The 72,089-nt window shown below is 34.3% G+C and overlaps 6 protein-coding genes across 9 annotated transcripts; 3 read left to right on the forward strand and 3 right to left on the reverse strand.

Annotated features, from left to right (window-relative positions):
• Positions 1–20,918: 20,918 nt before the first annotated feature.
• LOC107619896 (uncharacterized) lies at positions 20,919–23,552 on the forward strand. Its single transcript, XM_021113915.2, has 5 exons — positions 20,919–20,990; positions 21,150–21,862; positions 21,941–22,031; positions 22,123–23,299; positions 23,404–23,552. Exons 1-5 carry the CDS (start codon positions 20,925–20,927, stop codon positions 23,550–23,552), a joined length of 2,196 nt encoding a protein of 731 aa, XP_020969574.2. The 5' UTR covers positions 20,919–20,924.
• Positions 23,553–23,853: 301 nt separating this feature from the next.
• LOC107619897 (uncharacterized) lies at positions 23,854–26,213 on the reverse strand. Its single transcript, XM_016322135.1, has 2 exons — positions 25,853–26,213; positions 23,854–25,676 (listed from the first exon to the last, which is right to left on the reverse strand). Exons 1-2 carry the CDS (start codon positions 26,211–26,213, stop codon positions 23,854–23,856), a joined length of 2,184 nt encoding a protein of 727 aa, XP_016177621.1.
• Positions 26,214–33,565: 7,352 nt separating this feature from the next.
• On the forward strand, positions 33,566–34,235 carry LOC107621790 (monothiol glutaredoxin-S2). Its single transcript, XM_016323787.3, has one exon. It carries the CDS (start codon positions 33,765–33,767, stop codon positions 34,071–34,073), a length of 309 nt encoding a protein of 102 aa, XP_016179273.1. The 5' UTR covers positions 33,566–33,764; the 3' UTR covers positions 34,074–34,235.
• A 14,144-nt stretch (positions 34,236–48,379) lies between these two features.
• LOC107623027 (uncharacterized) lies at positions 48,380–53,884 on the forward strand. Of its 4 annotated transcripts, none has more exons than XM_088503024.1 (18): positions 48,408–48,831; positions 49,087–49,160; positions 49,285–49,366; positions 49,601–49,750; positions 49,833–49,910; positions 50,010–50,114; positions 50,271–50,337; positions 50,421–50,482; positions 50,817–50,956; positions 51,043–51,169; positions 51,281–51,395; positions 51,616–51,704; positions 52,021–52,104; positions 52,176–52,529; positions 52,626–53,135; positions 53,231–53,290; positions 53,564–53,651; positions 53,692–53,884. In XM_088503024.1, the coding sequence occupies exons 2-17, from the start codon at positions 49,123–49,125 to the stop codon at positions 53,642–53,644; spliced, it is 2,142 nt and encodes a 713-aa protein (XP_088359150.1). In that variant the 5' UTR covers positions 48,408–48,831; positions 49,087–49,122; the 3' UTR covers positions 53,645–53,651; positions 53,692–53,884. The 4 variants fall into 4 exon arrangements, with proteins under 4 accessions (XP_088359146.1, XP_088359150.1, XP_088359155.1 ...); XM_088503029.1 differs by having other exon boundaries at positions 48,409–48,831; positions 49,288–49,366; XM_088503020.1 differs by having other exon boundaries at positions 48,380–48,831; positions 53,564–53,884.
• A 252-nt stretch (positions 53,885–54,136) lies between these two features.
• APC7 (tetratricopeptide repeat (TPR)-containing protein) lies at positions 54,137–60,368 on the reverse strand. The gene is made up of 18 exons (XM_016325513.3): positions 60,188–60,368; positions 60,001–60,069; positions 59,835–59,885; positions 59,294–59,428; positions 59,119–59,181; positions 58,726–58,841; positions 58,372–58,456; positions 57,516–57,575; positions 57,272–57,317; positions 56,899–56,972; positions 56,470–56,520; positions 56,140–56,340; positions 56,014–56,058; positions 55,806–55,899; positions 55,544–55,689; positions 55,236–55,465; positions 54,824–54,884; positions 54,137–54,496 (listed from the first exon to the last, which is right to left on the reverse strand). The coding sequence occupies exons 1-18, from the start codon at positions 60,254–60,256 to the stop codon at positions 54,410–54,412; spliced, it is 1,683 nt and encodes a 560-aa protein (XP_016180999.1). The 5' UTR covers positions 60,257–60,368; the 3' UTR covers positions 54,137–54,409.
• Positions 60,369–65,548: 5,180 nt separating this feature from the next.
• Positions 65,549–66,694, reverse strand: LOC107619898 (uncharacterized). The gene has a single exon (XM_016322136.3). It carries the CDS (start codon positions 66,621–66,623, stop codon positions 65,562–65,564), a length of 1,062 nt encoding a protein of 353 aa, XP_016177622.1. The 5' UTR covers positions 66,624–66,694; the 3' UTR covers positions 65,549–65,561.
• Between the last annotated feature and the right edge of the window lie 5,395 nt (positions 66,695–72,089).

A 72,089-nucleotide genomic window follows, 5' to 3' on the forward strand; every position in this document is an offset into this window, starting at 1 on the left:
GTAAAAAACCGTAGCCATAGACCCAAAATGTTGTAGTAATTGACACAGTTGCGCTCTTTTACAAATTAGATCATTCAAAACCAAACTTAAACTATGGACAAGACTAAATTTCAAATTTATTAAAACACTCCGAACTCCCCTTCATATTCCTAATTAATGACGAGGATTTGACGAGATGAAAATGATGATGAGTCATGTGGAATGTGTAATTAGGCGAACAACTTCTTTAGCTGGCTTCATTGATTTGGAGGATATCACAGCCATGGCAACGGGGGCTGAATAAAGAAGATAAGAGAGGATCCTTCCAAGCGTCAAGACAATCAAAATATGTGAAATAACGAACGTGTGTTATTTAATTTTGGCGGCAACTTCATAAAATGTGGATGCCCGTTGATGCATGATGCGTATAATAGGTAGAAGATTAGAGATTTTTATTAGAGAAATTAAAAAATTCTAAACAGTCCTTCACAATTATTCTAAAAAATAATTATTTAGATTTTTGAATTTTATTTATGTGAGATTAATTAATTCTTTTATTAATATTTTTTTTGGATTAATAAAATATGTCTACGTAATACGTTAAACTTATTAATTTGTCCGTCAAGTATCAATTAAGATTAACAGATTTTTTTTATTAGAAATTTTGTTGTCTTTTAGAAGTAATTGTCACGTGCCGTTTAAGATTTTTATTTATTTTTTGTTATCTTTTTTTTTATATAGATTAGTTAAATTTACGGTGCAAGAATTAAAAAATATTAGTAATTTTTAATTTTTTTTATAAAAATTGAATAAATAATGTATTTTTTAATTATTTTATTGTTGTTTAGAAAAATTATTAAGATATTATATTATTAAGATTATGTTAACTTTAGGTGTATTCAATTTAAATTAACCATCATAATTTATATAAACTCATTATTATTAGAAGAAGTGTATATTTTACTTTATATATAATAGATAATAAAAAAATTGACACAATATTTTATCTAAAATAGATACAACAAATAAAAATATTTATGTCAACTACTCACAAATATATAACATTAAAGATTCAAATTTCAATATTTTGAAATAACTAATAATAAATAGGTAAGACTAATAATAATTATTAGTAATATCATTTTTATTAATATGTATATTCTCTATTCAATTTTTATAAGTAAAAAAATTAAATTGTTAATATTTTTCAGTTTTTACACAATAAATTTAGTTAAAAAATAACGAAACTCTAACAATTTTTTTTTTAATCTTAGTTAATATTTAATGGATAAATCAACTCATTAACATGCTATGTAGGTGCATTTTATTAATTTAAAAAAAAATATTGACAAAAGAATTATTTAATTTTACGGAATTAAAGATCAAAAACAAAAAATTATATATATATATATATATATATATATATATATTCTGTAATTAATGAGATATTGGTGTTTATTTTAGAATGAAGATAGAGATTTGGTTGATCTATTTCAATGTCTACTTTCTGTTCACTTGAAGCCGAGCATCACACTAGAATATATTTTATGCTACAGATACATTGATTCTCATACTAGAAATAAAAGTAACTTATCACATCATCAAACAAGTAACGAATTATAATTAATTTCAACTCTTTTAAGTAAACATGCATGCATATATCTTCTAACTACTCATGATATAGGTATATTAATCAATAGCGTTTTGCAAGCGAAAGAGTGAATACCCATCCGACCCCGACAATTACTTCGAAAGGACAACGAGGTCCTTAAGAAAAAAAAATATCTAATTTGGTCCTTGATATTTTTTTTTGGGACTGATTAGCCCTTGTGCCAAAAAAAACAATATTAATGTTTTTGACACAGGAACCTCGTTGTCCTTTCGAAGTAATTGTCAGAAGTCGGGTTGGGTTTTTTTATTGTTAAGGGCCTCGTTGTCTTTCGAGGTAATTATCAGGGGTTATTTTGGATTTTTCTCGCAAGGGAAAATATAAAAGTGGAATAATAGCGTGGCATGTTTGATGGTTATTACTGCTATTGGATGAAATGGATTTGGATCCTTTAAAGTTTGAATTTCACTTTAGAAAGTCAAGTGTGATCTCTCACAATTTATTTTATAGATGAGACTAAGAATAAATATGAAAGAAAAATTATTCAAGGGTAGAAGATCACATTTTACTCTCTAAAGTGAAATTCAAACTTTAGAGAATTTAAATCCGGATCAAACCACGTTCGTATTTAAAAAGAGAAATATTACGAGATTAATATTTTTAATAAAAAATAAAAAATTAATTAATATTAAAGTAAATATAAAATAAAAAAATTGGTAAAGAGAAGAGAGGACACAAATTATTTTTATATTGAAATGAAAAATTATGTTTTTTAGGTTCATAAACGATAAAGATATTAATCTCAAATATAATTCTATTTGATTTAAAATGTAAAAATCGAATCTTTTAATATCTTCCGATTTTTAAAAATAAAAAAATTAGATTATCGAATTTTTGAACTTTGAAATAAAAAAAATCACAATAAAAAATCGAATCTTTCAATTGAAAAAAAAAAAAACTTCATACAAATAAAGTAATCAGATGTTCTGATTACACATTCTCATAAAAAAAAAAAATACCAACATAATCAATACAATTGAATTGCTCACAACTCTCATTCATAATAAAAAATTTGAGTCGAGAAAAGATTGTAACTAAATTTTTAACAAAAATGTGTATTATACCTCATTTTTTTAAAATAATTGTTTCTATTATAGAATGAATAATTTTTATTTTTACCCAACTTGAATTTTTCCTTTATTATATATAGTATTATCTATAAAATAAATATAAAAATATTAATCGTTTAATATTTCTGCTTGAGGAGAATCCCTCTAGATGATGGCGCCATTTAGGTTGAAATATTGATATATTCTTTTATCCTATTTTAAACATTACACTATCCATTTCAATTGGTCGAAGGTTAACAATCAAATCCAATCTTATCAATAAGTCGACACTCAGAAATCAGAATATAATATGCATTATTAGGGTCATTTTACTCTGTACTCTCTATTCTGATGATCTTGTTTGTATCTAGAAATCCACGTTCTAAACGAGTTGAATTAATGAATTAGTAGTGCTAGCAATTAGTATATTTTGTGATTTATAATTATTAATTAATTATTATTAATATTTTGAATGATATAAAATTATATTTAATGATATAAAATTATATATTTTTTATAATTAAATATTAATTAAATTTTAATAAAATATTGACTCTTGAGACTTTTTCGTAATGAATTATGCATGCATTTCATTCACAAATAAAGTACACTTTATATCGGGTAAAATTGGAAGACTTTTGTAGCTGTGTAAGGCTATTTTCACCAGTGACTAGAAAATGCAAATTAAAATAATATTGTCACCAGGTGTTATGTAGATCATTTAATTAAAAATATTCGGTTTACTTAAATCAAGATTAAAAAAAATTTAAATTTTTTAAATTTTGAATTTTTACTTTAGAAGATAAAATATAATCTAATCTCTCACATTTGAATAATTTTTTTTTATATTTTTTTTGGTTCTATTTATGAAATAAATAGTAAAAAATTACATTTTATTTTTTAAAGTGAAATTCAAAATTTAAAGAATTTAAATAAAAAAACAATTGGTAATCACTTGTAATTAAAAAAATATTATTTTTTGGTTGAACTAGCTACACATAATATGTCAAATTTTGAGTTTGATTTAGATTCGGTTATCTAAATAAAACGGCGTTATTGCGCTATGTTGTATTCATATACTATTGCTAAGTGTTCTTGTCTGCGAAATAGGTCGGCTCCTAGTGGCAGATGACTATTGAACTATCATTTTGGAGGCTGAATGTCCGATCCTTGAATCCGAGCTTTTTCCTTCCGATGTGGCGTGAGAGTATAAGCGGTGGAGAGGGGGAGTGTACCTGCAAAGGCACTCCAATGCTTAAGTCAGTATATTGTATTGTTCGAACTCCGCAAAGAAAATACCTTACCTTGCTTTTATATGATGGGTTTCTCGTCAGTTATGTTTCGAGCATTAACGTCGGTTTTGAAATGATTGATAACGTAACTGACTGCTACCCGTTTGGACGTCGGTTATGACGGGAACGTTAATTGGCCGAGTTATAACGTGTGATACCAAGTTATAACTCGTATTGATAACTGCCATATCACAGCCCCCAAGCTTAGCCTGAGGAGAGTTTTTAATGAAGCAGGTTGAGCTTCTTGATGTGTTATAACTTGGTTAGACGGGTTACTGACGGAGCCCCCAGTTCAACATACTTTATTAAAAAATTATTGTTTAGACGTGGGGAGTCGTGTCCACTTTTTACTGAGGAGAGAGAAACATTGATGATAGTATTAAAGACTTGTGTTTCCAAAGTAGGCTGTGTCGTTTGATGTGACTAAGGCAGTAGTTTCTGCATTTGAAACGTTTGTTTGTGGTGGGATTAATTGGATTTATTGGTTTCCAACATGAAGTTATAGCCTGGTAACATTTGACGTTTGGGTTTTGCCTCTTTGGGAACAGAATGAGTAAGAGAGTTATGTATGCTCTGTCTTCTTGCTTCTGATTTATTATTTCATTCTTCCCCCCTTCTTGTTTGCTTGCTGTTTTTCTTAATGGGGTTTAAGAAGGAGAAAAAGAGTGAGATTGACTGGTCTTATGACTGGGTTAGTGAGGATGTGAAGTTCCGAGTGTCCCTATTCTGTGATGAGGATGCTGTTAAGGAGGTGAATGCAGCGAAGGTTGTAAGGGCTGGTTTTGGGTTGCAAGTTGAGTTACTACCATATAACAGTGATGATAGGGTTTATCACCAGGGGCAGGGATTCGAGTATTTCTACATGCACAGCTGTGTTCTAGAAGAACTGAGAGTGAAGTTGCCATTTATGGAGTTTGAGTGTTAGGTGTTGAAACAGTTAAACTATGCTGCATCTCAGTTTCATCCTAATGGCTGGGCGTTCTTACGTTCCTTCGAGATTTTGATGGAGTTTCTTGAGAAGATGCCATCAGTAGATTTGTTCTTTTCCCTATTTCAGGCAAAGGGTGTATGGAAAGGGGGTTGGATTAATTTCAACAGTACCCCTGGATTTGGTATATTCAAGTTATATAAACCCTCCTTTAAGGATTTTAAGGAAATGTATCTTAAGGTTAGGAATCTGGAAAAAGACTTTTCCTTTTATGTTGATGAGGATTTGGCGGAGAGGTTTCCGTTGTGGTAGTGTTCGGAACCTCAAATATACTCGGTCCCGAGGTTATATCTCCGAGAAATGTGTGCCTGATTGAATTATTGGTTGAGAATATTGATCGTAAGGATCTGATTTCCATGTATGAGTTACTCAAGTGGGAAGAAGATAAAGATGCTGTCTTATAGTACTTGGGTGAGTTCGGGGTTTTCTTTGTTTGTATATTATTTTCCTAGGAATTTCTGACAGATGTTGTGTTTGTTTTGTAGGTAGTAAATACCCTGGGCTTTCAGCTGCATCTCTGAGGTCTCGATTTAAAAGTAAGAATTCGGAAAAGGAAGTGTCTTCGTCAAATCGTGAAAAAGGGGCGGTAGTTGGAGAAGTTTTAACGAGGCTAGCCTACCTGCGCCTTTGTATCCAAAGGTTCACCAATTTACTGTATATGAGCAATAAAATTTATCTCAATCTTTTCAACTAAAGTGTATACCAACTCTATTCGTCAATCTTTCTGATAATTAATTTTACCATTAAAGCATAGATACAAGTTTATCTATTGTCAATCTCAAATACATTCAAACGACGAACACTTCCGTCTAATTACAATCTGCCCATGGTCGGCAATCATATCAGTCAAACAAAAAGGAATATTCTAAACAGAAATTCCAATCAATTAAGCAAAAGCTTTTTCAAACACCTCAAAAGCAATTTCAAACACACTATATAAACAAAAGTGAAACAACTCTATTAGCAAATTACAAACTTTCAATGGCAACTATCTGCGAAATAGGTCGGCTCCTAGTGGCAGATGACTATCGAACTATCACCTTGGAGACTGAATGTCCGATCCTTGAATCCGAGCTTTTTCCTTCCGATGTGGCATGAGAGTATAAGCGGTGGAGTGGGGGAGTGTACTTGCAAAGGCATTTCAATGCTTAAGTCAGTATATTGTATAATTCAAATTCCGTAAAGAAAATATCTTACCTTGCTTTTATATGATGGGTTTCTCGTCAGTTATGTTTCGAGCATTAATGTCGGTTTTGAAATGATTGATAACGTAACTGATCGATGGTCATCTGCCACTAGGAGCCGACCTATTTCGCAGACAAGAACACTAAGTACATTTAATTTATACTTGGGTTCTTATCTACTTACCTCATTTAAAAATTTTTAAATTTTCCTCTATCTTTGGTTAGTGATAATCTATCTATCATCATCTAATAATTTATCCTCCTAAATATTTTTGTAAACGTCAAAAATAAAAATAAAAGTAACTAAAATGTTTAATTTACGTTAAAAATATTACCTTAAAATAGTAATCTTCTGCTCCCAAATAGTTTACTTTCATGTACACCAAATATATAGATTGTATTTGATTAGAAAATTTTATTATTATTATTATTTTGTTAAGAAAACATAAGTTTTATATACCTTGTGTGTTAAAGAAAAATTAAAATGTTAAAGGCTTAGATAATTTTTTAATTATTTGTTTTTTCGTCCTTATAAAATTTATTTTCTGATTTTAGTCTAATAAATTAAAATGTTAGTTGTTTTAGTCCCTCATGTTAGTATCAAGGTTTTAAAAATTGAACCGATTATTGAACCGTTCTAATTATTAATTTTTAATTTGTTGATTCGACTGATTTAATCGTAGTTCAACCGAAATAATAGTTTTATAATAAAATAATAAATAAAATATAAATGAACACATTAATATATAATTATAATTTACTTATATATATTTATCAACAAAATATTATTGATAGCTAAATTCATTGTTTATATTTTCTTACAGATTATATAACTTGGTTTATTGAACAAATAGAGAAAAAATCAATTCGAAACATATGCACAAAATAATTGAAGGATAGAACAATGCTAATACAAACTGGAATTCTTGCACTAAAAGACCTCTTTAAACCCACACATTCAACACATTATTAAAAAAAAGTACATACCTTGCATTAAATCAAGCAAACATTTTAATTTATCTTGATATAGGTTCACTCTATCCTAAGAATACATAAGTCAAGCACCTCAATCAAACAAACAGAAAGAAATAAGCATACAACAGAGTTAGAGCTCATTTGATTTCCATTTATAAACTGTAATATATACTATGATAAAATCTTCACAAAGAAGTTCGATCTTTATAAACATAAAAATTTCAACAAAATAAACATAAACCAAATAAGCCCTTTTATAAAACTAGCATAAACTCACAAGCTCAAATTTAATAGGATGATCACATGGGTGAAACCCGCTACACCTTAAAATCACTGCAGACAACAAAAATAATAAAATTAAGGAAAAATCAAAACATTGCATTGAAGCAGAATAAAAAAATTGACATAGTCAAATTATAGAGTGCTAAAACAGAATCAAAATAAAATTAAAGACAATGGAATCACAGAATATCATAATCAAAATTCAAGAACATCATTGACAATCACAGATTAAGATCAGAATATCAATAAACCACATATTAAGAATCCTAAAAATAATACTTTCAAGAGCACAGAGGTGTGAGAGCAACAACAAGGTTCATAGATTAACTAACAATAATTATTCAACAATTATTGAACCCAGTAATAATATCAAGGTTCACAAATTAACTAACAATAATTATTCAACAATTAGTCAATTCTAGTTACAAAAAAAATTAATACCTAAAATCTAGAACAGAACAGACTGAGAAAGGGGGGACAGGGCACGGCCAAAGGGCTAACGCAGTGGAACAGAGCTGGCATCGACGGGACAGTGGCTGCACGACGGAGGCAGGAGACGAGACCAGTTGCAGTGGCGACGGTGATTCGAAGTTCACACTTCACACTTCACACGGTGGTTGCACGATGGAAGGGAAGGAAGTTGCAACGATGGCTTCAAAGTTTGAAGTTGCGACGGCTGCGATAGTAGGCGAGTGGCTAGACGGAAGTGAGGGAGTGAAGGAGGAGCTCGATGAGAGGAAGGAGAAGGAGAATGGCTCGAGGTTGAAGGTGAATGGGTGCTGCTGTGCATTTTGGAGTGAGGGTTGGTTAGGGTTCCTCTAAGTCTAACCAAACAGCACTATCTTGAGAAAAAATAGAAAACTGGCTGGGTCTTGATTGACAGTCCAACGGCAGTTTCTCAAACTCTCGGTTTTGACATCTGCTCAATTTGCTTTTTCTATTGGTTCACAGTTCGACCGGCCGATTCGAACTAATTTTCAGAACGTTGATTTGTATACTTTGTTAAATAATGACATGACAAATTGAAAAGTGACATGGTAAGTTAAATTGTTGATGTGATAAAGCATGTTACATATATTAGAGGTTAGGGCTACACAAGATGCAGACTAACTTGGACCTAATTAATTTGGGCTAATTTTGAGCATACTTAACTAAAATCATCAGGTCAGACCCAAAACCAACAAAAGTTACTTGATCTCATAATTCAATTATGCTAGGGTCCAGATCGGGTAACTCGGTCCGGCCCAGTTGAGAATACGGATTAAGATTATAATCTATGGTTGAGCCACTCCACTTTTCTTCTTCATCATTAACATAGTTCCCTCTCCCCTTTTGCTAGTTCTCTATCTTTGATCTGCTGCACAGTACCTCTCACTCAAGCTCTCGCCACTATGGATGCACGTCCCATTGCCGCTTGCTGCTCATCTTTTTCCATTTTCTCACTCAGATCTGCTCTCATTGCTTGCCGCTTTTTTGAGTTGTCACCGCCTCTGTTCACCAATATTATGTGTCGTCGGTGCTTTTACTCTGCGTCATCATCGTTGCGTTCATTTTGTTTGTCATCGCTGCTGCCTTTATTCTGCATCACTAGCTTGTGTTACTCCAAATCTAGTTCACGTTGTCGTTTCCGTTAACGTTGCTTTGGGTTGTACTCACTGTTGTCACCACTGACCATTGTCTTTTGTGACTAGATTTGGTATTTGTTCGTACTTTTGCTGAGGATACAAGCTTGAGAGATCGAAAGGGTTGGAGATCCTAACACTACAAGAAAAAAGTTGAGTACCAACGCCCAGTCCCAGCCCACGCAAGGAGAGGTGGCTGGGATCAGCTCTGGTCTAAGTCCCCGACCAGAGGTTGAAACGGAGGGTGGAGGACTTGAGGTTATCGTCGTCGAGAATTCGAGGAAAAGGAAACCGTCCTCCAGCCCTGAGGGGGTCCTCACAGTGATGGAGAAGAACTTTGACGCCAGCAGCTTCATTGATTCCCAGCTCCTACCTGGCACAGAGGACTTCTTCCTTGGCAGGGATCTTGCCTCTCAAGCCAAGTGGGTGTATCGCACCTTGCTCCGGGCCGCTGCTATAGCGAGGAAGGCAGAGCCCGTCTTGGCGGGAGCTCGGAATCTGGAAAAACAAGCTTCAATCATACGTCAGCGCCAATGAGAAGTACAAAGTTGAGGTAAAGTCGCTGCAGGCTCAGTTAGCTGCTTCCGAAGAGAAAGTTAAGACCTCCTCCGAGCGAGAGCTCACTCTGGAGAGCCAACTTAGCGTTGCTCAGGGTCGAGTGAAGGAGCTGGAGAAAGAGCGCGACGAGGCTTTCTCGTCGGCAACTGCAGCCAAGGTCGAGACTGCTGAGCTAAAGAAAAAGTATAAAGAGACCGTGAAGCATGGTAAGAATGCTATCATGGCAACCGAAGAGGCGATCAAGGCTCAGGTGAAGCTGCTGGCCCCCGACTTTGACACCTCAGCTGTTAGCGTTTTCAAGACCATCAAGGATGGCAAAATTGTTGATATTCCAAAGAAATGAACTCTTTGTACTTAGGATCTTGTTTTGGTAGTTTGTGAGACAATTTCTGCCATGCTACCGTTATAACTTTTGTAACCGTTTTGCAGTCTTTATTTGTAACTTTGACTTTGAAACGATGTTGACAAAAACAAAGCCGAGTGGTGGATTTTTCATTTTAATCGCTTTAAATTTGGCTTTTCTAAGTGGCCGTCTGTTGTGGTGCTTGCGACTTTAGTGGTTCCCGGGGTGATCAGTCCCGGGATACCGTTTTGTTATAGGACCAGTTAATTTTCCAGGTCAAACAATTTAAGCAATGTGAGCAGCGTAATAAGGTATAAAACGAGAAAAGGACAATTAGAGTAATAAATTGCCATTTGTGTAAACAATCACTGGGATATAATCTCAATGTAAAGTAAATTCGTGTAAACAACCAACGGGGAATAATCTGAACATAAAGTACAACGAGTCTTACTAAACCGGGAAACCTTCTGCCCTCCGAGTGTACTTCGGCCTCCATGAGTAGAATCTTCTTAGGTTTCTCGCGTTCCACGTTTTGGGGACTTCCCTGCCATCCAGTTGTTCCAGTTTATAAGCACCGTTGCTGAGCACTTCCTTTACCCTGTATGGTCCTTGCCAATTCGCTGCCAACTTTCCTTCCCCTGGCGTCGGGAGCCCCACATCGTTGCGCCGCAAGACTAGGTCGTTTGGCTCAAAATCTCTTTTTAATACTCTAGCGTTGTAACGCAAGGCCATTCTCTGTTTTAGCGCGTCTCCAACAAGTGGGCCATTTCCCTGGTTTCGTCCACTAAGTCCTTCTCCACGGCTTCCTCAACTCCTCCCAAGAGTAGCCGTGGACTCGGTTCCCCTATTTCTACTGGTATTATCGCGTCAACCCCGTAAGTGAGCCGAAAGGGCGTCTCCCCGGTAGAGGAATGCTGAGTTGTGCGATAGGACCAGAGGACCGAAACTAGCTCATCTGTCCAGGCCCCCTTCTTCTGGTCAAGTCGGTTTTTGAGGCCTTGTAGGATGACCTTGTTCGCTGCTTCGACTTGGCCGTTAGTTTAGGGGTGCTCAACAGGCGAGAATTTCTGCTTTATGCCCAACCCGGCGAGAAATTTCCCGAATTTTTTGTCGCCAAACTATGTCTCGTTGTCCAAGATGACAACCTCTGGGATTCCGAATCTGGCGATTACTTGTCTTCACATGAACTTTCGGCAATTTGCCGAGGATATGCTGGCCAACGTCTCTGTCTCTACCCACTTGGTATAGTAGTCGATGGCGACAATTAGGTACTTGACCTGTCCAGGTCCAATCGGAAAAGGCCCTAACAGGTCGACTCCCCATTAAGAGAATGGTCGGGAGGCCATCAATAGGCTCAGTTCAGCTGCCGACCCTTTGTGAAAGTTGGCGCTCTCCTGGCATCTTCTACACCTCTTCACAAACTCTTTGGAATCTGCCATCATTGAGGGCCAGTAGTAACCAGTCTTGATGAGTTTTCGGGCTAGGGCCTTCCCCCCGATGTGGTGGCCATAGCATCCCTCATGGACTTCGCTTAATACGTAGTCCATTTGGTCGGGGCGTAGACACTTCAATAGAGGCTGGTTGAGCCCTTTCTTAAACAGCTGGCCTTGTATTATTGTAAACTTGGCCGCTTCTCTTCTCAGTGCCTTAGCCGCCTTTTCGTCATTAGGGAGTTTGTCTTCTTCCAGAAAGTCGGTGATCGGGTCTATCCATAAGGGGAAGTCATCCGCCCGTGTTATATGCAATGTCACTGAGGGCTCTTTCACTAAGCCTTGAATGAGGGATCGGTTACCCGTTCCTGGTTTTGTGCTCGCCAGTTTTGATAGGAGGTCAGCCCGTGTGTTTCTCTCCCTCGGAACGTGCTGTACCGTGACCTCGTCAAACTCCTCGCTTACCTTTTTAAACTTCTCCAAGTATTTTTGCAGCAGCGAGTCCCTGGCTTGATATGTTCCATTAATCTGTGATGTGACGACCTGAGAATCACTGCATATTTCCACTCTAGTGGCCCCGACTTCCCTTGCCAAGAGTAGGCCGCCAAGAAGGGCCTCATACTCCACCTGGTTATTGGACACCAGGAACTAGAATTTGACCGATTGCTCATACACAACTCCGGTTGGGATTTCCAGGAGCATCCCCGCTCCTCTGAACGTTTGGTTGGAGGCTCCATCGACATGGAGCTTCCACCAAGTGCTCGGTGTCCTGGAGGGGTTTCCCGTCACTTTGACCAGAAAATCAGCCATTGCTTGGGCCTTGATTGCATGTATGGGCTCGTACTGTAGATCATACTGGGATAGTTCGATTGCCCAGGTCATCCTCATGCCCGCTAGGTCAGGTTTTTGCAGCACTTGCCATATCGCTTGGTCCGTTCTGACAATTATTTGGTGCCCTTGGAAGTATTGTCGTAGCCTGCGGGAGAAGGTCAGGAGCGCATATGCCAGGTTCTCCAGCATACTGTACTTCAGCTCTACCCCTTGCAGCGCCTTGCTCACGAAGTTGACCGGCTGCTGGATCTTCCCTTCTTCCCGTACCAGGACGGTTGTCGAAGCCTCCTCAGTTACTGCTAAGTACAAATATAGTGCCTCTCTGTTTCTGGGTTTGTCGAGTACAGGTGGTGCTGAGATTATGTTCTTGAAGTGATTGAAGGCTTCCTCGCACGCTGGGGTCCATTAGAACACTATCCCTTTTTTCATCAAGTTGAAGAATGGGAGAGCCTTTGCGGCCGACGCACCGAGGAACCTGGATAGGGCATTGAGCCTTCCTGTCAACCTCTGCACGTCCTTTACACATCCCGGGCTTTTCATCCGCAGGATTGTTTCACACTTCTCCGGGTTAGCTTCCACCCCTCTTTGGGTTATCATGAAGCCTAAGAACTTCCCTGCTTCCATGGCGAAAAAGCGCACTTGAGAGGGTTGAGCCTCATGTTGTGCCGCCGAAGAAATGCGAACACGGTTTCTAGATCGCTAATGAGGTCTTCGACCTGGGTGGTCTTCACCAAGATGTTATCTACGTACACTTCCACCGTCTTGCCGATAAGATTGCTAAACACCTTATTCATCAGCCTTTGATAGGTATCTCCCGTGTTTTTTAGCCTAAACGGTATCACCTTGTAGCAGTACGTGCCCCCTGGCGTTATGAACGCCGTTTTCTCCTCGTCTAGCCGATGCATCGGTATCTGGTTGTAGCTGGAGTATGCGTCCATGAAACTCAGAAACCGATACCCTGCCGCCGCGTCCACTAGGGAATCAATGTTAGGGAGGGGGAAGGAATCTTTGGGGCACGCCTTGTTAAGATTAGAATAGTCCATGCACATTCTCCACTTCCCATTTGCTTTTTTTACCAGGACCACGTTAGACAACCAGGTTGAGTGGTCCAGTTCTCGAATGAACCCAGCTTCTAGCAGGCTGGCCGTTTGCCTGGCCACCTCGTCAACTCTTTCCTGGGACATTTTTCTTCTTCTTTGTGACACCGGCTTGGCTTCTGCTCTCACAGCTAGGTGGTGTGACATGAACTGGGGGTCAATCCCTGGCATGTCGGCCGGTGTCCAGGCGAACAGATCGCCATTGGCTCTGATAATTTCTTCCAAAGGTTCTTTCAGGTTATGAGGGAGGTTTCTGTTCTTGAAGGTGAACTTTTCTTCCGAATCGCCGACCCTGAACTTCTCGAGGTCCCCTTCGGGTTCTGGCCTGGGCTTGTCGTCGACCCTGGCATCTAGATCGGCTAGGAAGACCCCGAATGCCTCTTTGGATTTCTTTCTTAGGGAGAGACTGGCGTTGTCGCACGTGACCGCCATTTCCAAATCTCCCCTGATGGATCCAACCGACCCATCTTCAGCAACAAACTTCATCATCAATAGCTTTGTACAAATCACTGCTCCGAACTCATTGATAGTTTTTCTTCCCAAGATGAGGTTGTAGGCCGTGGAGTCTCTCAAGACCACGAATTCCGCCATTACTGACCTCTTCCATCGACCTCCTCCTATGGAGACCGGTAGGGAGACTACCTCATCAGGCTTGATAAAGTTATCGCCTAAGCCGACCACACCGTGCTGGTGGGTTCTCAGGTCGGTGTCTCGGAGGCCCAGAGCTTCAAACACATTACGGAACATCATGTTCGAATCGGCTCCGGTGTCAACGAGGATTCGCCTGACTAGGCCGGTTCCCACTCTTGCGGTGATCACCATAGGAGGGTTCTCTGGTAGATCGTCGAACCATTGATCCTCTGGTCCAAACAATATCGATGGGATCCTCCTGGGGCAGGGCGTGGGGCCCGACGATGACACGGCCAAAACCTTGGCATCTTTCTTACATGCCGACTTCAATTTGGGGGCAACTCCCTACCGACTACAACGTTTACAATTGCTAAACCGCGTTCACTATCCTCCTTGGGTTCCTACCTCGGTCTTATGGCGCGGCCCTTGATGTTGCCAGATCGGTCACGATCCCGCCTCCTCCGTTCTCTTATGAGGTGAGAGAATTCTGCCAACTTGCCTTCCCGGATTGCCTATTCCAGAGCATCTTTCAGATCGAAACAATCTTGGGTCTTGTGGCCGAAGCCCTTATGGTAGTCGCAGTAGAGGTTTTTGTTCCCTCCAGTTCTATCCTTGAGTTGTCGGGGCTTCGACAGGGTGCCTTTGTCGGCAATCTGCTGGTAGACTTCGACAATTGGGGCTGCCAGGGGGGTGTAGTTGGTGAACTTCCCTACCCGGGGGAAAGGCTTGAAAGCTTTAGCTGGTGCTCCGTCCTTGGAGTGCTCCCTAGTTCTTCCTCCACCTCCGAGCTGACGAGCAGGACTGTAGGCGGGCTGCCGTTTGTTGCAGCCACGACTTGACTAACCTCCTCATCGTTGATATACTCCCTAGCCACATTTTGGATTTCTTTCATCGTCCATACGAGCTTGGTGGTAAGGTGCTTTTTGAAATCTTCGTTCAGTAACCCGTTCGTCAAGCATAAACTGGCCACCGAGTCGGTTAGGCCGTCAATCTCCAAGCATTCATCATTGAACCTATCCAGATATTTTCTGGTCGGTTCCCCACTCCTCTGCGTCACCCCTATCAAGTTGATCGGGTGCTTCGCTTTGGCGATGCGCGTGGTAAACTGAGCCAGGAAGGCGCGGGTTATGTCTGCAAAGGTTGTCACGGAGTCCAGGGGGAGAGCATTGAACCAGCGGATTGCCGGCCCCGCTAATGTTACGGGGAAAGCGCGACATCTTACTTCATCACCCACCCCTTCGAAACCCTGCCTCCACCGGACCCAACAGAAAGTCCATTCAAGCCAGTCCCCACAGACGGCGCCAATGTTCGGAACCTTGGATTTCGGATGGGTTGGTGGTGCTTTCAGAGCGTGGTGGTTGGGATTGGCTTGGATCTGGATCTGGTGGAGGAGAGTTGTAACGAAGCGACCTACCGAGCAGTGATGGTGAGGAAAGAGGGGGACGCCACCTGCAATGACACTCCGACGATCAAGTCAGAGTTTGTACATATGGCAATGGGAGCAGTGAGATAGGGACGTACCGTGGGGGAGGGATAGGACCCTCCCCATATATACCCTGTCAGTAGGGCGGGTCCCACAGGAGAGGTCTCTTTCCTGGAAGTTTTCTGTCCACAGCTGTCGCATGGCTAGCTGCCAGGGAATAGGTGTCCGGGTCGTAATCCGGGCGTGCTTGTCGGATCGCTTGCTAGCGCTTCGCCGGGTCGGTTTGTTGGGCCGGGGCGCTGCCTTATGTAGGCCAGGCCGGAACAAAATCTAAAAACGAAAACCATAGAAAACATAGTTTTTAGTGCAATACAGATAATATAGAAATCAGTTCTTATGTTGTAGCCTCCCACACTCTAAACTTGTATAAGATTAACAATAACATTAATAACGGCCAATTTCCAAGCCGAGAAAGATTCTGAAAGAGCAAACTTGAGTTCATCCGGTGTCCCAACAAGATAGTCCTTTTCACCAAAAACTTCAATCAAAGCATGGTATCCTGCTTTCGAAACAAAAGAAGTCGGAGTAAAATCATCTTTGTAAGATCCATTCATCTCTTTGGGGTTCTTCGGGCACTTCCATATACACCTCCATATACGCATCACTAAAAATAAGAAATGCATAACTATATTTAACACATTTCTTTTCGCAGCTTTTACATGCAACACCTCTATAACATATAATCTAAGATATACAACATTTCAATTATCAACCATGGATGTATTGAAACCATTATGATAAAAAAACAATGAATAGTCTTACTTCAATGAAGTTAACAATGGCATTCAAGTTAGATTCCAGAGCTGACAACGCTTCTAAAACCATTACATTGTACCTGGGGAGAAGATAAACAAAAGTAACCAAGTCTCGAAACAATTCAAAAGTAACAAAATATCTTTTTTATCTTATTGAGGCATACAACAGTTTTAACTACAACTACAATCTTAATCCACATCATTTAATTGCAATAATTCATATAGAATTAGTGACATTAATTCGCATACCCTGGAGGATTCTTGTCATCTTCATCATTTTGAGAGGAATCACCAACAGTAACAGAAAAATCAGGTTGATGAATCATAGTGGTGACAAAAGTAGCATCTTTCCTAAAAACAACAATGGCATAGCCAGCAGCAACTGCGGTAGCACCAGCAGGGGAATTACCACAAAAGAACAAAAATTAAAAACCCTAAACCCTTGATTCAGTTTTCTCATGCTCAAATTTTACCATTTATCCAAAAAACAGAATACACGAAGGAGAATTAGGCACATTGCAGTGAAATTTATAACCCTAAAGATTCGAAATTGAAAAGGCTACTTAAGAGAATTTTGTAACGCGAAGTGAGAAAGGATGCGAATTGGAGATTTTTGAGAATGTTCTTCCACTTCCCTTCCCCCAAATATTATAGCCCATGCCCTATATCATGAAACTTGCGACCATGATATATGTCTATGGTAAAATCCAAATCCCATCACTACATTAAAAAAAAGAGAAACAGAATCCTAATAAAACAGCATCATCACAGCAACAACAATCAACAATCAAGAATAAACCAAATTCATCATCAGCAAAATTAATTTATATGTCAATTCACCAATTAACAAAATTCTCGTACATAAATATCCATGTTGTAAACTCTAAATAAACCATTATATCAAAACAATCCAAAAATCAATTCAACAAATAGATACTCAACCAATGCCATATTTAAAAAAAAAAAAAATTAGTATAAACATCAAGTTTTAAAGCTGAAAAAGAGGCTTTTTTTTGTCACTTGTTTACAGACAGTTCGAGTACAGAGAAATTGAGCAGAAGCACAATGCGGGGATGGGAGGCCAGGTGCTATGAGGCTCGGCTCCATGCGGCGCAGCGACGTCAGGCGAGGCGAAGCACCGCGAGGGACGACAACGGCTTGGACGGGCAAACGGCGCAGAAGACCTTCGAACAGAACAAAGCAGAGCAGACCAGTGCAGGGAAGGAGGCGACGGACAGCAGACCACCAAGCGTCCGTTGTAGATGACGCCAGAGACGGATGACGACGATGGACCGATGCAAGAGACGGCAGTGGATGCGATCTCTAGAGAGCAACTTAGGGTTTTTTTTTTCTTTGGGATAAAATGCAAGGGGTGCTTTTGATATTTTAGAAAAATTAATTTTTGTTCAGCTAGCTACTCCAACCAAATGATAAGAATATTCGTTTTTTACCAAGAATATTATGTTATCTTAAACGTTATTCTCACGGCAGGGACTTAATTGAAAAAAAAAATTAACATATAGGGACCAATTGAAATGAAAAAAAGTATAAAGACCTAATTGAAAATTCGGTGAAACTATAGAGACCTGCAGAGTAATTAAACCAAAATGTTATCAATTAAATTGGTCATTATTACGAATTAATCATATTTGTCCTTCAGTTACTCAATTAACAATTTTCGTCATCGATTGATGATGTATAATGCTAATTAATAACATATATGATACCTAACATATCCAATTTGATGTTGATAAAATATATTTTAAAAATCTATTAATCTAGTCGCTATATCATATTAGGAATATAATTTATGTAATTAGAAAAAATAGATTTTTATAAATATATTTTATTAATATTCAATTAGACATGTGTTAGATATTATGTATATTGTCAATTAACGTTTTACAACATTATTGTTGACGAAAATTATTAATAAAAGAATTGAAAATCAAATATGATTAATTTTTAATTTTTAATGGGTCAATTAATTAAAAAAAATTTCAAAAATAAATTTAAAAATTATTTTATTTTTTAAAAATTAATTTCACTATTAACCCATAAAAATAATCTTCCGTAAAAGAGGAAGTACTAATGCTAATGGGAATCATTGGATAGATTGCAAATCTTAACTAATACAATCTCAGAATATATTTCTTCACAATTATTGGGGAACAATAATCAGCATTAGCAAATATGCCAAAATCTCATGGGTAGGTTATAAGATATCAATCTATTCGTTGTACATAAAATTAATAAAAAAATTGATTACTTATATAATTTTAATATCAAAATATATATTAAAAATAAATAAAATAATATAAATATTTATATACAAATATATAATAATTAATTTTTCATGCTTATATATTAATTTTTATAAGAGACATATACTTATTCAGTTATTTGACCGGTAATGGTATTATAATTATGTGATATATTCACATTTACATAAATATATACAGCAATATTTGTTCACCGAGAAAGTTTTAAAATTTTATTTTGAGTAAATAGCCAAAATCATCTCTGAAAGATACTTCGATTTCTATTTTGGTCATCGAAAGATAAAGATAATCAAAATCGTCTCCGAAAGATACACAATTGGTCACGTTAGTCTTTCCATCAGTTGGATGATGACGTGGAGGGCTAATGCCACGTGTCACAAGATGATTGGTTGACATATAAGATCGGTGACACCTGACATACCACGTGTCAGGTCAGTAACACGTGGCATCCTACGTTGCACTTGACATGTAAAAAAGTTATTTATAATTAAAATAGTCCTTGAAAGTTCAGACGTAAGTCATTTTCATTTCTAAAATTTTAAAAATTAATCAAATTAGTCCTCATATAAATTTTTTTTATTTTTTTTTATAATATTAAATTTAAAATATTTTTTGATACTACTAATTTTAATAAAAATGTAATTGACAATCAAAAAATTAGTAATTGTATCTTTTCTTCTTAAAAATTTATTCAATAAAATTATCTCTCTCCTTTAATTCTTGTCAAAATCTCTCTTATTCTTTTCTATTCTAAAACTTTTTCTTACATTATTACCTAAAACAAAGTTATATGCTCAAAATTAAAATGGCTATACCCTTATACCTTATTATATGGCTGGCTATCCTTTCTTTTCTTTAGAATATATTATATTATAAATTTTCATATAATATATATATATATATATATATATATATATATGGTTGGAATTGAATTTGTACAGTTCGTTGTGTACTTCACCAACCCTAACAATATTGTGACTTGTGATGCGAGGATCCGCCATTGCATTGCAAAGCATTTCTCTCTCTATCTTTTCTTTTTCTTTTTGCAGCTTATAAATAAAGCTGCCATTCTTTCTCTCCCAACTCGCCCCACTATGTTGATCTCCTCTATCTTTCACGCACACTCACACCACATACACGAACCTTATCATCATGTAATCTTTATCTTTTTTCCCTTCACTTCTATTATTATATTCATGTATGCGTATTAAGCCAGTTATATGAGAGTTTTTTATTTTTAATATTGGGCCTCTGTTAGTGTTATCCACTGAAATGGCCAAAAATACATATTTAACGCCGTTGTGGGGATACAGGAAAACGTCGTTGCCGTTTTCTCAGCGACGTCAGTTTCATTCTTCAACAAAACGTCGGCGACGTTTTGTACAAAACGTTAGTGACGTTTTGTGTATGCATGGTTAACACGTGGGAGAAAATATCTCCTTCTCACCGGCGTGAAGATTTTTAACTCCTTCTCTTTCCCATTTCTTCATCTTCTCTTCAGTTCTACCACAAAACGTCTCCTTCCATCTTTATCAGTCTTACCCCACCTAAAATAAAGAAACCCACAAAGCAAAACGGCAGCTTTCATACTGGGGACCATTCACCACAACTAAACCGAAGCCTTCCATTGAGGTAAATGATTTAGTGATTGCTTTTTTTTTTTTTTTTTGAACTGAAACTATGAACAAAATTTTTTTGAACTATAGACTAAGACTTTGTAATTTTTTAGGTTATTTTACTATTAATTAATAGTAAGTTAATTAATTATTAGTACTTAGTAGTAGTATTATCGGCGTTAGTATAGCATTATAGGTGTTAGTTAGTGTTAGGATTAGTTTTAGTAAATTAATTATTGTTAGTTAGTGACTTAGTTACTGTTAAGCTGTTAGCGTTAATTTAGGTTATTGTTATTTAAAATTTGAAATAGCTGTTTTGGAAAAACAGAATCATCTAAGAAATTTTTTTATTTTATAATTGATTTATAACTTTGTTAATTTAAAAAACAGAATTAAAAAAGAATTAGTTAATAATTTTCAGAATTTTTTTAAACTTACGTAAAATATTAGTTTCAGTAATTATTAATTTATATTTTAGTTTTGGTTGAAATATTTAATTAATTCTGAATTATTATAAAAAAGTATTTAAAGTAGAATAATTTAAAAATTATTTTAATTTTTTTAATTTACATAAAACATTAGTTTCAGTTATTATTAATTCATGCTTTTAGTGATGTTAGTTTAGTTTAGTTTTGGTTGAAATATTCTTTAGTTAAATTTGAATTATTATTAGAAAATAGAATTAATTATATAGTTATGTTACTTTTATTACTATTAATTTTGGAATGTGTTTTTAATAAAAAAATAGAATTATTAAAGATATATTAATAATAAATTTTCATATATTTCAAATATATTTTAAAAATTTTTTTTAATTATTTAAATATCCTTTCTAATCCAGAGTTTAAAAAAGAGGAAGATGGGAAAACGTGACATCACACGTGCGGAAGATCATATTGTAAAATATCTTCGACATCCTGTATATGTAAGTGATTTTTATGTTTACTGTAGTAGTTAATAATTAGTAGTTTATTTAGTAATAATCAATTAGTAGAATGTGTAGTGATTTAGTAAGTGTTGAATATAATAGTAGTCATGAACTGGTTATAGTAATTTACTATTAATGATTAAATTTTGTTTTCAGGGTTCAAGAAATTTGCACATGAGACACTTACACCAAATAGACTCATATGATAATAGAGTGGAAGAACAACTGAAGGCGAGCGGGTTCTATTATGTTTCTCAAATTGGGAGGATCGTGTCTCATAGGCCGACTGTAGATGCACTGGTTGAAAGGTGGCGCCCGGAAACGCACACGTTTCATCTTCCATATGGTGAGTGCACGATCACTTTGGAGGACGTCGCAATGATTCTTGGACTCCGAACTGATGGTTTGCCAGTGACTGGATCAACTGATCATAGTACAAGTGGGTTAGAAAACGAGTGCTTGGCCCAATTTGGTGTTGCTCCTGGGCCGAACGACCACAAAGGAAGTGGAATCAAGCTGGCATGGTTCCGCACCCTAAAGCGGCGCCAACATTTGACTGATCAAGTAAGTAAGGAAATTTATGTGAAATGTCACATAATGTGTCTATTTGGTACGACGTTATTTAGTGACAAGTCTGGAACCTCTGTGCACTGGAAGTATTTGCCGTTACTTCGTGACTTTTCTCAAATTCATAAGTTTAGTTGGGGTTCTGCTTGCCTTGCGCACATGTATCGATCATTATGTCGGGCATCGAGATATGATTGCAAGGACATGGATGGTCCTTTGGCGTTGCTCCTTGTGTGGGCCTGGATACGAATGCCGACAATAGGGCCTCTGCCGGTGGATACCAGCTTTCCACTCGCTCGCAGGTAATATTTAACTAAGTTGTCGATTTTGGTTTTTTTTTTCTGTATTAATTAGTTTCTAATATGAACATGATATGGCAGGTGGAATGATTATCAACCCACCACTGAGCACTATAAAAATTGGACAACCTCTGACGTCAGGAGAAGGTTGGATGATCTTCCTCTGGATGGGGTAAGTGTTTTGTTGCAAAGACCTTTCATTATGTTGAATTAAATTGATTATTGGTGCACTTATACCTCTACTATTTGATCTGTTTTTTCAGTTTGTGTGGGACGCATACAGTCCTAATCGGGTTGCGCCTCAAGTTATTCCATTTGATATTAACAGTGGTGCAAATCTTTGGAGTGCAACTGTACCTTTAATATGTTTTGAGGCTGTGGAGTGGCATCCGACTGACAGGATTAGAAGACAGTTTGGCTTTCATCAAGACCCCCCAGTCGAAGCTATGAAACTTGGAGCGTCCCATAACATAGTGCTAACAGGTCCAAAGAATAAAAACTGGGGCATAGAACATGCAGTATGGATCTCACAATGGTTAAATAGTTCTATGTGTGTCTTAACAGGTGAATATGTGGACAACTATCAACCATCTGACCGGTACATGGACTGGTATATTGGTAAATTTGGTGATCACTTGCGGGTATCCGAGCTTGCTGAGCATGAGGAAGAAGGTCAACAAGAGCAACCACATCAGCAAGAACAACATACTCAGCAAGAACAACCACCTCAACAACAAGGACCACCTCAACAACAAGGACCACCATACCCATACCTACCATATCAACAGCCATATCCATACCCACCACAACATCCACACCCACAGTACTTACAGGAATATGCAAACCCTTTCACCCAACCCTTCATACAACCACCATACTCACAACCATATCCATATTATCCACCCCCACCATACACACAAGAATATACACAACCTTTCACCCATCCACCATATGGTCAGCCATCTACCATTTGTGAGGCATACAGGCCGACACAGGTACCGCAAGGTTCATTGACACAGTTACTAGGCGCAGTGGCACAGGATGAGGATCAATATAGACACATTATTGATTGGGTACAGGGTCCCGAGTCATCTCAGTGGGTTAATGATTTATACTCTATCCAAGACCCTATACAGGTGCCAGTGGCTGACGTTGTTTCCGGACGATTGTCTTTGGATGCGAGGCATCAACCGCGGGCCTATTCTGAGCATTCTAGGGCAAGAACTTCTATTGATTCAGTTAGGAGTGTCCACAGAGGCATTGGATGTCGCCAAAGTCCGGCACGAATTTCTATGTCTGAGGGTGACGAGGCGGAGAATGAGGATGCAGTTGATGAGACTCCTAGAGGTGAGGATATGGTTGATGAGACTCTTGCAGATGAGGATGAGGTTGATCAACCTGGTACAGGTGATGATGTTATGGATGACGATTCTGGTTCAGGTAATTTAATTGTTATTGTTGACTAGAATTGTATTTATCATTGATCTATATCAATATATGTGTTGGTTTGTATTGAGCATGACTATATTTGTGTTATCCTACAGATGTCCAAGGTCAAAGTAAAGGTTACAACCTTAGGATTGATCCGGTCCGTAAGAGTCGATCTAGATGGAGCCCGTCATTGATCAAGAAGAGGGTAAAAAAGGGATGCTCTAAGGTGGCCGAAACCGTTAAGAAAAGTATATTTAAATGAGTTAGCTCGGTTGTTTATGGTTTACGTTCAGGGAATGTAATTTTATGTTATTGTTTTAATTATGTACCCATTGTGTTCTTTTATTTAATTCTCTAGTCAAAGCAAACTTGTAAATTAACTTACGCAAAGTAAATGTCACATGACTCAATACAAACATAAGGCTAGATAAAGTATTGGATGCACCGCAAATGACAAACTATAATTGAACATAATACTACAGATAATGACAGAAATCACTAAGATCCCAAATACAACTGAATATCATACTAACTAAGATGTTGGAAACAACTAAGGTCACAGACTACGAGTTTGGAGCCGATCCACTAGCACTGGTTTCACCACGGCGCGGGCATCTGCTTCGACTATGACCCTCACCGCCACAAAGCCTACAACGCCTAGGACCACGTAGATCACGAATATCCATCTCATTCAAGAAGCGAGTTTTCTTAGGACGACCTTTGGCCACTCGCTTGAGGTGGGGATTGGGTACGAGTCTTGGTCCTTGATGCACAGGCCATGTTGTTGGGTTTCCTAGTGGCCTGAATCGGGTCTTGTATACCTTTCGGATCTCACCCATCGTATAAACCTCGTGCACATACTGTTTCCAATCCAGGCGCTGGTTTGCACAGCAGGCAAATACATGGCGACATGGAATTCGATCCACCTGAAACTCACCACAATCACAATGCTGAAGGCGCAAGTTTACTGCAAACTCCAACCCACTTGGCATCTCGCGCACTTCAAATACCTCGTTCTGCCTATCAAATAGGTTAACTTGAATGTTCCCCGCTGAGCGCTGATTTGACAGAATTTTCTGAGTTGCATATTCAGAGAATAGTTGTCCTGCACTTATACGAGCCTCAGCCTCAGCTCTCTTCCTTGTGAACAATGCATTTAGCCTGTAAAAAGTTGCCTTAACAAGGGATGTGACCGGAAGATTGCGTGCCCCTTTCAATACTCCATTAATGCACTCCACTAGGTTAGTTGTCATATGCCCCCAACGATGTCCACCATCATACGCCAAGGCATACTGCTGTCGAGGGATCCGGTCTAACCACTGCTTGTAAGCCTCCCCCCGCTCACATAATCTCTGGTAACGCATATCAAATTCACGCATTGTTCTAGAATAGCCAATGTTGACAATTAGCCTCTGCAGGTGTGGTGCCTTGAAACTCCTCAAAAAGTTGGATGCTATATGTCGGATGCAAAACATATGAATAGCTCTCGGATATTCCCATGCTCCATTACTACGACCCACAGCTGAGATGATTGACTCGTGTCGATCAGAGATAAGGGCAACACCATCCCGATTAACTACATGTGTTCGCAAATGGCTAAGAAAAAAGTGCCAGGCATCGGCAGTCTCACCTTCGACTATGGCAAATGCAAGCGGCACGATATTTCCATTGCCATCTTGTGATACTGCAACTAAAAGAGCTCCTTTATACTTTCCATACAAATGTGTGCCGTCAATCTGAACCACTGGCTTGCAACTTCTGAATGCTTTAATGCATGGGTAGAAAGCCCAGAAGACTCGTGTCAGAATCCGGAGATCTTCAACTAACTCATCCCCTCGATAGCCATATGCAGTTTCATACTCAACAGCTGCTGATGGTTCTTTTGCAACCATTGCTTCAAACCATGTGGGCAAAGCTTCATATGAAGATTCCCACCCACCAAATATTTTTTCCACTGCCTTTTGCTTGGCCAACCATGCTTTGCGATAACTTATCGTGTAGTTGAACTTCGATTGTACTTCAGCAATGACAGATTTTACTTTTATGGACGGGTCAGCCTCAACTAATGGCTTTATTGCTTCTGCAATTGTTTCAGAGTCCAGTTTAGCATGATCCTGAGATATGGTACTTCTGGTGCACGTGTGACTACCATTGTACCTCCTTATCACCCAACAATACTGTCTTTTCATAAGACTAACTCTGATAAGCCAATCACAACTTATTCCATACTGTACACATTTAGCATAGAATGTTGTTGGTTCTGATTCATATACCCTATAATCAACTCCTCTTCGAATGGTATACTCTTTAACTGATTTAGTAACAGCCTCTCTAGAGTTAAATTCCATTCCAACAGCAAATTCACCGGTAGCTACAACAGCTGGGGCTGTACCAATAATAAAACAAAAATAAATCTAAATAATATTCTATTATTATTAATAATAATGAGAACAATAAATAGTAACAACAATCTAAAAATTAAAAATAATACTAACATAAAAGCAAAACAAATAATAATATTACTAATATTAAAAAAGTAAATAACAACAACAACAAAATTACCTGTATTGACGTACTCAGGAAATTCTGGTGCATGCATGGCATCCAGATTCAAAGCATGCATAAAAGATGGCTCTCCATATGGATGTTGTCCGGTTAGTGCATTTGCAACATCAGCCACATCTCTTTCAACCATTATCTCATCTTCCTCTACATCTTCAGTTGGACCAACAACTTCATAATTACCTTCAAACTCTTCATCGCTTTCAGTATTATAACCCACCCAGTCTATGTTGGGTTCTGGAAAGTCAACATCATCGATTTCTTCGAACTCAACATACAACTCGATAAGTGAGGTCTGTGCTCTAGTTTGATGATAGGTAAAAAACATTCTTTGCATACTATCTTCATCAGTCACATGCATTATTTGAAATTGGCCAAAACCACCAAATACTAGCACAGGCTGCCTATACAGAATATTTATGACTCTTTTTTGCACTTGATGATCTACACTTTGAGAAAGTATACTCTTAAGTCCTTCATATGTTATTGACAGAGGAACAACAATAACACATGGATTCTCACATAAAAAACTCACACCTTCAGGTGTATAAGATAAAATCTGACCATTATAATATATTTTTAAACTAATATAACCCTCCATTTCATACACTCATCACACTCACTCACAAATTTTTTTCATTCTCTCAAACTGAGCACATTTTGTAGAACAAAGCTCTCATTACTTCACTTAAACTTTACTCTCATACTCCATTTTTGCGTTTTAACACAATCCAGAACTTCTTTTATAGTTACTTTTATATTTTTTTATTTCCTCCAGCACAAAACGTCACTGCCGTTTTCACAAAACGTTACTAACGTTTTTTCTTTTTTGCAATACGTCAACGACGTTTTCACCAAAAAATAATTTAAAAATATATATTCTAACTAAACGTCACTGACGTTTTCATTTAAAAAAAAATTAATATACAACACGTCGTTGACGTTTTGCTTAAAATAAAATTTAAAAAAAAAAAGTTTACACATTACGTCACTGACGTTTTCTTCCTAAAAAATTTTAAAAGTAATTTAATCAAGTCGTCGATGCCGTTTTGCCTAGTTTATTATAAAAGAAAAATCACTATGCTACAAAACGTCTTCAACGTTTTGTTTCTTTCAAAAATTTAAAGCAATCCCATAGTAGAGTAATACACAATGCTCTCCAAATATCATTGAATAACACACGTTGGTTTCTAATATACAAATAACTGAGCCGTTATATGATGACGACCATGGTATTATTGTTAGAAAAATTACTTTTTAACGGTTACTTATTTTATTTTTAATAATAATAAAAATAGTTATTAATATATTTGTTAGTAATTAGATATTAATTATCTTATATTTTATCGCTAAAAACTTTTAATAATAATTATAACAATTGTCAATATATAACAAAATTTTTAATGACCGTAAGAAATATATAATTTTTAACAAATATTTTTTTAATAATTTATATAATTAATAAAAATAATTCTAAAATTTAATATTATTTATTTTTAGTTGTGATTACTATTGTCGCTAAAATTTATTTTATCGACAATATATATGCCTAATAAAAATAATTTTAAAATTTTAACGTTATTCATTTTTAATTGTCATTATTATTATAACTAAAAATCTAATTTTTTTAAATTATATTATACTATTTTTTAGAGATAATATTCTATCTATTTTTTTAAATTTTATAATTATATAATTATTATTATTTGTACATAATATAAATATATTAAAATTAATTACTAAAAAATAAATAAAATAAAATCTCCATAGCCTCTTTCATTAATAATTATACAAGTTTGCAAACAAGATAAAAACGAATTATAAACAAAAAATACTTGTAACACTTAAAATTTATGGGCATTTCCTATAAAAAGAAAAAGTGATACACAGCATATAAAAAATTTGATCCTAAACATTATAGAAAGAATCAATTTGATTGAATTTACTATTGATTTACTATATTTTAAATTTTATTCTTAGATAAATCGAATCTATTAACATCAATTTACATAAAATCTTACTAAATCGAAGTCGATCAATTCGATTTATATAGAAATATGAATAGAGACATACATGTGTAATATGAGTTCGTATTTGGTTTAATTAAGTGTTTTACCCTTAAACTAACACAACTCCTAATAACATACTTAATTAAACAAATTTAACCATTGATTTAACAACAACCCTAACAATATATATGTTAAACTCACAAAATAATATGAAAAAAAATTCCGTTAGGGAGACAATGAGAAATCTTGACAATGGGTATAATGGATTTTAAATTTAGCCCAATACACGGAAAAAAATCCAAACAGTTATTTTAAAAAATTAACCATCTCAACCCTAATTTACCAATAGAATTTACCCAAACACCCTCTTCCTCCCAACCGTCTGCTACCCCATCCTCATCAATCATCCCACCTCTCTAGCGTTAGAAGCTCCCTCACCGCTATCAAACAACCATCGACGTAGTTATTAAAATAATCATCCGACTACCTAGTGAAATGACTATCTAACATTTGTTAATTGTATATACTTAAACTGAATCGAACAAAATAACCATCCAATTAAGAATTAAAATAACCATTTACATACCTAGTGAATTGAACATTCAATGATGATGTAAGACGAAAAAATAATTAATTAGGATCAGTGTTGAAGGCAGCAATCATAGCAATGCAGTCATCATATGAGCTTTCAAGACTAAGCCGTTGCAGCATTCGTTGTAAACCCTTCGGGATGATACCTGACGATGGCGATGAAACTTTCGTGTTCTAGAACATCTCAAAAGCTTTTCTGAGATCATCATCGTTATTGATGGTCATGAGCGTGTTGGCACGGTCTCCGGGACCTGGGAGACACCGGCGAGTTTTGGGGATGGAACGGAGGTTGAGAAATTATGTTGAAATTGAAAGTAACCATGTATTTAAATGCTAATCCTAAATTTTTAAATTTTAAATTTTGAAATTAAATAATTAATTAAGAATCTTATATTTAATTTTTTATTTTTCTTCCTTTTCAAATTTATTGTACACATTGTACACTAATATCATTGTCTCCCCATACTTTTTCTATAAAAAAATATAATAGCTATACCAATAACAAACCAATCTCATGATAATGGCTACTGTCTCTTTTTAATATCGTGGTGATAGAGACGGTAGTGACGACGATATGAACAACAACCTCGCCGGAGGATGCGACGGAGACAGCAGCAGCTGCAGATTTGACAAGCACGTGTAGCGGCAATCACAGCAGGTGTTCCAAGCGCAATGGCGACGTCGGCGGCAAGCTCCGGCGCTGGCCACAGTGAGTGTTACTCTTGGCAGTGTGAACAGACTAGGAGAGAGAGAGAAGAGAGAGAGAGAGAGAAGGCGTCGGACGAGTGAGAGGGAAGAACTTCGCGTTTGAATTCAGCCCCAAATTTATTACCGTCGGATTAATTCGATGGAAACGTTCTTCGTGTTCTCAAAACACAACGTTTCACTAAACAAAATTATTGTTGGATTTACCTACCAGTAAATTCAACAGTAGTGAGAGCGCCAAAATTTCTTTTTTTCTTTTCAAAAATCACCGTTGAAACATCAATTCCGACGGTAATATTTTAGAGTGACAAATAATTTATTGTCAAATCGGACGATAAATTTGACGAAAAATTTGCCGCTAATGTTCGACGGTAAATCTGACTGAGCGTTTTTTTATAGTGAAAGAAACTAAACTATAAAAGTTGAATTAATAATTAAGTAATGACTAAAAATAATAAATTTTAATGGCTCCTAACATTTTTCATAAATAAATAACTAAATAAACCATTTAGAAGTAATACCCTTTGGCCCTTCACAGGTTGAATACATACCTTAAATCTGTAGGGAGGAACTTTACTTCTGTCTCTGCTGTGCGCATTTTCAGATGCTTTTTTTTGTAATTATTTTTCTTTTGAAAAAAAGTTGATGTCGGCATGTCGCTGCTGAAATATACTTTACACACATATACAAGATTAATATTATACCAAAAATGCGTAGTTTTAATTTGGACGTGAACATCAATATATTGTACCATCAAGTTATTACTTATTATTCGATTAGTGACAACCAAACAGGAATCGGAAAGAAAAGGCAAACAGCTTTTGATTCATTTATTGTTTTATTGGGAGGATCAGACCCATCTCTTGTATTATTGACCTTATGTAGAATATTTTTCTCCTAACAATGAAATTTTGTTTTATAAATGATAGATTTAACTAAATTTTAAGTCTAAGAGTACATATTAAAATTATACATAATTTTTTTTATTAAAAATATTTAAATTTTTCATTAATAATAATTTTATTACATATTTTTAAGACATATATTAACTAAATCTATAAATAATTAGCTGCATTATCAAGCCAAATTTGATTTAGCTCAAAATAATAAGGAAAAGTATATGGTACCAACATATTATTTGCTAATTTATTGTCAATAACAATTAATTATTATATTTTAAACACATATTGACATATATAAAAAGACACATCCAGAAAATATATCTATAAAGACACTTCTATTAAACACAGTCATAAAAAAAATATTTTTATTAGACACATCCATGAAAACACTTCCATTAAATACAGTTAGCAGAAATACTGTTAGTAACGTAGCGGTACCGAAATAATAAACTTGTGTGCATTGTTTCATGTATCGGCCATCCTACTAATAATAGAAAGATCTATGTCAATATAATTGAAGAATTATTAAATCTATATATATGTGTACGTTTTGCCAAAAATCTGATCGATCTTCTGAGTGAAGGTATGAAATGATGAATATGAGACGACAAAAGAGCTAGAAAGGAGCAATCGGACCTGTTAGGGTATCTGATGATAGTTTAATTTCGCTTTCTTTAAGGGAGATTTCATAAGGACAACGACGATCGAAATATTAAGAAACAATCTTTTTCAGTTACTTGAATGATTGATCAGAACTTTCAATTCTATACTGATCTCAAAATTGTATTCAATTAATCAATTCCACGAACTGAAAGAGGAAGGAAAAAAAATTCTGTCGTTTTATTATGTATTGGCTTCTTTAAATAAGCTTTAATGACTAATATAAATATAAAATAAATTGAATATTTTATAATTTTGTGATATGATAGTCTTATATGTCGTTAGTCTTTTTGTCTCTCTGTTACACCCATGCATTCCATCAGACTTGACTTTGCTTCTCTTTCTGGACTCAAGCTCTTTGTTCATCATCTATTAAATAATAAATAAATGGGAACCAGCGCAAGTTGGCACAGATCGATGAGGGTCTGTGTCCCTTAACCATCTCTCTGGAGTCCGATACTTGAGGGTCGCTCACTTTATGTGCCTCTGCAGTACTCGAGGGATTAGTTATTGGGCTTCCAGTCTGATGGATACCCTGGTGCAAACCAAAAAAATTAGAATAAAATCGATTTTTTTTATAAAATAACAATAAACCCAATTTTTTTTAGAGATTTAATTGTATTTTTTAATTTTTAGAGATTTAAATGTCCAAAAAACAAAAAGTCAGGAATATAATTATCTTTTTATAAAAAAATTAAAGATGTTCGGTTTAAATGGTATGATTCGATCAAATCAAATTAGGTCTAATAATTATAATACACACAATTAGGTTTATTATTGTTGCTATAATAAACTGATTTTGTTCTGATTTATAATAAAAAATAAATTATTAACCGATTTAATAAGAATGTCCAATAATAACATGACATGTGTGAACGTTTTTAAAAAAAATATTTTTAGTGTCTTTATTAAAATGGTCTTCTAAATAAATAACTAAAACTTGGTCAATAATTGCTGATGGGTAGTGGGGAAGGGGTATGTAATTACTTGCTAAACAGTAGTACTCCATCTTTTTCTTAGTTGAAAAATATTTTACCAGAGATTTCTTTTTATACAGTATAAAATTCTTACTCAACATTTAATTATAATCAGTTAATCACTCATTCATTTTTTTACACTATTCTTTAATTATTTTTGTATTATTTTGTCAATTAATGTGAAAAAGAATTACTCTTTGTCTCCATAACACATAAAAAAAATTTCTCATATATATTTTACTCCCAAAAAGAGTTAATTGGAAGGTATTATAGAATTTATAATGTTCAAGCCAAATTGTGCTAGCTGGAAGATTTTATAAGGACTTATTAATAGACAACATTTATTAAGGCGCCACTGAATCATTTCAAGAAGAATTTAATCACTTATATATAATTATATATACAGTAGAACATTTTAGAAACTTTACATTAAATTAATCTTCAAGAGTTATAAGATAGTATTTAAGTCGTCGTCGTAAGTACTGTGATATCATCAATTTATTGTGATATATATTCTTTTAATATTTAGTAAAAGCATGTCTGTATGAAGTAATTCTTAGTGCCTTAAATGATTATACATTATTACTTGTAGCAAATAATTGATTAACTCTCCATTTATTTTGTTGGTATAGACTATAGAATACTGACCCTTTTCGTAGAACTTCTAGTACTTCCTTAACTATAATCATATTTCCCTTTCTAGAATTGGATGCGAATCTTAATTGCAAAAAAAGAGGTCCCAATCGGATAAATTCAACTTTTCTCACAACGGAGCAGATGCCTCCAATAGATAGATAAGGCACAAAAAAACTCTAATATATATATATATTGTTATAATAATAATATAAAAGTATGATATTTTCTTTATTTTTTATTTATAAAATATATACTTTCTTTAAGATTAAAATAATATATATTCTTTAATATATTATTTATCTAAAATAATAATTATAATATTTTATTACATAATATAAAAATATTTTTAGTTGATACAAAAATATTTCATTTGAATTTTTATATATTCTATGACTAATGATAAAATATTAAAAATAAATAAAATTTATTACATTAGTTATAAAAAATATATTACTATTATTTGAATTGACTAATCATTTATTACTAATTTATATTCATAATTTTATTATGATAATTGTTGAAGAATGTTTTAGTTAACTGGACCAAAAATAGATTATTTTAAATTTTTAATAAAAAATAAAAAATTTTATAAATAAAATAAAATGTCATTTTTTCTTAAAAAAAAGTTGTCATAGTTAATATTTAATAAGTTTAATTATTTTATTAATTTTTATAATTTTATCAAATTTTTAATTATGTTTTTATATATTTTTTTAATTAAATTTTTATACTACTTTTAATTTTGTAATTTAATTTTTCTTAGTGTAAAACATATTAAAATTAATTGAATATTTTTACATAAATTAAAGATATCTATAATTAAGAATCTAATAACTAGATCTTTAAAAACATATGTTTTAGAAAAAAATATTTTTGTTACAATGATTAATTTTAGTGTACAAATATACAATAATTAATTTTAGTGTACAAATAATATTTTTGTTACAAAGGAATACGCATGCACAATTTTTTTTTTCTCAAGCCGTACCAAGGACATGTCTTTGTTCTCCGTATGCATGCATAGATGTTGATTCGATATAGAGTAAGAAAAAATATTGGATGAATCACTTTCAATCAAATGATCAAAGGAAATTTGGAAAACCGACCCAAATATCTCATCTTTTTCTCCTCCGGCCTTTTGTCCTGAGCCACACTGCTCTGATCTCTTTGCCATGCCAGATAAGCAACACCGTATACCTCCCTCAAAAACCCTATATAAATAAACCCATTTGGCCATAATCCTTCAACCACACCTCATACAAAAATCATAAGTACCAACCATATATATACGCTAAAGTAGTCCTCCTTAAACCAAAACCTTTTATCCCAAATTCCGTGGCAACTCATTATTTGGCATTGTTATATATATATATAACCTTAATTATTTTCTCGATCAGGCAAGTTGCATTAATAATTAAGAATCAGTAGTAGAATGGATAGGGTGACGAAGATGGCATCAGAGAGGGCAGTGGTGATCTTCAGCAAGAGCTCATGCTGCATGTGCCACACCATCAAGACCCTCTTGTGCGAGTTCGGTGTGAACCCGGCTGTTCATGAACTTGATGAGATACCAAGAGGGAGAGACGTTGAGCAAGCTCTTTCAAGGCTAGGGTGCAACCCTTCTGTGCCGGCAGTCTTCATTGGTGGCGAGCTTGTTGGTGGAGCCAATGAAGTCATGAGCCTTCACCTTAACCGCTCCTTGATCCCAATGCTTAAGAGAGCCGGTGCTCTTTGGGTTTGAGAGCTAGAAATTAAACAAATAAACTAATCACCATGAGGAGGAGTACTAGGGACCAGCAGATTTCGTGAGTTGTAGCCATCAATTAGTCATTAATAGTGTATTTAATGGTGTGAGATTTTATTTAATGATGGAAAATCACTCATTTTCTTTTTACTGGCCAAATTTTAATAAATCTACTGCCGCTAGAGTTTCCCTTATATTATTATATGGCTGGGTTCGGATATATACTATAAAGTGCATGTATATTAGCATTATATGGTCTATATATGGTACTAAAAATAATAATAAGGCTAATAATTAACTTGACTGATCGACGTGTAGTTTTTTAAGCCTTCTTCCTTTTTTCTTTTTCTATATTAACGGTCTAGGGTTGTACTTTTAATTTCACGACGGAGAATAATAATAATATATTGGATGAAATTCCAGTACGATATTCAATATTTTGTTTATTATATTTCTATTGCCATTTAATTTTAACATAATTAATAACATCATGCATGGAAAAAGTACATATATATCTTTAGTTGCATTCGTGAGTATCATGGTACATGCTAAATTGTCCAAATTAGTTATAAGTGCTCATCATCCTGGGCAAGTGGGCATTCCGAATTCAATAAAACAAGAAATCCAAATCATATTAGCCAGGTAAATTAATGAAGTGCCTCTAGCATTTTTTTTTTTTTTGGTGACTAAGTGCCTGTAGCATTTGAAGAAAAAATAGATGACTCACACGATGTCAGGAGGCCACAAAACTTTTGCATATGTCATTGTTCGTTATTCACTTAGTTGATGAGGGGACAAATGCATAGAATGGAATAAACCTACGGCTACTAGTAGTTGAATGTGATGACATCTGTAACTTGGTTCCTCTCTCTCATTCAAATAATTAATATATAGTTAGTGTTCTTGTCTGGGACTTGGCTCTGAGGTATAAGTCGGCGGCAGCTGGAAGAGTGCTGATGATGGCCTTCTCCAATATGCTGCACCGCGAATTCTTTCCTCGTCCGAGCAATATGAAAAACCTGCAAAAATGACTCCAATGCTTAAGTCAGTTCGTGATCAAGAATTAGCTATATTAGTGATTTTCCTAGCTATGTTTTTTGTGTGTGTATTTGTCCCCTTATCAGTTAATCGCAACATCTTATTTATGTTTGGGCGAGTGCGCATGATCTCAAAATTCCTGGGATAGGAACCGAGGTATGACTAGGATCTCTCATGCTTAGTGCAACTGACGTTTGACTTGGCCTGTTTGAGGTATAACATCGATCCGAGTACTGAGGTACGAATCATAGCCCCTAAACTTGACTTGCAGATGTCGGTAGTAAGTTGGGCTTTTGTCTAAGTATCCAACGTTATACCCATTTTCCTTGCGTCCCAGCCCCCAAGCTCAACATGATGCCAACTTGCTGACTTGTCAACAACCACTCATCTTTTTGTAATTTTTTTAGTGCGCATTTAATGTCCCTGGGAACCAACAAGGCATGTTTGCAATAAATGTTAGTGGGATATTGTTTTGAGGAAATCATGACTGCTAAGTTCCTTTGGTCATGTGAACAATTTCTTTGATCTAATGGTCAGGGCTTGTTATCTTGTTTTTTATTTTTGGTGTTTACCTTAGCAATCTTTAGTTTTGTTTGTGTTGGAGACATATACTAAGGTGCAGAGGATGGTGACAAAAGGTTAGTCCTTTTTTGATTCTTTCTTTTTTCTGTACTTCTGTCAAGTTGTTAGCTATGAAAAAACTAGAGGATGAGATAGTAGAAGTGAAAGACGATTTGTACGAATAGGTGCACACTAACGTTAAATGTCGTGTTTCTCTTCTCCAAAGTGAGAAGAGCTTGTGTATCTTCAATGTTGCAAAATGGGTTCGTGGAGGTTCTGGAATTGAGATTGAGTTGCTTCCCTGTAAAGCAGAGGATAGGGTTTGTGAAAAAAGGGGGACTGGGCTTACTTCTATGTATATACCTATCTATTTACTGAATTAGGTGTGAAACTGCCTTTTATGGATTTTGAGTGTTCAGTGTTGACACAGCTCAACTGTGCTCCATCACAGTTGCATCCGAATTTCTGGGCATTCCTTCGTACCTTTGAATGTATAATGTATTTTCTGGAGACCGCCCCCACATTGCATATTTTCTTTTCTCTGTTCCAGGCAAAAAGGGTCCGCAAGGGCCTCTGGATAAATTTAAGTAGTTATCCTAGCCGTTCTATGTTCATGTTGTATAAATCTTCTTTCAAGAGTTTTAAGAAAATATTTGCAAAGCTTTGTTCCTGTGAGATGGAGTATTCGTTCTTCTTGGACTCAGAATTAGGGGAGCATTTTCCTCTGTATTGGTGTCCTGAGCCTATCCAGGTTTTGGAAACGTTAAATAGATCCGATGCAGAAGATTTGTTATTAGATTATTTGATTGATTGTTTCTCTTTTGGGAAGTTTTTATGTATTGATGACGTTCTAAAATATGAGAATGACCCTGAAGGTTTCAAAGGATATGTTGGTAAGGGTTTTGGTGGTTTTTATTTTGGTCTGTTGTGTTGTTTCTTGTCTGAACATTTCTGTTGTGTTTATATTGTTGTAGGTGGAAGAATGCCAAGCTTATCTTCGGCAAAAATGAGGACATTCTTGGAAAAGAAAAAGGAGGGAAAAGAGGTCTCGGTGAATAAGATTGAAAAGGTGACCAATGCTGATGCCACTCAGTCTGGTGCGCATCGTCGTGGCAAAAAGAGAAAGATCCCTGCGCTGGAAGGGTCGGTTGAGGTTCTCTCTTATATTGATTTGGTTTTTACTTCAGGGGTTAAGAGTGGGGTGAAAAGACAGATGCACTTACATGGGTTTGCAGCAGATGGTAGTTCAGAATCCGTTTAGAGTAACCGGTTCCCGTTTGGTGCCTTGGCAAATAGGGTTGCGCAGGATTCCAGGATGTTCAGTTATTGAAAGATATCGGTAAAGAGACCCTTGGTCAATACATGTAGGTGAGTTCAGCCTTTGCGTTTGTTATTTCTTTGCCGTTCAGGTCCAATAATTAGATTTGCTCTGTTTGCAGGTTATGGCTACTAGTTACTTTGCATTGGTCGCAGTACGGAGGTACTGGGGATTGAAGAAAAGAGGGAGGTGGATAAAGTTAATAAACTTGAGAAATCAATTGCTGAGAGGGACGGAGTTATTATGGACTTGACAAAAAGGATGAAGGATATAGAGAACGAAACTGGTACTTTGCAAGACGAGATCCGATCACTTCAATGGCAATTGAAGGAGTCTGATGTATGATATAAAATTGGGTAGACGAAATCGATGGACAGTGGAGAGTTTGAGGAGAGCACTGTCAAAAAGAAAAATGCAGGAAGATTTTAATGAGGCTGAGGCTGAAGTGAAGATGCTCATGAGGTTAGGGAGGTTTGAAGCTGAAGTTAGTAAACTTAGGTTTTGGCTTGTGATTATGTCAATGGTGGTGGTTTGTAACGTTGTGTGCACTGTGTATCTGATTCTCAGGAGGTTTTGAGCCTAAGTAGTTGTTAGTGTAAGATCAGGACAAAAATATACATGCTCGATTCTGAATTGGTCATTTGTGCACATATGGAATCCAAGAAATGTCAAATGGAGTGTTATAAGATATGTAACTTGCAAAAATTATCTATTACCAATTGTAATTCTTGTTTAGTTTCTGCTCCAAAATAACATGAAAGACAGGCAAAATAACCTAATAAGTACTTAGTAATTGACTTACTGAAATGTTCAAGTTATAGGTATAAGTTATCAACTACGATTATGCACCCATACTGAAAATCAAAATATAATCAAAATAAGGTATAGTATATGACATATCCAACAATTGTAAAATAAACTGCCATCGACAGTACAAAAAAACATAACATAAAGACGCTTGCTTCATGGATTTGGAGTGGAGTTGCTGCTTCCGCTTGATCCTTCTTTCAAGTGTGCAGTTGTTGACCCCTTTTTGGCTGGTGGACGGAAGGCTGGCTGCGGCCACCTACTTGAGCTTGATCCTCTAACTGCGGGAGTTGGCATGAAGTCCATGAACCTTGAAGTAGTGCTCTGAGAGGCAGTTTGCATGGTTTGAGGTGTCACAGTGGGTGGCACATCAGAAGCCGGGGGTGATGGACTAGTAGTAATTGGTGTTGTTGGCCTGACACTAGCCAGAGCAGATGGTGGTTGCTGACTAGTTGGCGGTGGTCTTCTCAGATTCTTCTTTTTCTTTTGTGGCCTTTTTGCAGTTGGTGGCCTAAGTGAAGGAGACATGACTGGATTAGGAAAGGGTTGAGGAACTAGAGTGGTCTCCTGCAACAGTAGACACATATGACTGACATAATTGAACACAACTTGTAAAATGAAGTTCTAAAATACATCACTAGACTTACAGTCGGGGGCTGAGATGCTGCTGCTTCAACTGCTTCAACAGCTTCCAGAGTTTTCTCTCAGAACATCTCCTCTAGTCTTGCCGCCTCCTCTTCATCATCCACAGCTGGGTGTTGACTTGAACTTTGTCCTCCAGCACTCCCAGCCATTGCCTCCTTCTTCTTGGAACAGCTACGACTGTTGTGTCCAGTCTACAATACATATATCATGAAAATAAACGTGGATATTCAAATCACAAGTAATGTAAGCATATGAACTATGGTTTACCTTTAGGCAATACTTGCAGGTGATGGGCCATACTTTCTAGGGGCCCTATGAGGATCTGAGGTGGGTTCTTTTGGGACGTCGTTCTTTTTGTCTCTTTTCAACTTTGGTCTCCCAATCTGCTTCTTGTACACTGGGTGCAGTATAGGAGGTAGATCAACATGCTGCCAGTATTCTTGACTTGGAACAGGCTGGATGACGAACTGGTATGTGCTATTATATGCCCCCATAGAGAGCCAATTGTGTGCATGTTCCTCTGGTCTCCTATTCTGGTATGCAAGGGGATCACATGCATGCCTGCACGGCAAGCCAATAAGTTTCCAAAATCTGCAACTGCAAGTCCTCTTTCCTATATCCACCATAACCTTATGTGGCAAGCACTAAACTTCGTACACATTTCCAGAATCATCTCCGGTGGGAAATGGCCGCCACTTGTTGCTCTCCCTTTTCTCTTTTTCCAGCCTACTCTGCTACACAGGAGTGATGACTCGGTTATATCCCACCAACACTTTCTTGTTTCTAGCAATGATGCTCATCATATAACACCTCACCTCTTCCAGCATAGTTATAATAGGCTTCCCTCTCATTTTCTTGATCCTATAATTGAATAATTTGCAGTTGTTGTTCGTGTAATTGTCAGACTTTGGGTATTCGCTAAAACCAGACCTACTCCATTGACTTAGAGGGATCCTGTTCAGATACTCCCAAGTATGGGGATTAACCCGTTTGATCCTATCCAGTACAGCATTAAAATCTTGAGAGGTTGTGGCCTTGGCACATCTCCACATTGCCATTTTCAATTCTGTATCCCCCCACTGTTTTCTAAAGTTCTGCCATATGTGCATAGTACAAAATCTATGATGTGCTCTTGGATTTACTTCACGCATAGCAGGGATGAGGCCCTGGTGGAGAAAAGTAAAGCAACTACATGATTATACCCCTATGAAGGACAATAACTATTCATCATATTCACAGTACCAAACATGACAGCAGGAACTATGCACAATACATTGTAAAATCACTAATAATGAAGACATACACAAAGAATAAGAATTCATTCATTACCTTCTGCATGTCTGACATGAAGTTGAACTAAGTTAAACTTTTGGGACTATTTTGTAGGCAAAAAAAGGTCAGGGAAGAAAAATTTTTTTAACTCCTACCTTAGGGACCAAAATCGTACTTAACCCTATAAATTACTAGTTCAATAATTATTCTAGATTAAAAATTAAATTAAAAGTTTTAGATCAAAGTGGCACAACAATTTTTGTACTGTTTGATATAGAAGCAAAAAAATTTATTGGGTACAACTACCTTAAATCTAATTACACTCCATCATCTCAATTGAAAAATTTATACAACCTCATATTTATATTTGAAGTCAAAGTAAATGATTTTAACTATCCTCTCAACGATACATTATTACCGAGGCATTTGTTTCGACAAAAAGTACTGAAACTGAATTACTATTACAACAAATAAAATAGGTAATACAACAAAATTTTATTTTTTTTCCAAAACATCATTTTTATTGCTCATTTATATTCTTTATTGATTATAGGAACCAACTTCACCAACACTAATGTCATCAGACCTAGATGATAACATACAAATTAAGAGATCAATGAGAAAGAAAAGCAACTAAATCTAAGACACATCTTCAGATGAAAAACATATATACAGATATGGAATAAAAAAAGGACAATAGATCAGAAAATGTATATGAGTCAACCTTTTAGAAACATCATGCATCTACAAGAATATATGACAGGAAGAAGAAAGAAATAATTTCAACAACAATAAAAAATAAAAAGGAGTACAAACACCATATAAAAAAGATTAAGTTTGTCAATTATAACAAATGCAAAAATAAAAACAACAAATAAAGATGCAGCTTTGTACAACTTCAATATAAAAGATTTTTATATTACAAGATATTTTAAATAAAAAAACACATCAAATTTAATATTGCTTTGTATATATTTTAATTAATTTTTAAATAATATAATACGTATTAAAATATACTATATACTATTATTAATTTATCACCCCACACATTGCGCGAGTCTCACTTTAATTATGTATAAATTAAATATAAAACCCATGTATATACTATGATTTACAAATAAAAAAAAGGGACAAATATACAATGCAACTTGCTTTATGACAATTGGATATTATTGTCTTCCAATATTTTTATATTTACAGTTATATACTTATATTATATATTTAAGTCTTTTTGGTAATCAAATTTAATCAAGTTGGTCCAAACTCATTAAAATAAGTTTTATTAATGAAGCGTGAATACACACTCTGATTACATGAAACAGTTCCTGCATTCCTCTCTTTTTCCTTATTCTTCGCGTTTCTCCTCCTTTTTTTTTTGGGTTCCTTCTTCTTCTTCGCATTCCTTCTTTTTTTTCGTGTGTTTCCTTCTCATCGTCGTTCTTTTATTGTTGTTAAGTTTTTTTCTTTTCCTCCTCTTCTTCCTAGTAATGTTGCATCATTATAAGTTCCTTTTCTTCTTTGTTTGATTTTTTTATTCTTGTTAAATGAGTAAATGAGAAGATAAAACAAGAAAAAAATGAATAAGAAAAGAAAAAGAAGATGATGATGATAATGATGAAGGAAGAGGAGGAGCTCTGAATTATCATTAAGTAATTTTGGTACATTCCGGATATAAATAAGGTAAACTTTTGGTATGTACTTATTTTGAATTGAGTTTGTTTGTGTCGTCATGATTAAGTAATTGCGGTGCATTTTAGATTTAAATAAGGTGTACTTATAGTCTGAACTTATTTTAAACTGAGTTTGTTTGTGTGTCGTCATCGTTAAGAAATTTCAGTGCATTCTGAATTTAAACTCTTATACATAAAAAAAGAAGACAACGATGACAATAATGATAATGAAAGAGAAAAATAAAAAAAAAAGGAGAAGGAGAAGAAAAAGCAGCAACAACTTCTTCTTCAAGTGTGTTAAAAGTCATCCCAACCTTTAGGATAAACAGACACAAAAAATACCAAAAACTTATAAGCACGGCACTGAAAAACAATTCTATATTACACCAAATTGTGTTTTAAAATGCACCAAAACTACCGTTAAATGTAACATAAATAGATTTATCGAAAAACAATTCAAAACTCTAACATTCTATTCAAATTCAAACCTTCAATCATGAACACTGATTTTTATAAAGAAAAACAAAATTATTCAACTCGTACACAAAACAACTACACCAGCATCAACTACTAACGAACTACATTAACAATGTTCGAACCAAACCTCATTCACTTACTTCGTTTCAAAACAATAATCTAATTTGTCTTATTTCAACGGACAGTGTGAACTTGCATCATTCATTGTCTTCGAAAACAAAATACCTGTTCAAACTTGATTTTACAGTTTGATTTAAAAAATTTTGATTCAAAATTTCAAATCAGATCAAGAGTATTGATCGTAAACGAAGAAAACGCAAAGAATGAAGAGAATACAGAGAAAGAAGAGAATGCAGAGAACACCAAGGAAAAAAAGAGTACGCAAAAAATGCAGAAAAATTTGAAAAAAAAATTCGTATAAAAAAGACAGTTATATATAGTCGTGCGTTAAGTCAAAAGGTTATTAAAAATAGTGGCACATGAAGTTAAATTAAGTTATAGTAATTTTATTGGTTAAATGACTTGAATGTAGAATTTTATTATTATATTTATAGTGTTAAGATAAGCCTGGTGATGTGGATGCCCATTTAATGGGCGGTTCACTCTTCCCAGGATGAGAATTCAGTTTCTCAATATAAAATGAAATTAATGAAACCAAATATCAATGGTTTTGTACGCCTATAAATAGGCATGACCTGATACAGAAGGAAGATACAACAGTAATAAAAACATTCCCTTCTCTCTCTTTTACTATAATATTCTTCTCTTTATACACTCTAATAAATTCTCTCTTTTATCTCTCTTTTATCTCTCTGTGATTTCAAACTATAATATTATAATACTAGTAAATAGATAAACTACTTATATTATAGTGAGATAAGAGCATATTTATATTTCTCTATTTTATATTTATTTCTCTTTATTATTTATTTATTTTACAACACGTTATCAGCACGAGACTCTGATCAAATTTTTAGGAAGACTCAAGTAACAAATTTTTATTATGTCAAAACTCTCTCATCTTGAATTCAATGCTCTTGATATATCTGGAAACAATTATTTATCATGGATATTAGATGCTGAAATCCATCTTGATTCAATGGATCTTAGAGATACCATTAAGGCTGAAAATAATGCATTCCAGAAGGATAAAGCCAAAGCCATGATTTTTCTTCGTTGTCATCTTGACGAAAGATTGAAAAATGAATATCTCACATTAAAAGATCCTGCAGATCTTTGGAAAGACCTTGAAGAAAGGTACAATCATAAAAAACGGTGATACTTCCTCAAGCCCGATATGAATTGACGCACTTGCATCAGCAGGATTTTAAATCCATAAATGAATATAATTTTGCAATGTTTCGAATCACCTCACGAATAAAATTATGTGGGGAAAAAATAACTGATCATGATATGTTGGAGAAAACTTTCTCAACCTTCCATACCTCGAATGTGCTCCTGCAGCAGCAGTATCGAGAAAAAGGGTTTAAAAAATATTTTGAGTTAATTTCTTGCCTTCTTATTGTTGAACGCAACAATGAGTTGCTTTTAAAGAATCATGAAGCGCGCCCAGCTGGCGCCGTCCCATTTCTTGAAGTAAATACGACAAATTACTCCAGAAGAGGTAAATGGCGAGGTTTTAGTAACAAGAAAAATTATGGAAGGAAAAGGAATTATGTTCACAAGAGAGGATCTCACCAGAAGTGGGATAAAGAAAGAACCTCTGGGCAAAATAAATCAACAGAGGATAAGTGTTTCCGTTGTAGTGGAAAGGGCCATTGGTCACGTACCTGTCGTACCCCAAGGTACCTAGTCAATCTTTATTAAGCATCTTTGAAAAAAGACGACAAAGGAAAGGAAACAAATTTCGTTTCAAATGATGCTGAAAATTTCACCACTCATTATGATGTATCTGATTTCTTTGAGGATCCTGAAGGAAATATTGGTCATTTGATCAATGATGGAATAGTTTAATATGTGAGATTGTTAAGTATTCATGTAAATAAATCATGTATGAAACTTATTGTTAAGTTTTATTTTCTATGTATTTGAGTTTCAGATATGATGTATATAAATAATGAAATATTAATGTTCATGAATTTTGAAATCATTAAATGTGTCAAGTTTTAAAATAAAATTTCAGTATATGACATTATGTACATAATATTATGTACAGTGTTTCTTAGAAAAATAATTCTAATCGAGAATTCAATTTGACTGTGCATGTATTACTACTCATTTTATTATTATTTGTCTTTGAAGAGAATGGAAAGGACATATAGTGAAGATATTTGCCTTGCGGATAGTGCAAGTTCGCACGCCATTCTCAAAAGTGATATATATTTTACCCATCTTGTGCCAAAAGAATAATGTGTTAATACTATTATTTGCTCAGGCAATGTGATAGAAGGCTCTGAAAGAGCTATAATTTTGTTTTCTGGAGGAACAAAATTTATAATAAAAAATACACTATTATCTACCAAGTCTCTGAGGAACTTGTTGAGTTTCAAAGATATTCGCCGAAATGGATATCATATTGAAACAATGGATGAGGAAAATCATGAGTATTTATGTATCACAACTCATGATTTAAAAAAAAAGGTTATATTAGAAAAGTTACCCTCACTTTCATCTGGGTTGTATTATACCAAGATTAGTGCAATTGAATCACATGTCATTGTAAATCAGAAGTTTACTAACCCAAATGAATTCATAACTTGGCATGATAGATTAGGTCATCCGGGAACAACCATGATGAGGAGAATTATTGAAAACTCCCATGGACATTCACTAAAGAACCAGAAGATTCTTAAATCTAGTGAATTTTGTTGTGCTGCATGTTCTCAGGAAAAGTTAATTTTAAGGCAATCACCAGTAAAGATTGGATTTGAGTCTCCTGCATTCCTAGAAAGGATTCAAGGTGATATATGTGGACCTATTCATCCACCATGTGGATCTTTTAGATATTTTATGGTCATAATAGACGCATCTTCGAGATGGTCATAGGTGTGCTTATTATCTTCTCGTAACTTGGCGTTTGCGATATTACTGGCTCAGATTATTCGATTAAAAGCACAATTTGCAGAAAATCCAATCAAAGCAATTCGTCTTGATAATGCTGGTGAATTTACTTCCCAAGCATTTGACGCTTATTGTATGGCTAATGGAATAAGTGTTGAACATCCAGTAGCTTATGTTCACACACAAAATGGGTTAGCAGAATCACTTATTAAAGCCTCCAATTAATTGCTAGACCCTTACTTATGAGAACAAATCTCCCAACCTCGGTTGGGGGCATGCTATTTTACATGCCGCAGCACTTATTCGTTTGAGGCCAACGAGTTACCATCAGTTCTCTCCTATGCAATTAGCATTTGGCCAACAGCCAAATGTTTCCCATTTAAGAATATTCGGGTGTGCGATATATGTTCCCATTGCACCACCTAATCGTACCAAAATGGGACCCCAAAGGAAATTGGGGATATATGTTGGATATGATTCTCCCTCTATAGTTAGGTATCTTGAGATACAAACTGGAGATGTATTTAAAGCCCGGTTTGTGGATTATCATTTTGATGAATCAAAATTTCCAGCATTAGGGGGAGAGAATAAGTTTCCTGAAAAGGAACTTAATTGGAATGCATCATCCTTGATGCATTTAGATCCTCGATCAGGGCAATGTGAACTAGAAGTTCAAAAGATTATACATTTGCAAAGAATAGCAAATGAATTTTCTGATGCATTTTCTGATACAAAGAGGATAACCAAGTCGTATATACCAGCGAAAAATGCCCCAATTTGAATTGATGTCCCAGTTGGATAAATTGCCACCGAAGCAAATACACGCCAAAAGCGTGGCAGGCCTGTCGGTTCCAAAGACAAAAATCCTCGAAAGAGAAAAGAGGTAAATACTATTCCTGTTGAAAAAGACATAGTAGAGACACTTGTAATTGTCCAAAATTCTGATATAGTTTTAACGCCAGAAGACGTTCAGGTACCTGAAAATTGTGAAAATGATGAGATCACGATAATTTGTCTTTACAGGAGAAAAATGGGACCGAAATAAGACAATTGTCAATGAAATATTTGCATATAACGTGGCATTAAATATCATGCATGAAAGTAAGGATCTTGAGCCAAGATCAGTCGAAGAATGTCGACAAAGGAATGATTGTCCAAAATGGAAAGAAGCCATGAAGGCTGAGTTAGACTCACTTGCAAAACGTGAAGTCTTTGGACCTGTAGTCCATACACCAGAAGATGTAAAACCTGTTGGATACCGATGAGTATTTTTGAGAAAACGAAATGAGAAAAATGAAGTTGTACGCTACAAAGCTCGACTTGTAGCACAAGGTTTTTCACAGAGGCCCGATATAGATTATGAAGAAACGTATTCCCCTGTAGTGGATACGATAACATTGCGTTATTTGGTCAGTTTATCTGCATATCATAAACTGCATATGCATTTAATGGATGTGGTAACAGCCTATTTATACGGCTCATTAGATCGGGATATCTATATGAAAGTCCCTGAAGGACTAAAGATATCTAAACCATCCAATGAATATTCGCAAGGGTTATACTCAATTAAATTGCAAGAACGATGATATCTGTCCATGTGTTTTCATAAAGAAATCTGCATTTGGGTTCATTATAATTACTGTGTATGTTGATGATTTAAATATCATTGGGACTCCTGAAGAGATTCCAACAATTATAAAAACTTTAAAAGAAGAGTTTGAGATGAAAGATCTTGGAAGGACTAAATTTTATCTCAACCTGCAGATCGAGCATATAAAAAATGGGATCTTTATTCATCAAACAACATACACAGAAAAGATCTTGAAAAGATTTTATATGGATAAGTCACATCCCTTGAGTATCCCTATAATCGTAAGATATTTGGATGTGGAGAAGGATCAATTCCGTCCTAAAGAAAAAAAATGAAGATATCCTTAGTCCAAAAGTACCATATCTTAGTGCCATTGGAGCGCTAATATATCTTGCTAATAATACATGACCCGATATATCATTTACTGTGAACTTACTAGCAAGGTATATTTCCTCTCCAACCAGAAGACATTGGAGCGAAATCAAGCAAATCTTTCGATATCTTCATGGAACGGTTGATATGGGATTGTTTTATCCCTATGGATCCAAGTCACAACTAGTTGGCTATGCAGATGTTGGCTACTTGTCTGATCCACATAAAGGGAGATCTCAAACAGGATACCTGTTTACATATGGTGGAACAGCTATATCATGGAGGTCCACGAAACAGACGATTGCTGCAACATCCTCTAATCATGCCGAAATACTAGCGATTCATGAAGCAAGTCGCGAGTGTTTTTGGCTCCAGAGTTTGATCCAATATATTCTGTCATCATTTGGACTGATTGATCATAAGATAGCTCCAACTGTCCTGTTTGAAGATAATATAGCATGTATTGCTCAACTTAAAGGCGGATATATCAAAGGTGATAGAACAAAACATATTTCTCCCAATTTCTTTTTTTCACTCATGATCTTCAAAATCAAGGGACAATTGATATCCAACAGATCCGCTCAAGTGATAATTTGGCAGATTTATTTACAAAGTCACTCCCAAAATCCTCCTTTGAAAGATTTGGTACATGAGATTGGGATGCGCCGATTTTGAGACATTAAATGATGTCGGCAAGAGGGGAAGACTGTACTCTTTTTCTCTGGGTCAAATTTTTTCCATTGGATTTTTCTTGACAAGGTTTTTAATGAGGCAGTTCCATCACAAAGGATATTGTACTCTTTTTCCTTCACTAAAGTTTTTTTCCACTGGATTTTTCTTTAGTAAGGTTTTAACGAGGCATATTCCTAAATGGTCATCCAAGGAGGAGTGTTAAGATAAACCTGGTGATGTGGATGCCCATTTAATGAACGGTTTACTCTTCCCAGGATGAGAATTCAGTTTCTCAATATAAAATAAAATTAATGAAACCAAATATCAATACTTTTATACGCCTATAAATAGGCATGACCTGATGCAGAAGGAAGATACAACAACAATAAAAACATTTCCTTCTCTCTCTTTTACTATAATATTCTTCTCTTTATACATTCTAATAAATTCTCTCTTTTATTTTTCTGTAATTTCAAACTATAATATTATAATATTAGTAAATAGATAAACTACTTATATTATAGTGAAATAAAAGTATATTTATATTTCTCTATTTTATATTTATTTCTCTTTATTATTTATTTATTTTACAACATATAGGTAAATTAATCCCACTATTTATTTTAACATTTTGAAATTTGAACCACCCACGACGAGAGTTCAATTTCGGGAGTGAATTCTCTCCAGTAAAAAAAATTGGATAGTGTCAATTATGATCTCTCACCCTTCATTACACTCTCTCTTATATTTAATTTTGACCCCACTTATAAAATTAATGGTAAAATATCACACTCATTTCCTCAAGTATTGGAGAGGATCTATTTCCTTTCGATCTCCAATCAAAGAGAAAACCAGATTTAATGATTAAGCACTTCACCACTCATCTTTGTGCATCCATTATTACTTCATTCAAACCAACGGTCATTTCTAGTGTTTACGCTGAGGCGTATCCTAGAATCGACCACCGTACCAAATAGCAGATCCTACGGTACGATACAATGACCTCAACACACTCACAAAAAGACAAGAAGTTGCTCCAAAGTGTTGCTTGCTAACATGCGCATCATATCCTCTGTCCTACTCATGCCTTCTTTGTGATGTTTTTGTTTTTTCTCTGCCCTTTTTACTTTACCGCTTCCATTTCCTGTTACGACATATAACTCTGTTTTTGTTTGATTTTATTTCGGTTGGAGTTTCCATATTACTAACAGGACCATCATTTTCTGAACTATTTTGGAGTTTCCCTTTTCTCTTTTCCGGGAACCAAAGAGCTGTTTCTGGTTTTACTCTTGCTCTTGTCTCTGGATTTCGGTGAGCTTTCTTATCAGTAATAACTAATAAGTTTACTGTTCTTTCTTAGCAATAATAACTCAAAAAAGTTGAGGGTTGACTCTGATTCTGCAAGCTGAATAGTACTTGTTTTATGGGAAAGTGTAAAGGAACAAGCTTGGTTCCTTTTGGCTTTTACTCTCTGACACTCAGGATAATGTGATTACCCCATTTGTGGATTTTTTCCCCCTTAGGGTTTGTTCTTCATTTTGTGTTTCTGATTCACTCAGTGTTCAGGTGCCTGGTTCCTCATCCGTGCTTTGAGCTTTGAAGATGTTTGGGTTCTCTCGCAGGCGCATGAAACTTGGCAGGTGAATATTCATTCTTTGTTTTTTCCCCTTCTAAAGTATGATCTTTTTTCCGTTGCATTCCATTGAAGGGAACAACTAGTCCTTTCTGATTTTGAGGTTTGCGATATGTGGGTGTTCTTTTCAGCAGATTGAAGGTGCAGCTTTCTGATACTCCCCAGGGAACTAGAAGTCCCATAAGACACCCCAAGAGAAATGGAAACTCCAATGTAGGTTTCTCAGTTTCATTTCTTGTGTAGGATTGAGCTCAGTTTCATTTCTTGTGTAGGATTGAGTTTGAGGAAGTGAATGTGGCCACTATGGATTATGTTTGAAGTGGGGTAGCTTATTTTAGGTTTTTAAAATAGTCAAAAGCTTTTGAAACGATATTTGAAGAAAAAACGGTTGTTTTCCTGAAATAATGTGTTGCCAAACACGCCTTAAAGTTGTCAGCTTCTTTTCAGGGTGATGGGGTTGCAGGGACACTTGGTCATGCTGAGGAAACTGAGTTTTCGCCATCTGCTGCACCCGAGATGAGTACTTGTACATCAGCCAGTTCAGAGAACTGGATGGTGTTGTCAATTGCAGGGGATAAGCCCACTCCTAGATCTTATGTATGTAATTTTGTTTCTTGTTTCAATTTTATGACTTCTATTTTGTAGCAAACAATTGAAATGTTCTTTTTCTTGTGAATAGCATGCGGCAGCTGTGATTGAGAATAAGATGATAGTGGTTGGTGGTGAATCTGGAAGCGGATTGTTAGATGATGTGCAGGTACGGGAAATTTTTTCTTGTTTTGGAAATGGATAGGATCAGTGTTGGCATAAATCAATTGTTGGTTAGTTCATCGTGCAAAGTTCATTTTATTTTCAGGTGCTAAATTTTGATAGATTTTCATGGACAACAGCATCATCAAAGCTCTACTTGTCACCAAGTAGTCTCCCACTGAAGATTCCAGCATGCAAGGGTCATAGTTTGGTACTTTACTCTAACCTGTTATTACTGCTTTATGCTTTTCTGGTTGAGCTTCACTTTGTTTTTATATTAATGCTTCACTTTTAAGTCTTTTAAAAATGATTGACAATGATTTGGTTATTCTCTCACCTTTTTTGTGGTTGATGATAATTTGATCAGGTTTCTTGGGGGAAAAAGGCACTCCTCATTGGAGGGAAAACTGACCCTGGAAGTGACAAAATTTCCGGTACAGCATATCCTTTTAACTTGTATACCTTTCTCCTGGTTCATGTTGTGGAAATTTTCTGATTATTCTTTTACTTTTTGTAGTATGGGCATTTGATACCGAGACGGAGTGCTGGTCGCTCATGGAAGCAAAGGGAGACATACCGGTAGAAAGTTACACTTGGTCTTTGTTTGGTCTTGCTACCAAATTACAATCTAAAAATCTTGCTCATCACATTACCACATAATGAATCGTGATAATACATCTGTATCAATTAAATCTGTTATGAAAATCATTCTAATTTTGAATTGCAACTTAGTGGAAGAATGCCTTTGTTTAATTATCAGGTTTACACAAAATTGTATGGGAAAACATGAGATTAAACAATTTCACATTAAAGTTTAGAAATAAAATTTAATGAAAGTATGTAAAAATAATTTTTCTTACACTGAAATATCTCTAGGAAGTAGTGAAGTACTGATTAATTCAACTTTTTGCAGTGTGCTCGCAGTGGCCACACTGTTGTCAGGGCAAGCGGTGCCTTAATATTGTTTGGAGGAGAAGATACAAAAAGGAGGAAACTGAATGATCTACATATGTTTGATCTCAAGTCCTTGACATGGCTTCCACTTCATTGCACGTAAGTGTGTTTAGGCTTCATTATGAGTTTCTTCTGGTAACAATGCAGTTTGAAAAGAAAATTTAGACTAATGTGACTACTTCCAGGGGAACAGCACCTTCTCCGAGATTCAACCATGTTGCAGCTCTTCATGATGGAAAAAATCTTTTGGTATTTGGAGGAACATCAAAATCCAGGACATTGAATGACTTATATTCACTTGACTTCGAAACAGTACGTGAGCTTTCTATATGGCATTATTATGTAGCCGAACTTCCTGATTCCTGGGATGTTTATAATATTCATACAGTTTGATGAAAATATATGTTCTTCTTCTTCCCTCAGATGGCATGGTCAAGAATAAAGATACGTGGTTTCCATCCAACACCTAGAGCTGGTTGCTGTGGCGTTCTTTGTGGCAGTAAATGGTATATCACAGGGGGTGGAAGCAGGAAGAAACGTAAGTTTTAATCTTTTAGGTCACTCTGGGAAGTAAGCATTCTCAGTTGATTTATATATCACTGCATTCTGAGTAGATTTAGATATCACGGCATATTTGCTTTCTGCAATTAGTTTTACTTCATTGCTCATACTACTTCTTTTCCTGCTTTATATTTGCTGTAGAAAATTCTCTTATTCTATTTCATGTCAAATTTCTATTTTCCCTTTATATTCTGTAGGGCATGGTGAGACTCTGATATATGATGTTATAAAATCTGAATGGTCTGTGGCAATTGCATCACCGCCATCTTCTATCACTATCAATAAGGCGAGCTTTCTTTTTTCTTGTCACAGTCGTATTTCTCTGTATAATTTTTGAATTATTTATTTGTATGAGTACATTGATCACTGGTAACTATGTATAGATAGGAAAAACATCCATGATTTTCAACTATAACCTTTGAGTTTAAATTTACTGTTTTTTTTTGTTTGACTAGTGATTTAACTGTGGTTTTGCTTAATTTGTTAAATTTAGCTATTTGTGGCTATAACAAATTTGTTTCAATGTGGTGGAATATAGTGCATATCCTGAGATATAGTGATTAAATATGAAAGAGTGTTTATGATATATGTTACATTATCAGGGTTTTAGCCTGGTACTGGTGCAGCATAAGGAAAAGGATTTTCTTGTTGCATTTGGAGGATCTAAAAAAGAGCCATCAAATCAGGTATGACAAAAACGCGAATGTTTACTGTCAAGTTAATTGTGGTTCAACTAACTTATCCATGATTACGACAGGTGGAAGTGCTGATAACAGAAAAGAATGAAGCAACTACCTTGGCAAAACGCTCTGTTCCTGCTAAAGGTCCAGGTTCTATACTACCGGGAAAGCGGTCATCATCCATCGGATTGGCCTCACAGCATAAGAATGATCCTTCTCATCTTCTGATTGATTCTGTTGCTCGACAAAATCTGGCATCTGCAATTGAACATGGTTCTGGAAGGAAATCCCTTTCAGAATCCTTGCTTGTACAAGATTCAAATTCTATCCCAACCAACATTTCCCTTCGCAGGCAATTCGATCATGACGAAGAATACAATGCAGATGTTAGGATTGACAAGAATTCTGAAGATGAAAGTCCATTTCCTCAGGTGAAAAAAGATATTTTGACTTGGAGAATATTTTAGCTTGTATAATGCAGCTTGTATAATAACTATTTCAATTTCAATTTTGTTATACACTTAAAGGCAGCAGAACACAGGAAAAATCAAAATGACCATGGAAATCAGATAAGTGGCATGAAGGTCAATATGGATGAACATGTGATGGTATCTGGAAGTTCAAATCAACCGAATCAAATCTTTGGGAACCTTATCTTAGAAAGTGATGATGTGTCGGTCACTGAAAACAGCAAATCCGGATCGCTGTGCACTCCTCCAAACATCTATAATTATTACGAAGCTAAAGTGGCCACCTTAATAAGGAAAAATGGTATTCTAGAGGGACAATTAGCAGCTGCATTGGCGAGCAAAGAAGCTATTGATAAAAGTTTAGCATCAGCTCTCAAAAGCCGGCAGGAGATGGATAAGAAATTATCTGATACACTGAAGGAGATGGAATTACTGAGAGAGAAGCTGGCTAGTGTAGAGTTAGCCCATGAAGAGGCTAATAGCCTCTCCAACATTGTTCACTCTGATAATGTAAGGCTTGAGCATGATGTAGCTTTCCTCAAAGCTGTTTTAGATGATACACAGAAGGTATATATGGAAGAGCTTTATTTGATGGAAGTGCTGTATGCAACTGTCTTTTATTTTTTGAATTTTTATTTTGTTTTATTATTTATTTTTATTAGGAGTTGCACTCAACAAGAGGAGTTCTTCAAGGAGAAAGAGCCAGGGCATTCCAATTACAGGTACATCCTTGCAACTGATTAGCACTACCACTTTCATTTGATAAACTTATTATTCTGTTTTCAGAAATATTCCATCTCTTTTTGGTACATCAAATTAGCATATCTGGATGCAAAATGTTACAATAACAGATAAAAATGAGTGGAGAAAGTATAATTTAGGGAGTTAAGCTGCTGATGGTACTGAAGTTCCCAGTGCCATTATGCTTTAAAATATTTCATCATTCTTCCTTGGTCTTGTTCAAACATGTCACCACCTTGTTTCGAACTACACAGGTTGAAGTTTTTCATCTCAAGCAGAGACTGCAATCAATGGAAAATCGAGCACCGACTCCTAGGAAACCTTTCCATGTGTAGTGAAAAGGTAATTTGGTGTTTAATGTTGGTAATGAATTTCAGGAAAGGTGCATCTTATAAAGGTATGCATGAGACTTGAGCCCCAGCAAAGGCGCAGTTAATGGAAGAATTAGAATTCGGCTCCTAAGATTGGATTTGTACATGTTTGACTTGGTGAATTCATCTTCCACAGTCCTTTATAGGAACAGATTTTTGTTAACACTAGAGCCGAAGAAAAAATATCATGGAAAAGTTGCATGTGTCATCTCTTCTTTTATTTCTGGCTATTTTATTTACTTTAATCATTATTAGGAATATTTAACTTCTAGAAGGTGGAGAAAAAAGTTAATCGGAAAAATTAAATAAGTCATTGATAACTACGTTGAAGAGGGAATTTAATTTTCATGGATTATATTCTATTTTTTTTATTCAGCTAAAAACATTAAAAAATAAGATTGAAGTGTTTAATTTAATACTAAGAGTATAGAGGAGAGGAGACAATAATGGGCACCAATGAATAAAGATGTTACTCTCACTATGATTTGTGAATAAAACAATATAGATACAGAATAATGCGACGGGACAGAAATGATTTTACAATGAGGTATAACACAATAAGCTTCCATCAGAGACATCATTGACATAGAATTGCACCACATAATTTAGAGTGTATTCATGCTGTGTGTTCTGATGTGAAAGACTTGGTTCCATGCAACTCTCTACATTAAACTATATTTCCAAGGGTACTTTTTCTCACCATAATTGACTTCCTTTGGACACTGGTCCTCACAGAAGTTCAGCATCATCTTGATCTCCATCTGCATCTTCGACATCATTGTCTTCATCATCTTCTGGTGCATCGGGATCTACTCCCTACAAAAGGATGCAGAATTACAAATTTTAACTTCATTCAGACCCTTAAAATATCTTCAGATTAATATAATTCTGGATTAGAACATGCATCTATTTCAGATATAAAAACTAACACAATGCAGCAGGAATGATTTTCAAAGCTGTGTGTAATTAGTAGAGATATATAATGAACAAAAGAATCAACAACAAAAAAGTCTTATCTCACTAAATAAAGTCAGTTACATGGACCAAACAAAACCACTGTGTCCTATTATATATCATGTTAATAGTGATTAGTGAGACTATTTACAGATAATAATAATAATAATAATAATAATAAAAGAAAACCTTCATCTGCTTCTCTAAACGCTCTAAACCTCGTTTTGCTGCTTCGTTCTGAGGGTTTAACCTGCCAAATATGTGAAGGTAAGAAGAACAATTTAATCAAATTTAATCATGATGAAAAAGGCATGCATCACAATCAATCATTATAAATATCCGAAAATAGCGTCATAGCATCAATTGTCAACTATAGAGAACCTGCAATGTTAAGCATGGGGAGGAAGAGTTTGTTAAAATGCCAAATTTATGTATCAAGGAACATCACAATCCAAATCCATATATCATTAAGAAAAATCACAGCACACTTCTCCCAGTTATCCCACCGTTGTTACAACATTAAAGCGCCATCTAAAAAGAAAAAACAAGAAATAAAATGCAGAATTTACATATTGACCTATGCATTTAGGACGAAACAAACCTTAATGCAGCCTGATAATGTGACAACGCCTCCTGCAGCATATTAGTGGCAGCAAAAACTTGAGCCAGTTTCACGTGAAGAGAGTCATCTGCCCAGTCTTTAAGGTATCGCTCAAGCAGAGATACGGCATCTCCATTCCGGCCCTCAATAACATGGAGTTCAGCCAATGCTAGTGCAGCTCCAAGGTAACCAGGTTCCAGCCTTAAAGCAGACTCGTAGAACTTTTTTGCCTATATCACATTAAATGTCACAAAGATATTGATATAGTAGTATCCAGAGACTTTAAATTAAAAGAGCTGATAACTTACTTTTTCTCTGCCACCAGTGTTACTGGCATGCACATCGCCTACTAACTTTAAAGCCTTTGCTGATTGAGGCATTGCCTTCATTGCTTCTCTGGAAGCATATAAAGCCTCTTTGATTTTAGACAGAGCCAAATATGTGTGAACCAAACCTAGAAATCAAGTCAAAGCATGTAAAGTTTGTATTTCCATAATTGGCACTTTGCAGTCTCATTGCAGGCAAGAAATGCATCATGCAGCTTTTAATATTTCAGATTATAAAATAAACCTTGATATGAGCGAATATCAGGTCTTAATTCTTGAGCTCCCCGGAAGGCAGACACAGCTGCTTCTGCCCGTTTCATTGTTAATAATAGATTCCCCTGCATAAACTCAGTGTGTTAACTCAAATTGGTAAAATTGATGTAATTAAGTTCTACAAGCATAGATAAGGTCAATAGATCCCCAACTGATCTAATGCAGAACCATTTTAGTACCTTCATTATATACCCTGTTATGTGCCTCTCATCAATCCGAATACTCTGATTACAAAAAACCAGTGGATTGTAAGCAATATTGTAATAGATAAATTCAGTCCTCCGCACTTGGAAAGAACTACTCACCTGCTCAGCATATGATAAAGCTTTTTTCTCATCTTTCCTTTCCCATAAAACAGATAGAGCTACAAAAACCTCTGGTCTTGCAGGATCAATATTCAATAAATCATGTACTAACTTGTTCAACTTTGAATAATCAGACCTTAGCTTTAGAAGCATTGCATACTCATCCATGTATGTTACGATGTATGGATCAATTGAGCGGGCCTGTGATCACAAAATAGTCAATATAAATTAATAATTACAGCTAGAAAATGCATGTAATAAGGAGGTTGGGAAGCAAGGAAAAAATCAGTGGTGTTAAATCAGGATCATAAACTACAATTCGATATTCACCTTCTCAAAATTCAAAATGGCCTCTTCATTCTTTCCAATAATAGCTTCAACCTTCATATACAATATACATTAGAATTTACATGTCAAGTGATCAATTCAAGTATATATTACGTAAAATTAAGTTAAGGAAGGGAAGCAGAGCCTTGGAGTAATAGTTGAGTTGCCTTTATGTGAACTCAACATCATAGGTTCAAGCTGTGAGGGTTAGGCTGTACACCCGTTGGGTGTGGCCTTTTCCTAGACAATGTTAGATGCTTGTGCACCACAGTGGCCTTTTTTTTCTTTTTGTCAAGTTATTAAAGGAAGAACTGTCTTTACATGTCATTTTGGAAAGCCACTCTTTCCAAAAATAGAACCTAAAAAGTAAAAAAGTGAAAAAAGATGCATAATCTGCAGGGTAGAAAGGCTATAGAATGCAGCAAATCTAACCTTTGCCATCTCAAGCAGTAAGTGTGTATTATTTGGGAAACGCTGTAAAAGATCTGCAAAGATTTCCAAGCCACCTGCAACATTGGGAACAAAGTAAAACTGCAAGCATGAGACAGAAATCACATGTAAAAGCCGAGAACTAAACTATAAACATATATGAATTTTCCCTTTTGTATAACAGGTTTGATCAAGACAAGAAAACATAAAAGCCATTGCATTGAGTTTCTATACAAGAAAACAGTATAGACACAAGTTTATTATTTTGGGTTACATAAACTGGGCCAAAGTTTATATTGTGAAACATGAGACCCTTCAGCTCCAACATGGAAGCATGAATCAAAATTTCATAAAAGGATAAAATAAAATAGCACACCTTTGTAATCGTTTGAAGCCATGCAACACTGAGCTTCAACATACCGCTGCAAGAATGAATAGAGAAGAAAACAAATTTAATTTGGTCTAGACTCACTAGCATTCATCTCGTTAGTCAACAAGAACTCCTTTTATTAAATTTAGAGGCTTATAATAAAATGGAATCCCTATATACTGTTACATGGCAGCAAGAACATTGAAGTGCAGTACCAAATAAGGATTTGAGCTAACATTGTACAACTTACTTGAAGCCAACGAGTTGAGTCAATATGATCAAATGGCATTCTTCCACTTCTATTAAGATTCTGAAAAATGTTCCAAATTAATCATAATATTTGAAGGTTCTCAAATTGTAAATAAAATGAAATGGCATTCTTCCACTTCTACTAAGATTCTGAAAAATGTTTCCAAATTAATCATAATATTTGAAGGTTCTCAAATTGTAAATAAAATGAAATTTTATAGATCGACCAACATCTTTTCATATTTTAAAAGAGACCATAAGGTATATGGTAACAACAATGAATAACAATCAAGTTGGATCAGCGGATTGGATTTCATATTCGAATAAATCTCGTAATCATAAGAAAGTAGGCTTTTTTAACAATGGGTCTAGCAACCGAAAAAATTGGACAGGATCCAACCAAGGGAGCAAACTCTAGATGAATATGAAGCATAGATACAAGTTATGCCGTGGAATGAAAGATAATTCCAAATCAGCTTTGTCTACCAGCAAGGAAGCTGTAAGTTTAATGCCATAATTTCGTATGGTAAAACAACATATAGTATTACTTAATCAATAAATCTGCTACAAGTAAACATACAGAAGAAATGTCATCCTGCTAGTTAAGGTAGTCAAATGAGAGTAGTTAGCTCCAAGTAACTCATTCTTAGATGCACAAAAATAAGAATCTATAAAGGTCACCATGACATAAAATTAACAATCAAAGAGCACTTACTGGAATACATAGGATATTGCTCAAATTTAGATTAGCAGTTTTCCCATCTCTTTACCACAAAATAAATATAAAAACAATATGGTCAAGTGCTAAATCTGTATTTAGCTTAAGCTACATGAACTTTCTTCTTTCATAAACAAACCTGAGGAAACAATGAAATGATGTCCTTTGCAGAAGATCCCAATTCTGACAAAGCTGTAATAGCCTCAAGCATATAAGGGCAATGTCTGTCAAAAGGACAATAACAAAGAAGATCAATCTAATATGCAGTATTGAATTAATTATACATCATATAAAAGATGAAAATGCTCATAGAGGAAGCAAAAATTTTTAAAAAGTAGGAAATGCTACAATATCACAAATGCTTTCAATCACTAGCTTACTTCATGTTAAAACACAAATTACAAAGGAGATTCGAAACGCAAATGATACATGAGCTTTAAGAGAACACACAAACCTCGTCCCATTCATTCTGTATGGAACTTAATTTACAGACCTTAGACATTCTTTGTAAATAGCAACAGCAGCTCTACTATGTCTAGATACTCGATAAAGCTTCCCTAATAACAAATTCATTGGCAGATTTCTAGCTTTGCACGGAATTCCTTCCATCTGTAATGTGTGACAAAACCAATAATAAGGATTCAAAAAAATTGAAAACAAACTATTATCTAATGCAGAATTTCATATGCCTTGTTTCTGAATGAAAAATGCCAGATTCAGAGACGACAAAATATACAAAGTAGTATAGTAATTTAACGGACATTATCTACGTAGTAAATCCCTCCATAAATTGAAAACAGACATTCCTTCACCTCAAACAGGATTTTTTAGTGAGCAACTCATACACAAAGTTTGTAGAAAGGACAGAGTTAGAGAACAAACAAACCTCAACTAGAGCTGCTTTGTTCTCATTCAGGAAACAGTGGCAAGATGCAATTTTGAATTTCACCTGTTGAAAATAAAACTCCATAAATAATCTACATGCAAAAGTCAAAAGCAAAATCAACATGCATGGCCACAGGCCGGGGGGGGGGGGGGGTGGTTTTTGCACTCTGCCTCACCTCATTCTCGTTGATTCCTGATGCATTGCAAGAATTTGGAGACGGCGACCTGTTTGATGGTATTGAACTCCGGGATAGTTGCACGTTCTGTTTGGGAACCATCTTGTTGTATTGCAAAGCTTGCTTGTAGCTATGCTGTTCATCAACATAATAGATTTTGAGTTCACAACTTCCCTCCATTTCTAAAATGCTTTGAATAGAAACAATCAACAAGAAATGGTTTCAACTTCCAACATCTAACCACACACAAAAAACGAAGAAAGATATATATAGGAAAGAAAAGGATAGGGTACCAACATATTATTTACCAACTTATTGCCAACAATAATTAATTATTATATTTTAAACACATATATAAAGAGACACATCCAGAGAATATATCTATAAAAACACTTCTATTAAACACACCCATAAAAAGATATTTTTATTAGACACATCCACAAAGACACTTCCATTAAACAGTTATAAATAAAAGTTGGCAGATGTTGGTAGAAATGCTGTTGGTAAAGTGGCGGGATTGATATAGGAAAGCGTCTCTTACAATAGCTCTACGATACTCCCTCTCACGGAAGAATGAATCACCAAGTAGCACCTGAAAAATGGATAAGAAAGCAAGTAAACAACTTCAATAAACGTTTTAGAAGATTGAAAACTTAATAACTATATGGAGAGAAAAAAAAATTAGAAAACTTGAAATTTGCAGAGACCAAGCTCTCAGCTTTGAGGTGGGGGGCGGATTCAGTATTTGCAGCGGGTGAAGAAACAAGAAAACAACTCTGTTCAAAACACCAACTTCGGATTACAACGTCGAGACAGAAATCAAAATATGAAAAAAGTAACCACTTTTATATGCAAATTTCTAAGGGGGGGAGGACGACGGGAAAGAAATTTTACAAGCATCTGAGCAGAGTTATGGAGGCCATAGTCGAGGAGAGTGGCGATTTGATCCTTCGGAACTTCCATTGTTGTGATCTGAGCTCGATTTCGTCAGTGGTAGCGAGCCTCAACTCAACGCGCTCTTGTTTTTGAAGTCTCTTTTTCTTTTACTCGCTAAAGGGTTTGATTCAATGTAAATAACTAAATAATATTTTAAAATATTGATTAAAAATATGCTGTTAAATTATTAAACAAAAAAAAATAGTTAATTAAAAATAATAATTTTATTAACTTTTAAATATTTCTCATATTTAATTTTGTGTTATTATAAAATAATTAATTAAAAATCAATATCCGACTCGATATTAATTTGTCGTATAATTTTTTTTTATTTTATTTTTGAATTTAGTTAATTATATCTCTAAAAGTGTATTTTAAAAATATAATAATAATTTTTTATGCATTTAATATATTAAAAATATAAAAATATTTATTTTTTAATAATTTTTATAAAATATTGTTATGGTATTTTTAACTTATGCTATTAAGACATAAATTAGCAAAATTTTTTATTTATTTTATAAATATATCTTTAATTTTCTAATTTTTTAAAATTTTAAAAATATTTATTGTATATTTTATTTTATGACTAATTTTTTTATATAAATAAATTAAATGTTTTATTTATTAATATATATAATTTTAATTTGAGAAATATTTATTAATTTATGTAATATTATTTATCTTATTTATACTTCAAATAAAATAATTATGAATGTATCTTATTTATCGTTTAAACGAGATACGTTACGATTTTATTTGATTTTATCTCGTTTACAAACGAGATATATAAAATTAAAAAAAATATATTCCGTTATCTTATTTGATTTTATCTCGTTTACAAACAAGATATATAGAATTTGAAAAAAATATATCTCGTTTATAGTGTAAATGAAATATGCGTATTATTGTAAAAAATATTCACAAGTATTTCTGAGATATTATTATATAATTGAGTAAAGTATCATTTTTGTTCCCAACGTTTGGGGTAAATCCTATTTGTGTCCCTAACGTTTGTAAAAGTGATTCAATGTTATCCTGCCATCAATTACACATCATGAGTGCTTTAGTTTGAGTTTTAAAAATCTCTTCTTTAAGTTAGAATACAAATATTTGGGATAAAATCGATTATCTACTCCGAAAAATAGCTCATCAAATGTTGAAACTAATTCCTAAAACATTTACATAATTCACTTTTCTAGGGACATCATTGAATCTAAACATAAATAGTGGGTATAATATTAAAATCGAACACATCCAAGTGAGACCTAATTGAGAATGAATACATCCAAATTAGAATAATTGAAAAATATAATCTGATTTGTTAGTATAATTGATAGTAGGATAACATTGAATCACTTTTATAAACGTTAAGGATACAAATAAGACGATTTAAACGTTAGAGACACAAATAGAACTTACCCCAAACGTTGGGACAAAAACGATACTTTACTCTATATAATTTTACTCAACTACTAATATATGATAGTTGTTAATGAAACCCTCTTGACAAATGAGGTTAAAGTCAATAGACACATTATTCAAAAGGTTACTTATATTTATAGTTGAGAAAGTATAGAGAGGCAATGGAATATTTGTACAATGTGTATAATGAAGGTTTAGAGAGTATTAGAAATATAACCATTAGTGTTACCTTTTTCTATCAGTCTGAAGCTTTTGGGATGAGTGGTATCATGACATGGTATTAGAGCTTGAGATTCGAAAGGTTAAGAGTTCAATATTTGGTAAACTCCAGGTTAAACTTTTAGGATAAGTGGCTGCCCATGGTATACATTGTACAAATAATCCACTCCCTATCAGGACTGAATTCAAGTATTTTCTTTAATCAACTCCTACTTCTTTAGCAGTTAAAATACTTATCATCTCAATTACATTATCAAAATGTTTCTTGGCCTATATTGTGTTACTACTATGCTATTCTTTCTTTAATATCATCGTAATAAACATATATTTTAAAAGGACAATGCATTAGATGAAGATAAAGAATTTAATTCAGCACATGAGAAGATAGCTCGAATGAAAAAAAAGATGGGATGTTTTGCTAAAAAATAGATCAATTAGATCCTCCAAATTTTTTATTAAGTTTAATTTCGATGGTTCTGTTACAAAGAATAATGGTTAGATGACTTAGAAAAGTAGGTTAAGAGACCATAAAAATAAAGTTTTAGTTTGTTATAGTACAAGTTTAGATAGCTATAGAATGATTTTGGTAAAATTTTAGAATATTTTATTGAATTTAAATTTGACTCTAAATCTTGAATACGTGAATGTTTGCATAGAAATAAATTTTAAGGTAGCAATTAGTTTTAATCTTTAAAAAATTATCGAATTATACTCTATAAAAATATTAGTTTTGGCTATCAAAAAATGTTACAGTAAATTAAGTCACCAGAACATTCATCATGAGTTTCAAAAAATGAATATTTGTACGAATAAATTGACATGGTGTGCGAATACTTGTTGCTTTTATGATGTGTGCTGCAATGGTGCCTTAGGTAAAGAGAAAGTATCCTTGCTGTTTTCATTTGCTCCTCAGTAATCTTGTTGAATACCCTAGTTTCCTCTGTTATGAAGTGGATAATCTTTTTCTAGAACATTCATACATAAACATAATGGTACCTATAACATTCAAAGCGAGAGGGCTCTATGCTTCTGTATTCATACCATTGCCATTTTGTTCAAATTTATCCTGTAATTTGGACATTGGCATCAACTCGTTGTTGTAATGGTAAACTATATTTACCTCCCCAGGGTTTAGATGATATCACAAATTACACATATTGACTTGTCATGCTTTACATTGACCTCCCTTTTATGTTGGTGAATGCCATGTTTAAAAGAGGAAGGGGGGACTGGTCAGCGATGTCCCGTCCTCCCAGCGCCGCGCTGCCGCCTCTGTCATCGGAGCCTCACTGCGAATATAACTCTTTCCTTCCCCTCACGTAATCATGTCGCCGACATTGCCGCAGACTCCAGCCGACACCGCCACGGGTTCCTGCATACGCCGCCAAAAGTTCAACGACACCGCTGTTTGAATTAACCATGTGAGTATGGTAGATGTAACATACACGTGCTTGAAGACAATATCAAATCAAATACTCAATTGCTCACTTTTGATTCTCACTCATGTCTCCTCATCTGTTCAAACTTTTTTTTTTCCTATTTTTTGGTTCTCCAATTTTATGGTTACATCAAATCATAAGACTCATGTGTCAAATTATATATATATATATATATATATATATATATATATATATATATTAATAAAAATTAAATTGTTGGATGATTATGGTTGTTTCTTCTGTTTATTCATCTTCTTTTATTTTAATGGTCAATTTAGGATGTTCATTTTAGTAGGTATGTGGATGGTTATTTTAATTTTATGTAGATGATTATTTTGCTTGGATTGGGTTTAATTATATATAATTAAATTATGTAAGATGTTCAATTCATTAGGTATGCAGATAATTATTTTTATCCTTAAGTGGATGATTATTTTTACTATGGGTGAGTGGCGTGTGGCAAACTAAGCAGCGACGGTGAAATGAGATGATTATTGATGAAGGTGGGGGTGGCCGTCGGTTGAAAAAGAAGAGAGTATTAGAGTGAAATGTTTTAATAAATTAGAATTTCAGATGGTCATTTTTTTGAAATAACTAACTGAATTTTTTAAAAGTTTGAAATTTAAAATTTGAAATTTGATATGAAATAATTAAAGGAGAGGTTTTGAATTTAGATAATCTGTGAAATTATTTTTATTATTTATCTCTATTGGGCTAAATAATCAACCCATTATATACATTGACAAGTTTTTTTTATTGATTTCCTAGCAAAATTTAAAAAGAAATAGATATTCTTTAAGAAGAAAAAATGGAAAGACAAATTTGAAGATTTGCTCATTTCTGAATTTCCAAATTTGTTATGCTAAGTTAGACTACCTATATAGAGCTTGAATCTAGTATTTCCAGTTAAATTATCCGAGCCCTACCACCTGAGCTTAAATTAAAATAATTATATCAAGTGTACACTAAAAATTAATATTAAATTAATTATTAATTATTAATATAAAATATATATTAAAATATATATAATAATTAACTTTAATGTGTATCGTTTCGGGGTTTACCTGAAATCATATTCTTAGGCTTAAATGGGAGGTCCAAACGTTTAAGGATGAGGTCTCCGACTTGTCCTATGTCAAGGAACTGCCGTTTGAGTTGTATGTTTGAATGGATGAAAGTGGTATCTGCAAGACATTCTGATGCCTAAATTAGGAAAGAGGTTAAGCAGGTTGAAGTATATTGGACTTAAATTTACTTGAGTGTGTCAATGTATTTATAGGAGATGAACTAATAACCACCGTTACAGTAGTTCTGCTTCTGATAGTGGATAATCGTCCCTTTATCTTAGGGTTATTGAGATCTTTCTTCTAAAAGTGGTGAGAAATTTAAGGAGGTAGTTACTCACTTGGATAAGTGATAATTGCTTACTTGCGTTAATCCCGATGACTTCTTTAAAGAAGTCGAACGAGTGGCAGAGGCCAATCTTTTAGATTAGGCCTCTTATTTTGATTGAACCACTCTTATATTTTAAGTCAGGATATGAATACATATATATTAATTTTTAATTAAAAATATTAATTGCAAATTAAAGCACTCTTCTTTCAATGCATTAAATTTTCTTAAAGCTTTCTCCTTATTCTAAAGTGCAACTCCAATGACTTTTAGTTGATGTGAAGTTGTGAACGTCACAACAAAGAGTAATGCTAATAGACACCAAAATCAGTCATTATTATAAAATATATGTTAGAATATAATTATATATTAAAAATAAATTAAATTACACATATATTTATATATAAATATATTAGTGGTTGATTTTAGTGGCTGATTTTGGTGTACAAATAATATTTTTGTCGCAACAAAGTACTGACAATTTAACCTATTATTATCATTATTTTGGGGAAATTTTAGAACAAAAGGAGCACACATCATAATTTTGAGATTACATTAACAAGAAAAAAAAATAGAAAAAAAAAAAGGAGATGAGGGGCGCTACGAAACGTACAAGGTACATGCAAAGTACATAAAGTGTAGCTTACCGCCCTTGGTCAATCATCATAAGGACACCTCAACGCTGTAGTAAAAATAAACTAATAATTGACTTGAATTTTTTGTATCTATTGTGTATTCATATTTATTATTATATAGAATAAAGTTAAATTCTTAGTTTAACTAAGAATAACATTTTATTCTATAATAATAAAACAATGAATACATAATAAATAGATATAGAAGGAAAAATAAAAGAACTAGAAGAGCGAGTAGGTCATTCCTAAGTAGACATCCCCCAAAGAAGGAATTGATGGAGAAGTAGTTGAAGGAATAGGAATAGCAGCCTCACGAGTAGTCACTACTACTCCATAGCTTGGACTAGTCTCATTCATGATGGGACACAATGCATTCATCATGCAACCTTCTTGTTTGTCAAATATAGCTGAAAGTTCACCATAATTATTACTCTTATTATTGCAATCCCAAGATGATTGTTGCTCATCCTGATTGTTCCAGAATATTCCTTGACCGTCAAGTTCTTCACCACCATAGTAATGCTTCAATGCCTCCATGGTGTTTGTGTTAATGCTGCTAACAACATTTTGGTCACTAGGAGCTGAAGCAGCACTCATGGAGGAGTTTGAGGTATTATTGTTGTTGGTGGGAGTACTAGAAGAAATAGGTCTGAAACAGTTCTCTGGAACAATGCATTCCAGATAGCCAGAATTTGTGGAATCAGTGGCTGAGAAGAAGAACAAATTCTCATCGCCCTTCATCACCAACTTTGAAGGGTTCTCATCGTGGACAAGGGAAGTAATATCATCATCAAGTTGGTGAGACATGATGCAATTCTGATGAGTGTTGTTGAGGAAATAATCTTGTGAAGGTGGCAAAATAACTTGTTGATGATGATGATGAGGATTATTATCCATAGAGTTGAGAAGATTATTACCATTGATGGTGTTGTTTTGTGTGGTTGTGTAGATGAAGTTTGTTCTTGCTAAGCCACCTTTGATGGAAAGAGCAGCTCTATCATAAGCAAGAGCAGCTTCATGAGCAGTGTCAAAGGTTCCAAGCCAGTGTCTCTCTTTGGTTGTAGGGTCTCTGATCTCAGCAGCATATCTTCCCCATGGCCGTCTTCTCACACCAAGAAATCTTCCTGGTTCTGCTGATTGCTGCTTTCTTCTGCCTCTTCTCTCAGTGCCACAAGAAGATGAAGTGTTGCGTTGTAGAATAATAAGAGTTGATGATGAAGAATTATTCATGTGTTCTTCATGTCCTTTGAGGTAAGTCTGTGAGGTTCCAGAGGAGGTGGACATGGCTATAGGAAAGACAAGTGGCAACACAAAATATGTGTGTTGAATATTGACACAAGTGAAGTATTGAGTGTATAATAAGGTTAACGATTATGATCGAATTGAAGTTGTGAGGGCTATTTATAAAGGCTGATTTTATGTTTCTTCTACCTAGGGAGAGCACGGGTAGCGGGTACCCAATTATTCGTCCGAATCCGAACCGAACCAATTAAATTGGTTCTGAAATTAATGGGTAATCAAGTTCAATTCGAACCAAACTGATGGCTTTTGTTAGTGATTGGTTTGGGTATCGGTTTTGGGGGTACGGAATCTGAACCAATCCGCAAACCCGATCATATATTAATTAAATAAAAAAAATAAAAAATATATATGGCTTTTCTATTAGACAATGATTATTTATTATTAATATGTTTGGATTTTAATGAGTTTAATTTTTAATGTATTTAGTGTGTAATATGTTTGAATTATTTCTATTGATATTATATGTTTATTGTACTTGTTGAATTTTTAAGATAAAAATTTGGTTTTTTTTTATGAATTTCAAAGTCATTGGGTACCCAATTACTCGAACCAAACCAATCCGTTGTTAATCAATTTGGTTTGGTTCGGGTACATGTACAAAAAAATGCAAATCTGAACCAAACCGAACCAATTATATTTTGATGGTTCAATTCTAATTTTACCATAAACCCGAACCAAATCCACCCGTGCTCACCCCTACCTCTATCTGTTATCTATCTTTTGTTTAATTGACAAATTTTAAATACTTAAAAATTATTAATTTTTTATATTTTTAAATTAAATATTAATTATTTAACTTTTTTTACAATTAAATACCAACTGTTTATAAATAAATTAAAGGGACTTGGACATTATTCTACAGATGTCATTCATTCTTAGCTTTCAAACACTATATGTAGTATATAGACTGTTCTTTCCTTTCCACCCACTTTTGTTTTGTTTTTTGGGTTGTTTCTATATATTAATTTATTATTAAATCTCAAAAGTCCTAATCATCCTTCATCCATTTAGTGAAAAGCATGCCGGTCTAATGTATACTTGTGAATTCTTTTTGGACATTCTTAAAAATATTATCTAAATAAATATACTGTTTTTGCTATATTATACGAGTAAAAACACATACTCTAATTTAATAATAGAAAATATATATATATATATATATATATATGTTAGGTCAGTATCTAGATTAAAGAAGAGTAACTACAAATTGTCAAAAAGGAGTAGTGTTCAAATAACAGAAATCATCATCACCGTTAAAGACTAACAAATGAGCAGCAGCGAAGAAATAATGATTCACTTCACTTTATAATTACTTTGATTCTATCATATTTCTTCTGAAAATGGTAAATTAGATCAACTTATAGTAGAGCGAGCTTACTATTCTATGTCCTTTTTTTTTTCTAAAATATCTTAATATTTAATTTTATGTTTAATACGTTTAATTTGTGTCAAAATTATTACAGAATATTAATTTTATCTAAAATATTAAAGACAAAATTAAAAATATTTAAGAATAATTTTGATATAAATAAAAAATATTAAAAATAAAATTTAATCAAATAAAATATTAGAATTACTTTAAAAGTATATAAACGTTAAAAGACCACTTTTTATTTTTATTATTGAAATTGTGGTGGTGTTTTTAAATAATATAAAAAATTGGTGTATTTTTTTTGTATAGATGATCACAAATTTGAGGCACAATTTTGTGGATTTTAATTTTTTTTTTTTATTTTGAAACTATAAATCTGAGAATCAAATAAAAAATACAAATCTAAGGGTTAGATTTGTCATTTAAAATTTTTTTTTTTATAAAACTTACCGATTTGCTTATCCCTTAAAAAAAACTTCAACGCACACAAATTCTGAGGCTCAGATTTTTCTATTATCGCAAATTTAACCTTAAGTTTTGTTTCCAAAAATAAATTTGAGCTTTCGATTTATGAATTTCAATTTTAAAAAAAAAAATATTTCCATATTCATAAAAAATACACCATTTTTTCATAATTGAAACTTGTCTACATTAGCTTTAAAATAATTATTTCATTGACAGTTGGCTTTGTTGATCTTCAATTAACTAGTTGTTATTTATTTGAAATAAAAAAAATATATTGAGTAAATAAAAAAAGTAAGACTTGAACACATAACATTTTAATTTATATATAAAAAAAATTCTAGGTCCAATTATTGAACCAATCACATCAATTAATTAACAACTACACTAATAATTTTATAAAATATTTTTGGGAACTACGATCTCTTATTGTCTCTACTACAAAGATTCGTTATTGATGATATAAATATATTAAAATTCAGTTATTAAATCAATCAATTGTAATAAAATTCATACTAAAATACGAAATAAATATTAAAAATATAAAATAATATACATATATATAAATATATTATGATTAATTTTTAATGTTCAGATAGAATTTTCTTACTCTTAAATCTTCTTTTGACATTTTCGATCTTATACATATCGTTTCTTTCTCGTAAAAAAAAAAAAAAAATTTACCCACTTTATTATTTTATTTTATTGAAAAAAAATTCCCTATTCTTGTTTTTTTTTTTTTTTTTGGGTGAGTTAATTTGGCTACTTATCATAGTGGAAATGAATAAATATGTCTAATATGTTTCGTCATGGATAATAGTACAAATACAAGTAAAATATATATATATATTCTATATTTATTTTTAGGAGATATCACATTGATCTATTTATTATCCATTGTTGAATAGAATTTTTATAAAGTTCATATCTATATAACTCTTTTTTTTTTTTTTATCAAAGATAGGAGATTCGAACCCACAACCTCTTAATTGAGTATGAGAAGACTATGCCATTTAAGCTATAAGTCATTGGCCATATCTATATAACTCTTGAATGGATTTACATACAATATTATATTTCATTATTTCGTATAAAATGGCCTGTATAACTAATGTGATGCAACACTTGTTGTTAATGAGAAGTTGAAGTTATTATTAATTGCAGGGAAGACCATATATAAGAGGAAAGCAAGTGCATGGGTTTGTCTAAACCATTGAATTTGGAAGAACAACTCATTATCTTTAACATATACATGCCATTCAATTCATATAGAATGCACACATGTGAATCCTCTTATGCAAAATAATCAACCGTTTACATTGTGAGCTCTTTGTTTGCTTCATAAATTTCAAAGGGAGCAGTTTGCTTTTGTCTCTGACCACACACAAAATTTTCCATGAATTACATGAATCTCTCCCTGTCTTGTGTCACGGAAACAAACCTCTCAAATATACTAACGCAAAGAAATTAAAAATAATAAAAATCTTATCTTCGTTCTCATGAAGAGCACCTTTTGTCAAATTTTTTATTTTGTTTCTCTCTCTCACAGCCTAACTTATTTTTTGGGATAAATTTTAAATATTTAAAAATTATTTATTTTTATACTTTTAAAATTAAATATTATTTTTTAAATTTTTTAATAACTTAGACAATACTTTTAAACACTATAGTAATCAACACACACAATATATTAATTATGATGGTAGGATAATTATAGTGATTATGATATTTTAAAATTTATTATTAAAACTAAAATAATATTTTTTAATATTTATTTAACAATACTTTTTTTATTTAAAAAATACTATAAAATATATAAAAAATATGAAATTAATTTTAACACTTATATGTTCATTGTAATGTGATAATCACCATAAAATATAAATTTCACTACTATACATGTGTGTGTGTGTTTTTTCACATGTCAATCATATAGAATAATGTTAATTCTAGCTAGAAGGCTATGTATAGCACTATATGGCTGGGTTTTATCTTTTATGTTGTGCATAAATGATCATAGTCTGATCGATGCTGGTTCAGTCATAAGAGTGCCAAAGATGTGAATTCTTCATTCAATCTATTATAATTTATAAGCACCTTTAATTTATCTCAGGCAAGCCTAATCTGTAACATCCCAAATTTTTGAATCAAATTATTATTTAATAACTAATTAATTAATTAAAATGGTAATGATTTAAAATTTGAATTTCAAATTTAAAGATATGAAAGCACTAGTAGTAAATCTCTAACTGACAGTAAACAACCTTTTTAAACGTAGTCGTAACTAATTCTACATTTATTAGATTTGAATGATATTTAGTTATATGAAAAGATAAGAATACTAGCTCTATTCCTTAAGTTCAGTATAAAATCAAATTCAAATTAAATTAGATAGATAAATCGGTTACGAGTTCAGAGTAGAAAATCGCGCTCTTATCAGCCAGCCTGATATACTAACAGTATTTCGGGAATATTTCAAGCTGTGGTTATCCGATTTACTTCGTTTAAGATTCTTTTTAAAGCTCATTCAATTCTCTATAAATTTGTCTCTAATAGCTAATTCCAAATTCCAAACGTAGAAAAAGTTATAGGGCTCACAAAGTGACGATCTAGATTGAAGATTTCACCTATATGCCTCCTAACATAATCTGCACATGCCCGAGAGCTATTTGATCCTTCCTTTCTCATTCTATACCCTTTTTCTATACAAAACATTCTAGTATACACAAAGTATAGCCATGAAACAAGTCTCTCTTCACTAACAAAGCGCATCTATTTGCATCGGAATACCTAGCGGAACTTCACTCGAGGTAGGGGGTTTTTGTGCTAATTTTTATATGTCATGTTTTAAATGTTTTCGAACATAGATGTTAGCTTTATTTGCATGTCATGGTAGAATGTCTCTTTCCTTCATATGCATTATGTATTATAATAACAATCTTATGTGCATTAAAGAACTGAGGGAATGATCCTTCGGTAAGGGAAGGTGACCCCCAAAGACAAGATAATCGAGATGATCCTTCGGTAAGGGAAGGTGATCGAATCGAGATGATCCTTCGGTAAGGGAAGGTGATCGGCAAACTTTTGGGAACCTTCGGTAAGGGAAGGGGACTCCCATCAATTTTATATAATAAGATATATTTGTTGATATAACTCTTTTCTTGTGTATGTCTAAATAATATTGATTGTAAATTGAACTGAGGGAATGATCCTTCGGTAAGGGAAGGTGACCCCCAAAGACAAGATATCGATATGATCCTTCGGTAAGGGAAGGTGATCGATCGAGATGATCCTTCGGTAAGGGAAGGTGATCGCCAAAACGTTTGGGATAAGAACCTTCGGTAAGGGAAGGGGACTCCCACTTTTTATACCGGTTTGAGCTCAATACCTTCCATAAAAGCTACGAGAAAAAGTAATGAAAAGTACAATGAAAAGTGTGATCATGATTGTTCTTCTTTTATCTTTTTTTGATTTATGATTATGTTTATTAATGCATTCAAAGATCATTCTTTTATCCAAAGTTCCTTTTTGAAATCTATGATATTCGTTAATGTCTTTATTTTATTAAGATCTATTCTATTTGACTTTCTATGCCAATGTTACTATTGTTCTCT

This window comes from Arachis ipaensis, chromosome B10 (assembly GCF_059453495.1).
Source record: "Arachis ipaensis isolate K30076 ecotype BB chromosome B10, ASM5945349v1, whole genome shotgun sequence".
NCBI lineage: Eukaryota > Viridiplantae > Streptophyta > Magnoliopsida > Fabales > Fabaceae > Arachis > Arachis ipaensis.

Coding starts and splice junctions, on each gene's coding strand:
- LOC107619896 (XM_021113915.2), top strand. CDS start 20,925: ATGGGAAAACGTGACATCACACGTGCGGAAGATCATATTGTAAAATAT. Junction 22,032..22,122: donor ATGATCTTCCTCTGGATGGG/GTAAGTGTTTTG, acceptor CTGTTTTTTCAG/TTTGTGTGGGACGCATACAG. Junction 23,300..23,403: donor GGATGACGATTCTGGTTCAG/GTAATTTAATTG, acceptor GTTATCCTACAG/ATGTCCAAGGTCAAAGTAAA.
- LOC107623027 (XM_088503020.1), top strand. CDS start 49,123: ATGTTTGGGTTCTCTCGCAGGCGCATGAAACTTGGCAG. Junction 50,957..51,042: donor TGGCTTCCACTTCATTGCAC/GTAAGTGTGTTT, acceptor GACTACTTCCAG/GGGAACAGCACCTTCTCCGA. Junction 51,170..51,280: donor ATTCACTTGACTTCGAAACA/GTACGTGAGCTT, acceptor TTCTTCCCTCAG/ATGGCATGGTCAAGAATAAA.
- APC7 (XM_016325513.3), bottom strand. CDS start 60,256: ATGGAAGTTCCGAAGGATCAAATCGCCACTCTCCTCGACTATGGCCTC. Junction 60,070..60,187: donor ATAACTCTGCTCAGATGCTT/GTAAAATTTCTT, acceptor TGTTTTGAACAG/AGTTGTTTTCTTGTTTCTTC. Junction 59,886..60,000: donor ACCTCAAAGCTGAGAGCTTG/GTCTCTGCAAAT, acceptor TCCATTTTTCAG/GTGCTACTTGGTGATTCATT.
- LOC107621790 (XM_016323787.3), top strand. CDS start 33,765: ATGGATAGGGTGACGAAGATGGCATCAGAGAGGGCAGTGGTGATCTTC.
- LOC107619898 (XM_016322136.3), bottom strand. CDS start 66,623: ATGTCCACCTCCTCTGGAACCTCACAGACTTACCTCAAAGGACATGAA.
- LOC107619897 (XM_016322135.1), bottom strand. CDS start 26,213: ATGCATGTGACTGATGAAGATAGTATGCAAAGAATGTTTTTTACCTAT. Junction 25,677..25,852: donor TCCTGAGTACGTCAATACAG/GTAATTTTGTTG, acceptor TTATTGGTACAG/CCCCAGCTGTTGTAGCTACC.